At 33.3% G+C, this 72,089-nt stretch overlaps 2 protein-coding genes across 2 annotated transcripts; both read right to left on the bottom strand.

The window, feature by feature from the left end:
* Positions 1-24,496: 24,496 nt before the first annotated feature.
* On the bottom strand, positions 24,497-26,564 carry LOC137829508 (probable indole-3-pyruvate monooxygenase YUCCA8). The gene is made up of 3 exons (XM_068636317.1): positions 25,776-26,564; positions 25,129-25,500; positions 24,497-25,010 (listed from the first exon to the last, which is right to left on the bottom strand). The coding sequence occupies exons 1-3, from the start codon at positions 26,445-26,447 to the stop codon at positions 24,798-24,800; spliced, it is 1,257 nt and encodes a 418-aa protein (XP_068492418.1). The 5' UTR covers positions 26,448-26,564; the 3' UTR covers positions 24,497-24,797.
* An 11,451-nt stretch (positions 26,565-38,015) lies between these two features.
* On the bottom strand, positions 38,016-40,134 carry LOC137829556 (probable indole-3-pyruvate monooxygenase YUCCA8). Its single transcript, XM_068636381.1, has 3 exons — positions 39,250-40,134; positions 38,629-39,000; positions 38,016-38,509 (listed from the first exon to the last, which is right to left on the bottom strand). The coding sequence occupies exons 1-3, from the start codon at positions 39,919-39,921 to the stop codon at positions 38,297-38,299; spliced, it is 1,257 nt and encodes a 418-aa protein (XP_068492482.1). The 5' UTR covers positions 39,922-40,134; the 3' UTR covers positions 38,016-38,296.
* Positions 40,135-72,089: the final 31,955 nt, after the last annotated feature.

Genomic DNA, 72,089 nt, shown 5'->3' with positions numbered 1-72,089 from the left:
AACCCAAGATTCCTACTTTACAACTATGGAACAATAGACTTAGTCATTGTAATTGCTCTATTGTTCAACGTATTTTGAATGCTTGCAACATTTCTTATACATCTCAAAAACGTTTTTGTGATCATTGTATACGTGGAAAGCTTCATCATCTTCCTTTTCACAACTCTGTTACCCAATACATTGAACCTTTGCAATTGGTTTTCATTGATATTTGGGGTCCCACTACATTATGTGCTTCCAATGGCGTTTGTTATTATATTTCGTTTTTATATGCTCACACTAAATACACGTGGTTATTTCTTCTACATAATAAATCACAAGCATTAAACTCGCTTCTTTGCTTAAAAACGTTTGCTGAAAATCAAACAAGTTTTAAACTTCGTGCTATTCAAACTAACTATGCAAAAGAATTCATATGTTTTAAACATTTTACTCAAACACATGGTATTCTTCCTCGTTTTACTTGTCCTCACACACATGAGAAAAATGGCTCTATCGAACATAAGCATAGGCACATTTCTGATATGGGATTTATTCTTCTTGCTTCTGCGTCTTTACCCATCAAATTTTGGGGTGAAGCTTTCACCACTACCATGCATATCATTAACATCTTGTCATCCACTGCTCTTCAAAATAAATCTTCGTATGAATTACTGTTTCAAAAAGCATCGATCTATATAACTTTAAAAACATTTGGTTGTGGTTGTTATCCTTTACTTCGCCCTTACAATAAACACAAACTTGATTTCAAATCTGCATGTTGTCTTTTTCTTGGCTATAGCTTACACAACAAAGGTTACATTTGTCTTTGACCCACTGGTAAGGTTTATACATCCAGGCATATTGGTTTTCATGAAGAACTATTTCCATACACTCTACTTGAATATAAGTTTAATTCTTCTGTAACTGATAACATTGTCTCCAACTGTTTGAATCAATATATAACTGTTATTGACTCCCCTGTTGCTACTCATGCTCCTCTTACTCCTATTAATATTGATACTTATGTGTCTATTCCTAATACTACCTATTCCTTTTCGATGCTAAACTCATCCACTGACAATGACACTATTAATAACCATCCAATGACAACAAGATCCGAGGTAGTTTCTTCAAACCCAAAACTTTTCTTAATCTGATTTACAATCACATGTTCCTACTTCTATCACCAAAGTTGTATCTTCTCCTCCCTGGTTTCAAGTAATGAATGATAAATATACTATTCTTCTCAAAAATCACATATGGCTTTTAACATCTCTTCTCATTGGAGCCAAAGTTGTTGGATGCAAGTGGTTATTTAAAAACAAGTACAATGCGAATGGTTGAAAAGCGGATGGTTCCTTTCAACGACACAAAGCACGACTTGTTGCCTAGGGATTCAACCAAACATAAGGGTGTGACTACAATGATACATACAGTTCGGTTGTCAAACCTTCCACCATTCGTCTAGTTTTATCCCATGCGGTCTCTGTTAGTTGGCCCATCCATCAAATTGACATAAACAACACTTTCCTGAATGGAGATCTCAAGGAGGATGTTTATATGTCTCAGCCACCAGGTTTCGTGTCCAACTCTCCACATCTAGTTTACAAACTTAATAAAGTTTTATATGGTTTAAAACAAGCTCTGAGATCTTGGTTTCAAAAGCTAAGTACAACCCTTCAATCCTTTGGTTTTCACTCTACCAAAAATGGCACATCTTTGTTTGTTCAATTCAACTCCTCATATACAACCTTTGCTCAATTCTCTACACTCTACTACTTTTACTAAACTTTCATGCTTTTTTTCTTAGACAACCATTCGATTCCCTAAGCTCTCTAATTTTCAAACGGGTGGTATAAACAGAGGTCTCTTTAACAAGTTCCTTTTTTGCCCAGGGATAAGCAAAACTATAATCCATCTTTGAAGACAACTAAAGCGTAAACAGAGATAGAATACGAACACAGTTCAAGGCAAGGCACACGCAGAATGAATCAAATCGATGTAAAACTAAGATGTATTCCTCAAGATAGAGTCAATAAAATAAATGATAATCACCCAGTGAAATTAAGCGGATAAAGCATACTTGGTTTTCCGGTGAGAAACAACGATGTGTGGTGACGAAAAGAAGGAAACCGAAGTTTTTTGAAAGGAAGAAAGCTCGAGCACAATGATGAGTGTGGAGAGAAATAAAGGGATATATTCGAAAGAGGGAAGGTGAAACAATAGGATTTTACCACCGTCGATGCAACTGCCATGTGTACGCTCCATATTTAGTAAGGTGAAATGTCTTGTCACGAGATGTTTCGATAACCGTGCCCAAGCTACCCCTGTGAGAAATGTCATGTCAGTCGCCGGTGCAAGAGAGCCTATGCGCCTTGTCAAGCTCCGCTTGAGCCTAGGGGACTATGTACTGGACGGACGAGCTCGGGTCTTCGACCCAAGCACTTGAGTGTAATAAGTCGGTTAGGAAGGCCTATTTGGAGGATACCTAGCTCGGCCTGAGATGAATAATGGACCCAATGATGTGTCATGAGGTCGACTCAGATACTTGACAGTCCATATTAAAAGGGTAATTAAAAGTGAAACAACATGGTGAGTAACTGAATTAGTTAAGCCTATATATTAAAATAAAAGTTGTTAGGAATAATGTTGCATTGTACCCAAAAAAATAAAGGTATACCTTAACGAAATATTTTTGTTGATAAAATTATATTATTGTTGATGAAATTATATTCTCTTTGATGAAATTGTTGAAGGAATGTCTATAAAAGGGTTTAAGACCCCGAGTAATTGTAAGTTTCTCGGAGAACCTTACACCACACATATTTTTTATCGTTGGAGTGTGATCAACAAGTGGAGTTCTCTTCGTCACAAAGCGCTAGAATCTCGGTTCAACAATACCAAACAAAGTCGCTTCAACTCTGAGCCAGGTAAGAACAATTATTATTTTCATTTTATATATTTTCATTTGAATATAATCTTATATTATGATTTACATATTTTAAAATATTATTATTATCAATTTTAGTTATATAAAAAAATATAGTTTTGTTCGAAGGTTCTTATTTAAGAATCCTCTTATAGCCATATTTAAGAAGAAGAAAACATTAACTTTTTACTTTTTTTTATTATGATTTTTATGCGTCTACACAAAAGTATTTAAATATTTCAAATAATAGAAATATATTATCTTTTTATTTATTTATGTTTTTCATATTCCCTTGGCTTTCTCAACCATTAATTGTAGTCACATATGCTATCAATGAATATGGTCGTGGATTTAGTACTAGTTCATTCATGTCTACCATTTTATTAGCAAAAGAAATATTATTTTTTCACTTTCTTTCCAATTAAGCTTTTATCATTACCAAAAAAAAAGTATTTAAAACAATCAAATAATATAAAATATTTTTCTTAATTTGTTTTATTCGCGTTCTTTATCATTTTCCTTTTTATTTTCTCAAACTTATTTTCTTTAACAAAGTGTAAATGTTGACATATGGTATCCGTGAACAATCAATATGGCCACGGATGAGTCCATCTCACGATAACCACTTTATATATCTTACATATATTTGTTTACTTGAAAATAATAATAATAATATATCGTAGTTTTTTAAATGGAATTTTCTAAAATTTATTTTCTTTTGTAACAACAAGGGTAAATCTAAACCAATAACAATTTCCTCTGTAACAACCCATGTAAAAATTAATATTTTCAATAGATTAAATATAAATGAAATATAATTATGTTAAAAGTAAAGAATAATGTTTTTAACTTCACAAATTGGTTATTAAGTTGTAGTTGGGTCAATTGGTGATGGATTTAACCAGGACAGTTTCTTCCAGCACCTTCATAGGTTCTTCTGCCACTCCCATATACAACGTAAACATATTTTTTATCCTTCTTGTGTCACCCTCATAGAATAGAATATTAAAGAGGGGTATTTTTGGAAATAAAAAAATTTATGGAGGTGAGAGAATAATATATGGAGGTGCAGGAAGAAACAATCTTTAACAAGACAAAATTAAATTGGGCCAAGCCCAAATGCTTAGTAATTTTTAGTCTGCTTCTTCTTGTACCTCCATAACTTCTTTAGCCACCTCCATAAATTTTGAAATTCCCAAATTTACCCTTCATTAAAAAGATAAAAATAAAAATAATATTTTACACTACGGATTACATAATTTGTAAGTAAAAAATTATCACTTCTAGATTACGCAATTCATAACCTATTTAACAACTAATAATACTGGATTATGTAATTAGGAACTTGTTTAAGAAAATAAACCTATCGAATTATGTAATCTGGAAGTCAAAAATTACCAATTCTGAATTACATAATCTAGAAGGTTTATTTTCTTAAATAAGCTATAAATAATGTAATTTGGAAGTAAAATATTAAGAATATTAAGAAGTGTATATTTACCATTAATGTACAGATTATGATTAGCTATGTAAACGTAAGTCAGATCCCGTGATATGGGCATCACTAATTCAGTGACTTGAGTTACGGAGATATTCTCTCCCTCCTTGTTAAACTTCATTGTATATATACCCATGTATGTATCAGGAATAAAACACACAGAATCATTTTTCTGCTCATCAATTTCTAGCTCTGCATTTTTTATATGGTATCAGAGCACCGATCCTGGTGCTCTAAAGAAATCTTCTTCCCCTTTCTATCATAAACAGCCCAGCCATCCCTCACGGATCCATCACATCCGTATTATGTCCATCATTCAGATCAACCCGGGCACATTCTCGTTCCTACAAAATTGAATGGGTCGAATTATCAATCTTGGAAGAAATCAATGACACATGCCCTCATTGCAAAGAAGAAGCTTGACTTCGTCGACGACACGATAGCAATGCCTTCATAAGCCAAGAAGCCCCTGAAATTCGATCTATGGAATCAGTGCAATTCCATGATTCTCTCATGGCTTACCCATTCAGTCGAACCAGACATTGCTGCGGGAATGGTTCATGCGAAGACAACCAGGCAAGTTTTGGAGGATCTTTGCGATCAGTTTTCGCAAAAGAATGCGGCCGCCATCTATCAAATTCAAAAATCAATCGCAATCATCACACAAGGAACAATGTCGATTGCGTCATACTAAATCAAAATCAAAGCTTTGTGGGATGAGCTTGAAATGCATCGCACACCCATGACTTGCAGCAATGACAAAGAACATCAAGAGGAACGAGAAATTGACAAATTGATGCAATTTTTAATGGGACTCAATGATAGATGGCGAAGAAACAAAATTAGCAAAAACAGTGAGTTTGGCAACCAAATTGCCGAAGTGAATTTGGCCAGAAAAAGAGGTCACTCTCAAAGAAATAATGTCCCTGCACCAATCTGATCTTGAGGTCTTGGAATCCTCAAATGAAAGATGTCAAAGCAAGGCACACCAATCTCAAAGCCAACCACAACAAAACCAATGAAGCAATAAAGACAAACAAGAAAAAGTATAAGCAAAGAAAGGCTAGAACAAAAGGAATACTAGATGTTTGACAAACTTCAAAGATTAATGAACAAAAGTCAAGCAAGAAAATTAAAGAACTCAATGAGAAAGTAGGCACACAAAAGAATACTTAAAGAAAAGCACTAGAGTAGATGAAGAAAACAAAAATTAGCTACTGGAAAATATTTTTTATGCAAACTGTGCTTGATGTTCACTGATTTAACTGGAATGATATAGAGCGAACTGGATTATGAAATTTTAACCACACAAACTTCAAGATCTTAGCTAAAAAATGGCACTGGAATCGCTTAAAAACAGTAAGCCAATTAATTGAGATACATTTTTCAAAATCGCTGCCAGATTACCGTATTTTTTTCGGCAGAATTGTACACTTTTTGTATTTTATTTATCATTTTTTTGTGTACTTAGAATTTTTTAGTACTTCTTTTTTGTACTCTTTTCTAACACTTTAAAGAACACAAATCCAGAATTTCAGAATTTTCCAGTGAGTAAATCAATTGCAATAAGGAAAAATAGTAAGCACGTTTTCAGAAAATAGAGGAATCCTAATAGGAATGAAAAACAGAATTATGAACTAGCAAAGACATAATGAAAAATGATGTATATGAACTTGTATAGGTCTAAAATACAAGCATGAACTCAATTCTAAAACAGAAAATGCACAAAGGATCAAATATCAAACTCAGAAAATTATATGACACCAAAGCAAGAAACAACAAAATCAATAAAAGTACTACAAGAAGTAATGACAATTATGGAAAAACAAGACTACGACAAAACTTGTATGGATTCAAAAAGGAAAATACTCAAACACATGATGGGCAAAAGAAATAAAACAGCAAGAAAACTCAAATAAGCCTAAAACATAACCATAAATTGCAAGAAATTAAAGAGCTCTTGAAATTAAAGTGCAACACAACTCAAAAATTAAACAAGAACACACCTAAACTCATGATACCACATGATATGATTCCACTAGGTAGATATGAATGATTCTTGACATTCTTAGGAATCAACTTGAGTTGGATATGAGATAGGCACTTTAAGATAGAATTGGATCAATGTTCTATAATCAAGAACTCACCAAAACTAGTACCAAAACCCAAACTCATATGGAAGTTCCACATATTGTCAAATTGAACCGATTGAATTGGAAGAAAAGGAAAAGGCACCGATTAAACAACACAAAAACAGAAATGCACCGAACAAAAGACTAGAAATGAAGAAGAAAAGATGAAGAACAACAAAGAAACAAAATGAACCGAAGCAAAACTTATAAGAACTGAAACTGCCGAACAGAAATTCAAAGAAGCAAACTAAGACATGAACAATTCAAAGAGAAGGAAGGGAGGAGAAGAGAAAGCTCATGAAGATGGAGGAATGGTTGGATGATCACGCCACTTAGAGGATGGTGTCTCCAAGATGAGTGTGCAAGCCGCCACTTGAGATAACCATTGAACTCTCAAGATAAGACTAGTGAGGAAGGCACAAAGCTCTCCAATGCTCTCTCAAAAATTGAGTATAGTTTCTCTAATCAAATTTCAAATCTGAAAAATACAAAGGCAACACCTTAATTTATAGCCTAGAGGTTCTGAAATGCAAAGCTAAATGAATTCAAAATTCCCCCCAAATACAAATAAAAGTGGCGCCAACTATAGTCATGAAGAAGGTGTGACCTTCTCTCTCACTTTGGCACCTCCCTATTTACTCCTACACCTATCTACTAACGCACCCCCCCTAAGACTTTTATTCTAAAGACCTAAAGATGCTTTAACAAAAGAGGTTTCTAATGTTTCCCTCTAAGCACCTTCAAACAAAGAAATTACAAAAAGTGAAAATAAACGTCCATTAGCTCCTAAAGCTTTGAACATGCTCCTAGTAAGCCTTTGAGGTGGGCTTTGACCTCCATGGGCGTCTTCTATTTGAGCCTCATCCTCTTCTTGCTCCTGATGATTGGCCTCCATGTCCACTTGAGCTTGATCTCCATCACGTGCTCTTTTATTTCAATCACATATGCCACTTGAATTTTGGGGGGAATGTGTGTTAGCGACAGTCCACATCATCAACCGCCTTCCATCACCACTTCTAAAAAATAAATCTCCTTTTGAATTGCTCTATCATCGACCTCCCTTACTTTTACACCTTAGAGTCTTTGGCTGCCTCAGTTACGCTACCATTGTCCATCCCAAACATAAGTTTGACTCCCAAGCTAGTCGATGTGTATTCGTCGGCTATCCCAGTAATCACAAGAGGTATAAAAATTTTGACTTAGAAACCCACAACTTCATCATAAGTCGTGATGTTATTTTTCATGAAACCGTCTTCCCATTCCAACAACAGACTCAGCCATCATTTCCACCTTCTGTCTTACCTAACTTAGCACTTGATCTACCTTCATCCTATCCACCAGTCCCAAACACTGAAACACATAATCCAGAACCAAACACTGAAACACATAGTCCTCCTGAACCTGACATTGATCCTTCACCCATACTTGCTCCAGCTCCTCTCACACGCCGCTCTGAACGCACCAAACACCTCTCAGGCCAATGCGTCCACCTCCAGCACCAGATATCCACTCCAAAATTTCCTTTCCTACTCACGCTTTTCCGCTGCACAGAACACCTTTTTTGCTAATGTTTCAGGAACCAAAGAACCCACAACGTACGCTCAGGCTCTCCTTGATCCCAACTGGCAGCAGGTTATGCAAACTGAGTTAAAAGCCTTACAACAGAATAATACATGGACAGTAGTGCCCCTTCCTGCAGGTAAAAAACCCATCGGTTGCAAATGGGTTTTCAAAATTAAATATCGATCTGATGGGAGTATTGAGAGGTATAAAGCACATCTCGTAGCCAAAGGCTACACTCAAGTTGAAGGGATAGACTATCGCGAGACATTCTCGCCTACTGCCAAGCTTACAACACTTCGATGTTTAATCACTTTTGCTGCAGCTCGGAATTGGTTTCTCCATCAATTGGATGTACAAAATGCCTTCTTGCATGGTAGTTTACATGAAGAAGTTTATATGGCTTTACCACCCGGACTTTGTCGACAGGGGGAGACTGGTGTATGTCGACTCAATAAATCTCTTTACGGGCTAAAGCAAGCTTCCAGAAATTGGTTTTCAACATTTTCAGATGTCATTAAAAGGCTGGATACCAACAGTCCAAAGCTGATTACTCCTTATTCACTAAACAACAAGGTTCTTCGTTCACTATATTACTTATTTACGTAGATGATATTCTATTAACTGGAAATGATCTACGGGAAATGAATCATCTTAAAGCATGTTTGCTCAAGTGTTTTCGTATCAAAGACCTCGGAGATTTGAGGTACTTTCTCGGCATTGAATTTTCAAGATCCAAAGAAGGCATATACAAGACTCAAAGGAAGTATGCCTTGGACATACTTCAAGATGTGGGACTTACAGGTGCACGACCAAATAGTTTTCCAAAGGAACAAAATTTAAAGTTGTTAACTGATGATGGTGACTTACTCAAGGAGCCTACAAAGTACAGACGCCTCGGTGGCAAATTAATATATCTCACTGTGACAAGACCTGACATTGTTTATTCTGTTCGAACCTTGAGCCCATATATTCAGGAACCCCACAAACCCCATTGGGATGCAGCATTACGCATCCTATGTTATGTTAAAGGGACACCAGGGCAAGGATTGTTTTTTTTTCATCAAAGAATGACCTCTCTTTAAAGGCATTTTGCGACTCCGACTGGGGTGGATGTCGTACTACACGAAGGTTTGTTACTGGATATTGTGTATTCCTTGGCACGTCACTCATCTCATGGAAGTCAAAGAAACAAACTAACGTTTCAAGATCTTCAGCAGAGGCAGAATACAGGTCGATGGCAAACACCACTTTAGAACTTGTTTGGTTACAATACATATTGCATGATTTGAAGGTCTCTTGTGACGTTTCTATACCATTATTCTGTGATAATCAAGTTGTTCTTCACATTGCCGTTAATCCTGTGTTTCACGAGCGCACGAAACACATTGAGATAAATTGTCACATTGTGCGAGAGAAGCTGCAATCTGGTATGATTAGCCCTTCATACGTGCCAACTTGACATCAATTAGCTGACATATTTACAAAAGCACTAGGGAAGGATCAATTTTTCACACTGCGACACAAGTTGAGAGTTTGCAACATACACTCACCAACTTGAGGGGGAGTATTAAGAATATTAAGAAGTGTATATTTACCATTAATGTACAAATTATGATTAGCTATGTAAACGTAAGTCAGATCCCGTGATATGGACATCACTAATTCAGTGACTTGAGTTACAGAGATATTCTCTCCCTCCTTGTTAAACTTCATTGTATATATACCCATGTATGTATCAGGAATAAAACACACACATAATCATTTTTCTGCTCATCAATTTCTAGCTCTGCATTTTTTATATAAAAAATTATCACTTCTAGATTACGTAATCCGAAAGTGGTAATTTTGACTTCCAGATTACATAATCTGGTAGGTTTATTTTCTTTAATAAATTCTTAATTTGGTAATCCAGTATTGTGAGTTGTTAAATAGGTTATGGATTATGTAATTTAGAAGTAGTAATTTTTTACTTCCAGATTACGTAATTCGTAGTGTAAAATATTACTTCCATTTTTATCTTTTAGTGAAAGGTAATTTTGAGAATTTCAAAATTTATGAAGATGATTGAAGTGATGGAGGTGCATGAAGAAGCAGAAACAACCATTTTTTGTCAATAAAAGTGAAAAAAAGGAGAAGATTTATTTACAAACATTATATGACAATGTTAATACAATGTCTTTGTTTGTATCCTTTCCCTTCCCCCTCTAACTCTTGATCACTAAGAATTTTGGAGAATTAAAAGTAATTTGTGTGTTATTTTCCTTTTTTTATTTGCCACACCATGCTTATAAGGTAGATTTTTCATTTTTAGGGTACTATTTTGAAAAGCTTATTGAGTATGTCTAAGTTTCTTTTATTATTTTTATCATTTTATTTTTTATTTTATAAATAAAAAATCCCACACTTTATTTTTATGAGGAAATTATCTTAGTTTCTTCAGGCTAAACATATTAAGCTTATGAAAGTTTCCTTTTAATATATTAACTTAAAATTTTTAATTCATTTAAATTAAAAATGCAAAGATTCGCATATCATCATGTTTTGTTCGAAATTTTTAGGCTTTGTTTGGATTAGGGAGTGGAAATGAGGGAGTGAATTTGAGATGATTTGAAGAGAAAGTGTAAAGAAAGTTAGGGTGTTTGGATTAAGGTAAATAGAGTGAAAAGTGTAGGGAAAATTTATAAAAGTTTGTGAGTGATGTGATGGGTGTGATTGAAATTGTATTTTTTTTAATTGATAAAAATGTAACTTTACACATTTGCCCTTACATTTAAAAATTGATAAAAAAAATTAATTTGATTGATTATTTGTGAATTATAATTGTTTTTAAATTAAAATTATTTTTTCGGCAATTGAAACATTATTTTCGATACCGTGTTCGAGCTAACTTCGGAAAAATATAAATTATATAAAAAAATTATATCATATTTATGATTCATAAACTTTATTGAGAACAAAGTTGTAATTGTGAATTATTTATTTTTCAATTATAGTTGTATGCAATTAAAAGATTATTTTCGGTATGGAACAAATTATTTTTGATAATGTGTTGGAGTTATAATTTGATAATTCTATTAATGCAGTATTTTAGTTTATTAAAACAAAATTCATTGATAAATTTTGTGCATAATAATAATAATATTTCAGAAAATCATATGAATGATCCATTGAAAAATGTATCATTCAAAATAGTCATGGAAGTCCTTAATTTGTTTAGGGATTTGTGTCATAAATAAGATTACAGATTCGAAAAGAAAAACACATATGCATAATAAAAACAAATTTTTTACGTAGTTTAGGGATTTGTAGTCATTATCTTAATCAGCTTTCTCATTCTTCGCTCGAGAGGCAAGCCAAAGAGTTGTTTTACCGCATTAGGATGACCACACAAGAAGTCATAACAGTTATCCAATAAATCTTCATCATGTATGTTCATCTCCACTAACATTTCTCAGATATCAGATTCAGAGTACTGGAAAGTCGATGTACGACAGAGTGTGCGCGTGTGTTCACGAAATATGGAGTTTCGTTCTTCTTCTGCAACAACATGGCGTCTGTTATATTGCAGATTTTCTTCCGTAGCATTAGCCACTCGCTGTGATGACAAAGCGGTAACCTCAGATGAAATGGCTTGTCGCTCAGCAATATGACATAACTTATCTGACTGATCACTACCCCTCCCAAGGATATCAGTTAATCCTTCAAACCTTTGCGTTAAGTCTTTCCAGTTGCAGATCAATGACGTCCACCATGGGGGCTTTTCTTTTTTAGCCTCTAGAAGAAGAAGTACCTCCTGATGGCTGGGATGGTTGAGGTAGCACCAATGGGGGTGTCAGATTAGGGCCAGGGTTGTATGAATCAACATTAGGATCAACTGAGCGAGGAATTTCACATTGAGTAGCATCCAATCCTGGCTCCTCTGGGATGTCCTCCATATTGTGATCATTAAGATCTACATTAAAATGATGAGACTGAGTTCGACTTGATGACTGCAATGTTGTTCTCCCACCGTGGCCGATAGCACGATCAAGCCCTCATAAGTTTTCCATCAACTTATAGTGCCTGATGGGATTAACACGTCACTTTGTGGTCGAGTGATTTGCTTGTTCATTAATGAAAAGAAATACACTCATAATCATAATTAGTGGTTAATGTATGCGATAAGTGAACATCAAGTTGAATACGTTACCTTTATCAACATATCCTACACTTCATCCTCGGCCTCGAAAATTTTCGTGTTTGGATTCCAAGCGAAACCACTTAGTCCACTAAATAGATCATGGATCTCACGTCATTTGTCCTTAAGGCTTTTCTACTTGTTCTTCACATTATTTTTTGTAATCCCTACCAATCCACTCTGATGTAAGGATTTAACGATGTTTGTGTAACCCTGCATCGTCCAACTACCATCAATGCGGTTACCCATAGATGCCTCATCGATCATGGCATTCAGCAGTCGGAAATCCATGTCGGTAGTCCATTTTTTGTGTTCACGGACAGCTGCAGATGACTGTGAAGCAATACCCTTCCCGTGATCCATGATAAAACCTAATAAAAAAAGGTTAAACTTTTGCAATAACATAAATAGTTTCATACGTAAATATTAATAAAGGTGGAATGTCAACATTAAACCATGAAATTGTTCTTCCAAAAATATAAATATAAGTTCGCGGATGTTACATAAAATTAATTATTACAATAACCTGTCCACATTTCATTCGCTATAGTATCCCTAATTTGTAACCCGAACCTGTAGTCATCCTCACGAGTTTGCGAGTGTGACGAATCTATATCTCCTTGCATTAACTCATGGTCAACTTCTTCCAACAAAGAGTCATCATTATCCACCCTGCGAAGAAAGTTATGAAGAATACAACATGCTAAAATAATATCGGTCATAGTATCCACAGAATAATGAGTCTTTGTTCCACTAGCGATAATTGGAAATCGCTTTTTGAGGACACCAAATGTTTTTTCGATAACATTTCTTAGTGAGGAATGACGATGATTAAACAACTCACGTGCATTTTGTGGACCTCTTTGGGAATACTCTTTTAGATGGTATCGAACTCCCCGATATGGAGTTATAACTTGGGCTTTGAGCATAAAACCCACATCTCCAAGGTAGTATTTGCCTACAACCATCCATTAATAATTGTTACTTATAAGTCATGTGACCAAATGAATATTTATTGCACTTGAAAACACACTCAACTAACCTTCCGGAATGACCAATGGATCCTCTCGTACAAATGCATCCTTCAATATCCTAGAATCAGATATTGTTCCTTCCCACCCGGCAAGAACATATGTGAATTTCATGTCAAAATCACAAGCAACAAATACATAGTCTTTTCTTCCATGAAAACAAGGAACATCAGCTCGGGGGACTTTAACACGGACGTGAGTGCTGTCTATGGCACCCAAACAATCCTAATACACAACAACTTCACATTTATAAATAACTTGCATTGCATACAATATGAATTAAATATTTAACTATTGTTTCTCATATTCATACCTTAAAGTATGGAAAAAATCGATTGTTGTTTAAGATATGAGGTTCAACCTCAATCCCAGCTAGTTGAATTAAGAACTCTCCATGCAACATCAATATTGCCTTCAAAACATTATGAAAGTGACGAGACATTGTTTCCTCGGACCGATGAAAGAAGAACGAAACACTTCGATTCTTGACGTTATGACCAACGATGTGTAAAAATTTAGCCACTTGTTCTTCAAGTGTAGATCGGAATGCATCTTTAACCATCCCCGTTCCTCTTATTTGTTGACATAAATTAATAAATGTTTTCAGACTCATGCGAATAATGTCACGACATCTTTCAGTATGGACCAAGTACGACATCAATTCTTGCCGACGACGCTCTTTTTGTGGAATAAACTCCGGTATAGCATTATTTGTCTCGGTTAACACACACAACACATTCAATCCATATCCAATCATGCAAAGAATTGTCATTGTTGCTACTTGTGTATGCAAATTGATTTGCTCTTATATTTGTGAAATTAGTGTGAAATCAACATCAACTACATCGTGATTCATGTCATTCGTGCTAGACATCTCAACATTTTCAAAATACATAGACCAATGGTTATCGTTATCCATGGTCACAAATCCTTGACAATCATATAAGTTTAACTATTAGGTCTAAAGAAACACATTTTAGAGAGATAATAGTACTCAAATTTTATAATTTTTTCTTAACAAATAAAATATTATATATAAACTCTATAAACTGGTATAGTTATAGTTGTATTAAAAAATCAAAAATAATATTTATAAAGTTTTTTTACTTGATTTAAGAAAAAAATAAATATTAAAAAATAAATATTATATATAGACTATCGTAGTATTTTAAAATATTTAAATATTTTTGTATAGTTATAATTATTTTATAAATTCAAAATAATGTTTATAAAATTCTTTTACTTGATTTTAGAAAAAATAAAATATTATATGTAGACTACGTATTTTAAAATATTTAAATATTCTTTATACTTACAATTATTTTATAAATTCAGAATAATATTTATAAAATTATTTTACTTGATTTTAGAAAAAATAAAATCTTATATGTAGACTATCTATAAATTAATATTTTAAAATATTTAAATACTTTATATACTTGTAATTATTTTATAAATTCAAAATAAAATTTATAAAGTCTTTTTAGTTGATTTTAGAAAAAAATAAATATTATATGTAAGTTATCTATAAAGTAGTATTTTAAATATTTTGTATACTTATAATTATTTTAAACCCCGTTCAAAATAATATTTATAAAGTTTTTTACTTGATTTTAGAAAAAATAAATATTTAAATATTTTGTATACTTATAACTATTTTATAAATTTAAACTAATATTTATAAAGTTTTTTACTTTATTTTTAGAAAAAAATAAATTTGTATACATAAACTCTATGTATTTTCAAATACCAGGAAAAAAACTTAAATATTAATAATTTTTTTTAACTAGCAGAAAATTCATTCAAAATTTCATTAATATTTAGATTTTATTCTCTAAAATCCAAATCTATCTATGAAATTTACCTCCAGAAACGTAGACAACAACGATGCCAGAACTACTAACGACCATCGCGAACCACAGCCGTCCACCCAGCACCACCAACGGGAACCACCACCCACCACCACCAGCGAAATCGTCCACTGTCCAACGACCACCAACAACGCCACCTACGGAACCTCACCCACACCTTGCACCTCTGACAATCGCACACCTCCGACAATCGCACACCTCCAACACTTGCGAACCTCCGACAATCGCACACCTCCAACGCTTGTAAACCTCCGACAACCACGCACATCCATCGCGCACCTCTGAAGAGCACCTCTGACCGCTTCTAAAGTACTCCCTCAATTCAAAACAAATAACTTACCTCCACTCCTCTTCCATATTTATCATCCCTCTCATTTATTCATCATCCACATACTTGAAGTAACCCACCAAACAATGTACGAATCTCTATTTGTGTTGTGTTTATGCAGATGGAATCTCATGCATGAGAATCTCGTGGATGGAATATTGCAGCTGCATGACACGGGCTGTTGGCACAAGCTGCTATGGCACATAGGTAGTAGGTGAGCTGATGGGTAATATGGTAAAATCAAAGAGTTTCTCACCAAATCTTCTCAACCCGGTAGAGAAGCCTCTTTCACTTTCTTCGTTTTTCTTCTCCCTCTAATACCCACAAACTCCTAGATACAAACATGATATTTCTTTCCTTTTCAATCCGGGTGAACAGTGATTTGAGAGAGTGGATTTGGAGTGATTTGAGAGAAAAGTGAGGTTGTTTGGATTGGGGTATACTAGAGTAGATTTGTGATAAAAGTTTATTGAATTTTGTGAATGATGTGATGGTTGTGTGAAAATTTTTAATTTTTTTAAAATATGTAAATACAAGTTTACAAATTTACCCTTATTTTTAAAAATATATGAATAATAAAAAATAAATAATTATATAAATAACTATATTTTATTATTATTAATTATTATTATTATTTATTTTTATTAATAATATTATTAAATATTTGATACAAATAAATTAAGAGTAATTTTGACATTTTAATAATATTATGTAAATTTTTAATAATTATAAAATATATTATAAATTAATTTTAATTTTACTATTATTTATTTTTTATCATTATTAATTATTATTTATAATTTTTTATAATAGTTATTATTTTCATAAATTTATTATTAATATTTTTATTTTAATTATCATTTTATATATTTATTAATATTTTATTAATTATTATTATTATTATTTACATTATTTTAATCATATTTTTCATAAATCTTCAGAAATTTGCGAAAAAAAATAGTGCAATGCTTTTGCCTCAATGTTTTATTAATTTTTTATTTCTTGAGCTTCTCACATTCCGTCGTTGAATACAAATAGAGTGTTAAAGTGAAAAGTGAACATTTTTAATTGCTAGATGTCCCACAACCTTGTCTAATTAGGATAAAAATACCTTTTATATCATTCTTGCAAATTAAATGTAAATTTAACAAAAACACATATTAAATATGTTTTTAACTTTTAGATCAAATCAATTTAATGTTTCGTCTCTTTAACTAATTCTTTATTCAATAGAATTTTTTACTTTCTTACTTTTTCAATTAATGCTCAAATTTATTTAACAAAATTAAACGGAATGAGATACCTGAAAAATTAATAATAAGAGACTTATATTTTGGAGATTTTATAAAGCTAAAATTTTAAATACCTGCTTTTTATATCTATTTTTTTTATTAATAAATAGTTTTCTTCTAATTAAATGGCTTCGGTTGTTTGGAGGAAGCATTGTGGTGGTGTTGGGTCATACAGTTCACTGGACTAGAAAGCTTAAACTAAAAAACGAAGGCTCGAACTAAATATTATGGGTATTACTATTCACACCACCAAATGACTATTTAAACTAACATTTTTTAAATGTGTTATTTGAAATTACTATAATTTGGTTTTAAAGAAGTCTAATAAAAATAAATAATGACTAAACACTTAGTAACAACTTCATAATATAATTGAAATAAAAATATATAAATTAAACTAAAGTTATGAACATACACAATGGAAGATTAATAATACAATAATAAATATAGAATATACAAAAATGAAAAGTATAAGAATTATTTAGGAGTCTTCTCTTTCTCTAATTTGTGTATTCGACTAAAGTTTATCTTTTGAATTTATCTCAATATCTACTATGAATTTTCATAAGTGTAGGTTTGAGATGCCCTTTTACACACCTTTAACAAATTATAGTTAGTGCAAGATAATTATAATTAAACGGTGCATAAGATAAAGATTAAGATATATTTATAAGACAATTATGTTGATGGTTTGCTTAATGTTTAGCTACCATAAATATGATACGAGTAAACATTGAGTTATTGATATATCTATCCTTTTGTGTTAATCTTTAGGCATATTAATAATCTTACATGACAAATATACTAATAACCTAACTCATGGGGGCTAAACTTGTGATGGGTTATGCTAATCTACCAAACCTACCATGTAAATTGAAGAATATTTTAAGTGTTTGATTCACTATGCATTTTTATGGAGTCACTATTCATTAGAGATTATTGTACAATCTAAAAGTCTTTACTAAAACCAGAAAAACTTTTATTAAAATCCAATGTGATATATTGAACTCTTCTAAGTGGAGAAATGGTGAAAGGTAGAAAATGTAGCATTAAGAGATGACACGATCGGAGGAATGGCAATTGAAAGAGGCGAGAAAAGTTTAACTGTGGAGTGGCGATGTAAAGAGAGATGGCAGAGATTATGGGAATTTTTGTCTCTTACACATTCCCATGGAGGTGAAAAAGAATTCATTGAGGGTGTAAAACAAAATCCTCAAGTGTACTCGGTATTTTGAATAAGGGTATTTTAAAGGTGTGGGAAAGGTAAGGGTATATGAGCCTTTTTAATGTCATGGAAGGAGGGGCTTAAATAACACATGTAGGCTGATTTCTACCTGTACCATATAATTTAAATTTGCACAAAACATACTAACGTGAAATGTCTATTCGTGCACCAAACATACTAACGTGAAATGTCTATTCGTAAGTCAAATCACAAAGTTCTGGATATGCAAGTCCATAATTAATATGTCACTTTCAAATTTGGTCATTCGGAAGCTTACCTGGACAACATAAATGACCTTCCGAATGCCAAGATCCATAAGCAAACATAAATGAATTATGGATCCCAATCCTCAACACCATTTACAGCACACAATTCCAAACATGAAAATTCAGAACTCATAACTCACTTTTGGATATGGCCATCCAGAAACTTAAGTAAAGTATGAAAATAATCTTCCTGTATATCTAAATCCATAATATATAAAAACCATTTCCAGATTTCTGCATCCATAAGCAAACATGAACTCAATAACAATGTTGAATTTTAATTTTTATGTTGGATGCATATCTTAAATAATATGGTGCAAGAAGAAATTGCCACACATATAGTATAAATGCTCACACATGTTAAATCTAAAAGGACCACTTTTACATATCTTCCACAACTCCTTCTTCTTGCACCCATTGTACATTCATAGTGAGAAGAGAAGATGTGTAATTCATTTTTAAACTATGTAATCTAAAATATATTTATTGATGGTGTAATAAGAATACATAATTATATTTTAGATTAATATTATTAAAACAGTCCAGGATTCCAAATTTAGAAGTTAAAATTATAATTATGGTTTATACAATAATTTATTTTTTCTTATGAGATGTTTCTACCGAGTTATTAGGCAATTCAAAAGTCAATTCATTCAAATTATGAATTGTATCATTTATAATATTATAATTTGCTTCTAGATGGTATGATCATAACTTTAATGAATATGAAATTAGTGTTCTAAATTGTTAGAAGAATTTACCATGTCACAATTTGAAAGTAATTCAAAAATCAAGTGCACAAATCCTTTGAGAAAAAGAATTGAAATACTACCATAACTTCAACACTTACAAAACCTTCACCTACAAATACTCTTTTGTCAAATTCAATTTCCAAGAACTCACAAGTACGGACATCAATGGAGGACAACAATGGATGTTTTGGAGGTTGAATGAATTATAGAACAGAAAGGTTAAAATGAAAATTTTCAAAAGCTTTCGGGTGAAGGAGAAAAATATGGGGTGTAAGAAGAAGGAGCATCTTCCCCAAGCTATTTTGATCCATTCCATAGGCCAATTTTCTCTCTCTATTTCTCCTCTTTGTCTCATATCTCCTTGTCTTGTTACTTCCCAAGGATCGCTCCTACAAGATCCACTCTTAACACTAGCTTTTGTCCAGTAAGTAAAAAAAAAAGGAAAGAAAAGTAAAGTCGAAATGAACTTAGACACCATATACTTGGGCAAGAACCAACATGACCCCAAAAGATTCAACTTGTGGATGAGAGGTCATTATTCATATGTATGGATCTACACTTCTTTCCTCCAAATTGTTATGCATTCACTCACTCAAATATGAACAATCCTAACGGGCCACAACTATGGTCTAGACCTGTATAGTCATGTCAAACAAGCTGGTGTTTCACATGCCACTGTTTTGGTGCTTTCAATTCTTTGTTTCTTCTATTGAGAAATTCCTTGTGGTAGCATTAATGCTGGCCCGAGAAAAAGGTTAGTTGATGAGGCTGATTGTCCATGGAACAAAGTGATCAAGGTGATGGTCTGGTCCTCATAATGCACAACATAGAAACTGAGATTAGTTTTGGTCATTCAGTTATTGCTACATCCATTCAAATGTTTTTTTGGTTTCCTATAGATGTCTTTCATTGGAGGCAATTTTGTTTAAGGTATGGTTGATCCATTGGATTGTCCATCATTTTTCTTCCACTTGTATCTTTTCCACTAACTAATATTCATACTCACATTACAAGTCGATTGCATTGTACTATTTCTCCAAGGCTTGAGTGTTTCTATTTTGGAAAGTTGAAATGGGTTTGATGTCAGTCTTGTGTCCTTATCAACCAAGGCACATCTCATAGCTGGTTGGTTTTGGAATCAGTTGAAATTTTTCATTCAATCATGAACTCTCAGCTTGTGTATGGTCCACTCTTGCACAACTTCATTGGAGATAACATTTCACAGTGATGGTAATGTGGTATCATTGTCCACTAGTGAACATGAAGATGGACTGACAACTAGGCCTGCTTGATTAGAGGTGGCAGCCTTGGGATGAGGAGTACTGCCATTGTCTACCAAACATGCCATGAGATCGTGTCTTTGTTTCTTACACTGTCTCTTCTGATATTTAAGGATGTTTGGTTTGATCTGCCACATGAGGATGTTCTACAGGTGCAGTAGAACAAGTCATACTCATACTCTAGCTACTGATCACCCCCATTTGACAAAAAACATGTTGCCGTATCAAATTATTTTTCGCTTGCAATTGGGAAAGAGATAGTTTGAGTGGTTAAGATCAACTCATAGAAACATTCTTGGATTAGTACAAAAAAGAGCATTCTCAGTGTACCTATTCTCTGTATATCATATTTTTGAAACCTTTATGATTAACAATATCCATATTGCGGATGTTATAAGGTTGTTGCCATTTATTTGTGGAAAGGGTTGCAAAGCACAATACAACCAATAACAAGGGCATATACTAGTGTAATGGAGTAATAGGTAGCTGAGCATAATGACCCAAGTTTTTGGCAATAGCTTCAGAGAAAAAACTTCAATATATTATTACAGAATGAATTTTGACGTGGTGATTGTGAATCAAATAGTTTCTTTATGTAAGACAGCAAAATCAAATAACTATAAGCAGTACTAAATAGTACATGACATGAATGTAGACTTACAATTACTTAAAAATCGTAGATGATAATGTGCTGCAGTGTTCTTTCCCGAAGTATACTACATAGATATTCTAATTTGTAGAAGAAATTGATTTTTTTTTCTAATGCCTATAGTTCTCCCTTTAGCAGCCCCTTACCCATAGGAGTATGTTTTTTGTGGATTTTCCTAGGTCCACCTGCTGAAGTCCATAATGGACATTTGCATGTGAATAGAACAAGTTCTGTTTCGCACATTAGCAGCTAGTATAATCTAAGTAAGCAGGTGAATGATGGGCCCTTGAGGTGAAGAAGTATTGTAACCATCCCATGTGTTTTTTTTTAATGCTATTCTCAGTGACTGTCTCCAATTAGAAGAGGTTAGAAACATGCAATAAAGCCAAGAGAAACAAGACAAATTGGAGCTGTTAAATGCAATCGGGTCTGGAGAGAACTGAATGTCCAACTGATTTGGGGTTGGTGAGGTGAAGAAATTATATGGGCCATTCAGTTCAAAATCTTATGAAATTATTTTGAATAAGATAGCATGGGCACTCATATGGGCTGTTTCTACTTGTTGAGTCCTGTTTGAGAAGGTGAACTAGGTCATATATCAGTTTTGTCAAGCTTCTACACTGAATTAGATTCTATTTGTGGGGACAAATATTTGTAGTATTTTGTGTGTTTACCATTCCTGAAAACTGGGTAACCACATGTATCCATCCATACTCCATACCAATGTTAGTCATTCACTATTTTGTTTTGTGGTGTCAATGTTGGTTACTAATCCATTTTCTGGTTTAATGAGTTCATGACAAAATTGTCTAAGAAAACTTAGTTTCAATTACTTTACCAACACTTAATATTTTACTAAATAGCAATTTGTAACTTGGATTTTCTAGGTAGCTTGTCAACATTCTCTAGATGATTCTGAACCAAGTGAGAGAAAGGTTTTGGTTGATGTTTATAAGAAATAAATTCTTGGTGTGTTTTGTCACTTCCTGTAATAGCAGTGTCAAGTGAATTCTCAACAAGCATGGACAGCACAAGGAGTCCTTAAGCTTGAGGGACCCTTGGCTTCAATTAATGATATTATTTCGTTTTGGCCTCCAGACAAAATTGTTAAACTGTTCTTGTTAATGTGTGAGTTAATCCCCTTAAAAGCTTAGTGATTAATTTGATTAGTAATTTAGTATAGTGGTCCATATCTGTTTCACTTTTAAAATCTTAAAAGTCAGATATAAATTCCCTTTCTTTGATTGATGCAACACCAACAGTAGAAAGAAATGTTATTAGATTCCACACTGTGAAGTAAGGTTATTAAATTTGCTCACTCAACTTCTCATCCATCTTATTTTTCTTGTGATCCCTCTTTATTTTGCATCATATCATTTATCACATCTATTAATTTCTAAATTTCATTTCGTTTCTCTCTCAATCTATTTCTTCCTTTCATCCATATACTCCAAACTTGTGATTTATGTTTAACTTTTGTCGAAAAAGTAATGCCTCGTATAAGTACAATTGTTTGCAGAATAATGATGCTTGAGTTAGAACAAGGCCATGATGTAGCGAAGATAGGAAAAGACAAAGCTCAAATGAGACTGATTCATTATTAGATCATGTGTCTCTCTTTTCTAACAACAGGTGCAGTAGTTAGAGAGACCAAGAGTTTCAATATACTCTTTATTTGTCTGGAGGAGGTTCGTAGTAAGATAAAAAAAAACAACATTTTAAGGATACAATACTTGTAAAGTTTCTCTAAAATATACTTCAAATTTTACAAGTTATTTTTACTTCACATCTTGAATATAAGAGTTTTTACTTTGGATGTCATCAAAGTCTTGAAAGAATTATTATACCCTTTTGTGAAATTCATATTCGACGAAGGTTTTGATGGAAATAGAGCAAGGACTATGACCCAGTCCAAGGAATTTTCAAGACCATGCCTTTATAGGACCAAACAGGGTCTTGGATGTCAAATTCAAGCAGTCCATGATATCTCATTAAGCTCAAATTCGGATGATTTTCATGTCCAATTCAAAATCCTTCAAGTTGGATCTTGGAAATTTTGGTCTTTGGTTTTACAAAATTTTTGCTCCAGAATCAGGAATCTGGAAAACTTGTTTGATTGGTGTTAAACCCAAGTTTTGATTGTTGGTAATATGTTACTACGATTGGTAATATTTTAACAATAATGCTTTACTAACTCTTCTTAAACAATTTGTTTTCATTGTGTAGTAATCAACTGTATGTTTCTTGCAGTTTGATAGTTACAATGGTTGTGTAATATGAAAACTATAAGCATTATTCAAATTTTATTTCCAAAACAAGCTCAATAATTGAATAGGGTTGTTTAATTAATTACCAGTTCTATCATATTCACTGTAATAATCAACTAAACTGTTTTGTGATCAGTACTCTCTCCCTGAGTCCATGTTGTTGCTTTATGAAATTAAAGAATTATTATTTATTATTTATTGAAACCTTGATTTATTAGTTTCTTACTTAAATATTTAAATAATACAGAATCATGTTATATCCCTTTTAATAGGGACATTTTTAGTAAAAAAAATCATAACAATTTATGTATTTAATAATTGTCAGAAGCATACGTGACCTTTAAAGGTATTATAGGATGAAAAGGGTAGCTTTCTCCATAAAAAAATCATTGATCTGAGCATTAACCTTAAAATTTTGCTGTCATTGCCCCTCAAAAATATTAATTATTCATCTCTGGATTCTAGTTATGAACTATGCTTAAAGTACATTATTTGAATGTAGCTTACATCAAGGGGACAATTGTATATATCTGTCAAACTCAATATAGCAATGTAATGTATTGTTTTATAAGAGGAATATAGTTATGTAAGCATCTAGGAATTGGCTTTAATTCTTAAGGCTCAGGAGAAAGAGATGTGATGGGGGAATGGTGTTCAACCCTACCAGTTGTCACAGACATGGAAGCTGAGGGCCACTAATTATAGGATATGACCTTTTTACTGTTCACAGAAAAGGACAAACTATGTTAGAACATATTATTCTCAATGTGTTTATATCAACACAATAATGAACCTTACATCACATGAAGATCCAACATAAGATACTCAAACTGTGAAGAGGAGAATTGCTTCAAATTTGTTGCCTAGCTGCTTTAAATCTACACCAAAAAGTTGAGAAAGTCTATCACGGAAATTCTTCAATTAGATTAGCACTAGTCTCAATCTTATCAAAGAAAGTCTAATCGATGGAAGCAGAGAGGAAAGGACTCAAAAATCTAAGATGAAGCCTAAAAATGGAAAGATTTCAGTGACCTTTTTCTCCTTTTCTTTTCATCAAGTTTTTGGGATTTTTATGTTTGACCAATAACTGTTGGATGCAACCAACCCTTATATTTGTCCTTGTTTACAAAGCTTGTGATTGAGAGAAAAAGAAAACATTCACTTCTAATCACCAACACAATCTTCTTTTGCCAAAAGAAAGGGAAAAAACAGATATGAAAATAAACGGAACAAAGACAAGGATGAGATTGCAAATGAACTTGAAATAATATCGTTAGACTTAATGAATGAAATATATGGTACACGTATAAGCCGAATATAAGAGAAGAAACTGCAAAAAGCTCATCATCTTTGGTTTCCTAAAGAAAATCCCAAAAAACTGTTGAAAACTTGGGCAGAGGGAGAGGGCTCTATGTACCTACTTTTCTGTGTTATCTGTGTATATTTTTTGTCATGTAATATTCTTACAAAAGATATTGTTTTGTTTATACACCAACAAATTCTAACTAAAAGAAACACCATTGCTTGCATGGTTGTATGTGATCTGAGAGTTAATTCAAAACTGAGAAATGCAACGTCTATGACAAGCAATGGTACGATGTTTCTTTTGCTTAGTCTCTTGTTTCCAAAGTTGGCCAATGTCTCCAGCAATTTTGATAGCATCGAAGGAGGCACCAGAGAGCCCTCTCCTTGTGAACCCAACAGCATATACTCCAACATTTCCTTTCCAACCATTTGGAAAACCATTCTCTGACAAAAATTCACCTTCCTGCACACAACATTACCAAAATCACATTATTTTCTATTGCCACTACACTGCACAAACATTTCACACTTTTCTTTCCAAATGAGTTAGAAAATAATAAAAAGTAGAAACAAATTCTCACCTGAAGCCAAGAAGGAACATTGCTACGGTACCCAGTTGCAAGCACCACTGCATCAACATCTTGTTTTTCACCATTAACAAGCTCCACGCACCCTTCATTGAACCTCTTTATTGCTGGCACAACTTTTATGTCACCGGATCTAATTTTCTCCAAGGTGCCAATGTCCAAAACAGGGGTCTTACCCTTTGTGTTCTTCCACAATAAAGGACCTTCCGAAGGCCTTTTCAGCCCAAACTTGTCTATGTTCCCCAACACCAACCACGCCAGCACCAATAGAATCTTGTCCACCACCCAAAGTGGCAACCATTGCAGCATCAAAGTCGCCAATTCAAACGTTGACTTCCCAAACACTTCTCTCGGCAACACATGAACCTGCCAAACCAAAACCAAAGCAACCCATTTAATCACCAACCTTAAAATAATTCGAAACACAATTTTTCTTTCATGTTCTATGTTTCTTATTAGAATTGGAGTTTGACCTTAGTCATTTGTTTTCCATAAAAATAACATCAGCTGGCGAAGTGTTTTCCAAAAGTTTACTCCTTTGAAGTGAAAAAGTGTAAAGTAAGGAATTGAGTGGGTGATATTTGAAGACGTGATGATCTGTTACGTACTTGATATCATAACTGTACAAGAGAGGAACTTACCGAGCTACGAACAACGATGGAAGGAGAAGCATTGTGGTTAGACAAGTCAAGTGAAAGCTCCATGCCAGAGTTGCCACAACCAACAACAAGCACTTTCTTCCCCTTGAATCTTTCCCCACACTTGTACTCACATGCATGAATAACATCGCCTTTGAATTCCCCCAATCCTTCTATGTCAGGCATCACGCACTCCGCATTCTCACCAGTGGCCACCACGAGCCACCTGCAAATGTACTCAAACTCATTCTTCACAGAGCCACAGGTGGCAACGGTTTTCACCCTCCACAACCCGCTGATTTCATCGTACTTGGCGCTCTGGACACAGTGGTTGAATCGTGGGTTTATGTCAAAGTGTCGTGCATAGGATTGGAGATAGTCTATGAACTGATTCTTGGAGGGGTATTGGGGGAAGTGTTGTGGGAATGGAAAGTTAGGGAGCTGACAGAAGTGTTTGGGAAGGTGAAGTTTTAGTCTGTCGTAGGTACGTTTTTGCCACAGTGAGGCTATGCATTCAGCTCTTTCAAGAACCATGAAGGGTACCCCTTGTTCTTTAAGACATGCTGCTGTGGCTAGTCCTGAAGGACCTGCCCCTACGATCACAGGACCGTTCACCCAAATGCAACGTTTTGAGAACATCTCTTCGCAATCAACTAGGCGAAACATGTCTTCCATTTTTGTTTTTGAGCTGTGTTCTCTTGGGTGAGATAGAAAAAGGAAGAGGTTTTGAGAGTTGAGTTGAGAGAAATGATTGTTTTTGAGGTTTTGAAATGTGAGTTTGATTGTTGGAAGAGAGGAGTTGGAGAGCCTTAAATACAGGACTTGAACCTGTCATCAAACTTTGGGAGTTAATCATCCTTTTCACTTTCTTCTTATCATATCACTTTAGATTATCTTGAGATAAGTGTGCTTTTAAAAAAATAGTTTAAGAATTGATTTATAATCGTATGGTTTTGTTGATTTATTTTTAAGATTTTAGTTTTTATTTAATTATTGTTTCTAAAAGTTAAATAAAATTAATATTTGTAGTTTAAATTTTACTTTCTATTTAACTTTCAATCAGTTTATATTAACGTATTTATTGGAAGTAGTGCTGGAAATAACATGTCCACTAATTTACAATATATAATATATAATTGAGAGCAATAATTATCTTTTAAGTATTTTGTAAGGATGAGTTAACTTTCTTTTATAATATTAGCGTAATTTTGAGAGTAAAATTATATAAGAAAAAAAATTCCCCTATTTTTTTTATGTATATTAGTTTTGAAAAAAAAAATTGTTTTTTTTTTCGTTTCTTTAAAACTTGAATAACATATTTATTATTATTTTTATTATACCCATTAGTTCTTGTAATAATTTATACACATATTCGACAGAGAGAAAATGAGGAAAATAAAAAATTGTATTACTATTTTATTAAAATAAAATTATTATATTTATTGGTGTTTTTTTTACAAGTGATTACCTAATGACGTTATAGGAAGAGAGATTTATTATACATCATATTAAATTATGGAAAAAGATTGTTTAACACCATCAACAAAGCAAAATAATATATGAAATTAAAAAATAAAATAAATATAATTGATTGAATTATTAAATAAATGTATTTGATGTTGAGAGTTTGAAATTATGAGCACAGTGTTAAGTTAAGTTGTTATACATTAAAAAAGAATGGTTACTGTTGGCATATAATTTGGTAAGGATTTAATATTTATTCTTTTCCTTGGAAAGTTTTCTTTCATCATAACCGTTACATCACGAAGTGTTTTTATATATTTAATAAAGAAAAAAATTGTAAAGTAATCACATCTTATCATTCAACAACAAATAAGTATATAAATCTACCAAGAGGGGTGATGATGTGACGCAAGTGTGGTGGGCCCCAAAATAATTGGACACGCGAGTTGTAGGGTTGTTTCGGCCCACAAAGCCCATTCCGCCAGCCCAATTTTCTCACCACGCGGGGTGCCATGTGTCAGTCCCACGTTGCCCAACTACATTTCTCCATTAACTTCCATCCTTGCTTTCTACCTTCCAACCAAATACAAAAACAAAACTCTCCCTAACCTAACCCTCTTTATAAATCTTTACCTAAATAATTTACAATATCTAATACAAAATCTTATAATCTCTTTATATTTTTTATATTATCAGACTTTAAACTTAACTAAACCTTATAAAATTGACTTATTTATATATGAAATATCATTATCTTTTAATTGATTTAAAATCTTTAACTTATAAATTTGTATGTTGCTTCAAATGATTAAATAAGTAGGGATTTTTTTTTTTGCAAAACATAGTGCTACAATAAAGAGGTTACATATAGTGAAGTATTAGCCTTTTGAAGATGGTCAAATTATATATATATTATAGAAAAGTAGGACGATGGTTTCACCTTCTTATAGTTTGAATGAGAGGACGTGAGAATGTCGAAGTTAATGTGATTTGATTTACTCTAGAGGTAGAGAAATGAAGCATGTATATCACTTTCGGTGTGTAGTGCATAATTAAGATTACGTACTTTAATATGTATATTATTATATGATGATGATAAAGTATACCAAATTAATTAGGTAGGTTTTAATAGTTTTGTTTGATGAATTGATAATGACTTTTTTGTTTAGGTAGGCGTTCTTAGTTCTTAAGTTTATCATATTACATATACATGCACTAGTACTTTGTGGATGATCTTTGAAAATTCATGATATACCCTATTTTAGAAGTGATTAAAATTTGATGAAAAGAGTGAACTTAAAAGTTAAAAATTTTATATCGATTAAATATAAAAATATTTAACAATATATAAATAAGTGAAAACTTCATTTTATAAATTAATTTTATAAAATAAAATTAGACTTAAAATTCACTGAATCTCTCCTTTTTCATGAAAATATATTGTAATCTAGTAGCTTGGCGTTTCTCTAAAAGTTGTGTGTATATTTTTAAATTTGATTTGGAATGAATGAATGATATTATTATGCTAGCCAATGCAATTTCAAATGCTCCAAAAAACAATCTTCCAAATGCCTTCACCCCCAAAGATATATATGTGAGGGAAATGCGTAGACTTAGATATATGTTCCTTTTTTAGGTACTCATATCCAATGTTCATGATGTGATTGCATATATATATATATATATATATATAATGTATATGTGTGTGAAAAATAATGTGATTGATTTCTTATCTTTAAGCTTCACCACCAGCCTTGCACTGCTCCACAGCCAGCTTGGGAATCATATTTCACCTCAACTTTTTCTGCTTTTTGAACATCAATTTAATTCAAATTTTCAAATACCACTTCTTTCTTCAATTCTTTGCAAATTAATTAATTTAATGTCGGTGTCATGATTTGCTTCATATTTATATAATTACCTAAATAAACACGTTTATATAAATAGAGAGAGAGAGAGAGGGGGAAGGAGAAGTCACTGAAAACTTAGATTTTTTTTATGAATACCTAACTCTCATACTTGGTTCATGTTTTTCTATTCTTTGTTGAGGTGGACACTTTTCTATTCTTAACGTGTTATTAGTCTTTATCACTTCAATTTTTGTTTCTCTCTTTATTATATTATATATCCCCATTACCTAAATTTTCAAAAACGAAAAGAAAAAAAAAATCATAATTTTCACCTTCCTTCTCTCACTAAGTGCTGTTTGGATTTTAGAGTGGACATGTGTTTGTGCTTTGTTTTTGTTTGACAAAAGAAAAATGTAAGACAATGTTTTTTAACAAATGTTGGATTGATAATTAGTCACTAGAAGAAGTATAGTTTTTAGTGGCAGTAGCTTCTCTCTCACCTTTTATTAAGGTTGTACTATGTTGAGTTTCAGTCACGCGCAACTAAAGAAACTCTTTTGTTTAATATATAGCTTTTGAAGCTTAACTCTACTCTCTCACCCAACTTCACCTTAATCATGGAGATGATATTTTGACACTTTAAAAAAGAATTACTTTTATCATATTTTATTTAATAATTGTTATATGGGAGTAGAAATTTTAATGAGTCAAATATCATATTTCCTTAATTAACATATAACATTTGTGTTTCATTTTGTTGTTTTTATTCTGAGTTTATTGATTATTCGATTTTTGGATTGGAGTATATATTGAAGTTAGTCTGAGTACAATTTGTAAATATTAAATTAGATTGATCCTTATCTTTGTTTGTTCCTCCTTGTTTATACTTTTGGTTTGGACTTTTGCTCACATGAACTTAATGATATTTTAAGGTCTTTTATGAATTTTCTATGAGACTTGCTAAAATGATTAGATTTTTAGAATGTATGGCCAAAACAAGAGGGGAAAATGAATTGTTTTCACAAGATTTTCGCAAAGTTTGGAAGTAGAGTGAAAAGTTTTGGAAAAATCAACCAATTGGTTTTCTATTCAACTGGATAAAATATCAAATTTATAGTTCTTTATGAAAAATCAACTAGTTCTTTTATCGAAACAATTAAAACAAATGATTATTTATACCAGAAAAAAAAAACAATTTACAAAACAATGTATAATAGTAGGGAAAGAGAGATTCACACAAAGAGATTTATACTAGTTCACTCTTAACCAAGAGTTACATTCAGTCCTCAGCTGACACTGAGAATTTACAAAACTAGATTACAAAACAACAGATTATTTTAAAAAACAACTTATTGAATTTATTTTTCTGTTAAAGATTTTATATAACCGATTGTTTCTGACAGAAAAGACAAAAGAAAACAAAACCTTTAAAAAACACTAAGTGTCAAACAACCAATTGTTTCCACAAATCAACTAGATAAAAAACTTATTGTAGTCACAAAACCTTGAACATTAACTTTTTTGAAAAGATTGATTTAAAAAATAACTCACTAAAATTTCACAGTTTTCTAAAAATTTTTTTTTTTGACAAAATAAAATCTACTAAAGTACAATTTGCTATTTAACTTCCAATAACTATATAGTTGTTTGACTGCAGAAAGTTTTCTAAATTGTTTGATTTTGTATGGGTTATTATCTACTTTCTCTATTACCAACATGATAGATTTAGTATTAAGTATAACACTATCATTAAAAAAACACAACTGTTTTTAATATAACCAAAAGTGTTTGTTTTTTTATTGAAGAGATGCTCGTCATAATGTTATACTGCACTAGTTTCATAAGATAGGACTACTATAGCTAGAATGTAATAAAGTCAAATATTTATAATATCTTCGCAAAAGGTCTTTAGTTTTTCTTTACACTATATTGATTCTTTCAGTTCTAATAATATGATGAGCTAGGTGGAGATGGTTCCTGTAAAAAATAATGTTTAAGTCAATAAATCGGGTATAGAAATAATAAATACGTCAATAAACATTGTAAACCTTAATAATTTATACAAGTTTAAATGAGCTAAGTGGTGTTTGGATGAAAGATTTGTAAAGTGATAATTGTTTTTTTAAGAATTTATATAAGGTTTTATGATAAAATTGAATAATTTTTTTTAAAAGAAATTTAAATTTCGGACTTTATGAGAATAATTTGATTATTTAAAATTATATAATTTCAAATTTTGTCAACATTAATAATGTTTTATCAAATTATGTGAAATACATTTTTTTTTTCTTGTTAACGTCTAGATTTTAATTTTAGTTGATGTTATTAAGGTTGTTTTCGACCAACATCAATTAAATAGTTAGTCAAAGTATTTTATTGATCAACATTAATTAGAGTTTTTTTATTAATTAATATTTTTTTTTCAAAATGATGTTAGTTAGATTTTTCTATCGAAACATCATAAACAACTCTGTATATGTTCTCTAAAAGTAATAAAAAACAGAACCACTCTGAAATTAAGTAAAAAATTACTAACCTTATAAAGGAGCAATCACAAAACGACACCACGGTCTGGATCGCAATCGCTACCCCTTCACCACCTCTGAACCACACCACATAATCGCTCCTCCAAATCGACCATGGGAATGCAACTCACCATCGTAACTCACGATCGCACCACATAATCGAATGAGGGGAGCACACCTTCGAATGGAATCCTCGTATCAGAAATCCTAAATTAGAAATTCGAAATCCCCAATTTGAATAACCTAAACTCTAATTCAGTATTCACCAAAGTAATGTAAGCACAATCCATGTAACTTACACGTGTCTGCCGCATAAGCACCACTTAACGTCGTTTGGTCATAAAAGACCATTTTGAATACATTTTAAAAAACTTAGGGACCAAATTGAATTTTTTAAAAACCACTGTACCAAATTGACTATTGGGTATAAATATAGGGACGAAAAAGGTAATTAAACCTAAAAATAACTTAGTATGATAAGACTGAATTAGAATAAAACATGACCTCCTAAAACTATGATTGGTAAGGTCATTGCCTATATAAAAGACTCATCAATAACACCATAGCAGACCCTTTCACTGTTTTCTTTTCAAAAATGCTAAACATATTATTAACCCTTATTATATTAAGATTAATAGTATTTAAGTCCCTGAAAAAAAATCTTAAATATTTAAAATATATATATATATATACATATATTTTAAAATATTATTAAAAAATATAAAAATATAAAAAAATAGACTAAAATTAATATATTAACAAAAATAACACATAATAAACTATTTCTATTTATAAAGAATGTTAAGAACAAACTAGATAGAAACCTATTATATCAATAAATAAATCTGAAATTAATCAATTAATCAATTATATCAATAAATAAATCTGAAATTAATCAATTTATCAACAAACGTATTTTCTTCACGAAAAATATGAGTAATCTTAAATCTTTACTTAAAATATATGTTTAAAGTTTTAAAATATTTATCATTCAATCCTTACATTAAAAAAATAATAGTTCTAAAAATGAAGTTAGATATTTTGATAAAAAAGAGTCAATCACTATTAATTTGAAAATACAGAAATGAAAATGAAATATTTGTGTGGACATAAAAAGACGATTTAATCTTTACTAAAACTGTGGTAACATTTGAAAAGAGACATGCAATACAATTATACATGCAGCTGGAATTGACATCAAATCAAATCAAACTCGTACAGCTATACTATGTCCTTATGAACAGTAGAAAAATAAAACAAAATCAAAACTTAGATTTATGATATCATTCGAATCAGGTTTCATTTCAGTGTCTGCCTCTTACTTTCTTGCTCCTAATTGCTTTCATAACATAAGATTGGTAGGTACAAATTTCTTCTTGGTCAACTAAGGAATATAAATCTCCATTTCTAGCTCTTCTGCTATCTTAGCAAATTAACTAAACACAATAGTGATTTTTTTATTGACAGAAAATAAATAAATTAATGTAGCGTATTTAAAAAATATTTCAATTCTTATAAATGTTGAGTGTGAGCATATTAGTAAGTAAATTTAATTATTATGTCTCTTATATAATTTTTATTAAAAAATATTTATATTTGTAATAAAATTGTAACAAACTAATGAAAATCTAATTAGTCGTCCGTGAACTTAAGTTGCAGATTGGCTATTGAACCACGTTAAATTTTATGTTATTTATTTTTTACAGTTGATTCGTGATTAGGTGTGGTTTCCGCGTACTTTTTTTTATAATACATGTTATTAGTATTTTTTATAATTTATTTTTAAAGTAACACTATAAATAATCATTAAATAAAAATAATAAATGATAACATGAATTCAATAATAACAAAATAAGTGTTATAACCTTAAAAAATCTATGTCAGGTTCAACTAATTGAAATAGTACATTTTAAAGAAACAAATGACTGAAATTTGATTATGATAATAGTGATACATGATAATAAAAGTTTAGAGCTAGGTTCAGGTAATCATTAAGAAAGGGTCCCAAGAGATTGTATGAAAAGAAAGAAACTAAGGTGACTTCCACTTTCCATTGCATAGCCTTAACATCAAATGTTTATAGAGCCTCATTCATCGCTATTTAGGGTTAGAAAAATTGCACTCAGCTACACCCAATCATTCAAACAACACCTTCAATCCTTTTTCTCTCTTCATCATCATCATCTCACTTTAATTACCAATTTCTGCTTTTAATTAAAATATCACAAATATCATGCACTCTTTTAAATATACTATCCCTTCTTATTTAAAAAGATAAAATTTCGTGGAACCATATAATATTTAATGTGATTTCAGTTAAAAGTTGATTGTATCAAATTATTGATAGCAATGGCTGATTTTTTTTGTTTTTTTATATGCTTATTCAGAATATCATATATGATACGTATTTTTTATATGTTGGTTGAAATATTACTTAAATATTTTCATTAATTTATAATTTAAATATATTTTTTGATTATATACTTTTACACGAAATTTTATTTTATTTTTAATTTAATTTTTATACCTCCTAAATACTTGAAGTAATAAAATTATTGAAATTAGTTATTTTCAAATTTTTTTACATCAAAAATAAATTTTCAGTATATATTAAAATATTAAAATATTTCATGTTAACTCATCTCAATGTTTTAATATTATAATATAGTTCATTTTAAAATTCATTTATACTTAAAAAAATATTGATAATGAATTACTTAAAAATATCCTAAAGTTTAGACTAAAGTTAAAAACTAATTTTATGTTATATTAAAAAATTTAAAAACATATTTAATTCTTAATTTATTTAATTTTTCTGATAAAAAAATGAAACTATTAACGACATAATTGATTGAGGTTCTAAACCATACACAATAATAAAATATCTCAATTTATGTAACATTCTCATATAATTATCTGAAAAAATTAGAAAAGTTTGGTGAGTAATCTGGTTTGCAGTTGTTTGGCGAGTCTGATCACACAAAACTAAAGTCACTTTTAGAAAGAAAATAGTAGATAAGATTTTAGTTGTTAATTTTGTTATTCTTAGACCAAGATTATATATGCAAGTATCAGGTATCCCTTATACTTCTTTTATCAATATATTTTTCCCATAAAAAGTAAAAATAAAAATAAAAGAGAAATATGTAAAATTTAATAATTTTTAATATATATTTATTAATGAATTAAATTAGTTTAGAATGATTGATAATAGAATGAAATAATTATATTTTGGTTTTGGAAGAATTGAACAGAGACAAAAGTACACCGACTTTTGTTTGGAATAGTTTTGTGGCATGTGTTTGGATTTTTTCTTGTATACAAGAGAACATAATCTTAGAAAATATGATTGGTATAAAACTATAGCTCATAAATTCTGGGGCTGGATTTTTTTCTTGCCAGCCATTCATCTTAGTCAAAATTAATGTACTCCTATTGCTGCCCATTAATTATATGTCACGACAAACATATTCATACCCTAGTCTTTATTATTTTAATATTTTCATTTTTTTTCCTTCTACATATCATCCATAGATATTTTATTTCGTGTTTTAACTATGTAGCACAAATATAGATATTGACGTGGACAATGATACTATGAATACGGAGATACATATCATCTCTAAAATGTAGGATACAGGGACACATATTTATATATTATATAATTATAAATTATATAAATTGACAATAAAGATTTATGTGCACTAAGTATGTTTCAATTTTTTTAAGTAGAAAAATGTTTTTCATTGTTGATTCAAAATGATTTGTTCCTTAGTTTTATAATCATAATAAAAATTTATACAATAAGTTTGATCTTTTAGAAAATTACTGTATTTTTTCTTTTTAAAATTGTATTAGGTCCTTGTTAGAATTGTCAGAAATTTAACGAATATTTTTTGAAGTGGAAACTTCATCGATATGTGTTCTACGAGTATCGGTGTGTATCCGACACGAACACGTCATTTAAGAAAAGTGTCTGAGTTTCATAGGTTCTAAAATAAAGAGTTACATTATCAATGTTCATATTTGCGAAACTTTTTTTTGAATATTTTGTAAAATTTTATTCAATTTAAAAAAAAAATAGTTTTTACAATTTTTTGTAAGAAAATTACAAAGTATGAAACTTTTCCTTTTTTATCCATTACTTCATAAATTTAAAAATAATTCCTACATAACATTGATTGGTTGTTATCCAGATAATAGTTAGATGTTTCAAACCGTGTAGATGATATACAAAAGGAAAATAACATGTATATCATGATCTTGTTTGTATAATAAGTTTGTTAATTTTTATATTAAATTATAAAAGTCATATAAAAAATTATTGCTAATTATAATAATGCATATATATCAACACCAAGATTTTGACTGAGGCTATGCTTGCCAATAACCAAAAGTTATTAAAGAGGATGAAAGTGTTTAGTTCACTAATAATAATATTAAAAGGGTATTAATTAATAAACTATTAAGATATATTTTTCGAAGCAATGAAATACTCCTCTATCTCTAAAAATATGTTATTTTAAAATTTGAAAAATAGATAAATAAATAAATAAATTTCCCTTTTAAAAAGTGATTATTAATAATATTCAAATTGAATGAACAGAGATCCCAAGGGTGATGTTGGATTGATGATATATGGGTAAAATAAAGATTTTGAACTAACTTTGAAGTGATGTTCCTAATTAATTATCACTTACCTAAATTAGATGTTAGGATCATTGCACCTGGCACAACCATGCCTTTGCATGTGGCAGGCCATGTCCTTATTTTATGCATGTAACCAAATTTTTTAAAATACCCATAAATTACTTTTTAAAACAAAATTGTTCTCCTTCTTCCCCTCACCACTCAAACATTTCTTCCTATAGCAAAATCATCAATTTCTTTGCATATATTTAAGATGAGGTTTTATTATAATAAAATTTAGATCTTTTTAGTTGAGCATGGCCCTCAAAGTAATATATTTTTTTTAAGAAAATTGACCAAATTTTATATATAATTAATTTTTTTACAAAAATTAAAATTAATTTCCCTATGAATTGTAACTAGCTCATACATAAGATATTTAGATAAGTACGTTTATATAAATTTAAATTTTTTATTTTTAACTTGTAAATTAATTAATTTTAGCTTATAAAAAAATAATTTTTATTTTTCTCTTTCATAAACATTTATGAAAAAAGTTTGTTAAAAATGTACTTCACAAAAAGTATAAGTCTTATCTCCATCACATATACAAGTAAGCATTGAGTGAGAAATTTCTGTTAATTACTAGATATGTGAAGAAATTATTATTTTTATTTATTATATATGAAAGGTAAATTTAAAATTTTATGTTTATATTCATGATTTTCTAGGTAAGGTGATTAATATTTTTTAAGAAATGATTTTTAAATGTAATTAATATACTAAAATTATTCAATTTCATAATAATAATTAATATATTAAAATAATTTTACCTTTGATTTTTCTTGAAATCTAATTAATATATTAAAATTATTCAATTTCAAAATAATAATGAATAGAAATAAGTTGAATTACTCCATGATAAAAATCTTTATATATATATACTTCTTATGTTCATTTAGAAAAAAAATATTTAACTTTTCTGTTTTTAATGGCACTTTAAGTTAGTTAACTATTATATCTTTTTCAATTATATTATTTTAATGTGCATTTATGTTTTATTATATTTTGATCTTTTATTATAACTATTTTTTCACTATTTATATTAATTAAATTTAGAAAAAAAACATGTTATCTTATCTTAAAATTTAGAAAATGATAAATAAAAAATAAATCAATTTTTTATTATAAAAAGGACAATTAAAAAATTGGAGGGAGAATATATACATGTGTGTGTATTATTTGGAAGAACGATGGAAACCACCTGCACTGGTTGACGCACTAACTTTCGTGGGTTACATGGTAAGAAATTTCGTAGTGTGAAAATCGAGACACAGAAAAAGAAGGCTCTGAAATGATGTTACTAACTAACACATTGATTTTGCAAGTGCAAGAGATTCATGCATGTCTCACTTTTCAAAATGGCTTCTAAATGTGATCATACTATTCATTCTCATCATTTTCGTCAAGATCAGGTAGATATGGACACAAGCAGTGACGCCAAAAACAATTGATCATCTTGCTTATAATTTTCTGAAAATCATGGTCTTAGTTTCATCTTCTTTGGATTTATATCGCAATCAAACCTTATTTCCTATAATGAATTTCTCAAGCTTCCTTCCAAAAATCTTACAAGAGCATGTTGCTGTCACACTAAAATTTTCATCATCGAGTTTGATGGTAATTATCACTGCAAAGATTTGAGAACTGAATTACACCATAAAAATCATCTTAGACTGTTTACTCTGTACGAGTTATTATGTTGATAACAGAAATAGAGTAAAATGATGATGAAAAATATTATTGAATTATTATTACATCTCAACTAAGCTACAAAGCCTCTTCATCCTTGGTTTCCTAGAGAAAATCCCAAAAAACTGTTGAAAACTTGGGCAGAGGGAGAGGGCTATGTACCTATTTTCCTGTGTTATCTGCGTATATTTTTTGTCATGTAATATTCTTACAAAAGATACTGTTGTTTTGTTTATACACTAACAAATTCCTAACTAAAAGAAACACCATTGTTTGCATGGTTGTATGTGATCTGAGAGTTAATTCAAAACTGAGAAATGCAACGTCTATGACAAGCAATGGTACGATGTTTCTTTTGCTTAGTCTCTTGTTTCCAAAGTTGGCCAATGTCTCCAGCAATTTTGATAGCATCGAACGAGGCACCAGAGAGCCCTCTCCTTGTGAACCCAACAGCATAAACTCCAACATTTCCTTTCCAACCATTTGGAAAACCATTCTCTGACAAAAATTCACCTTCCTGCACACAACATTACCAAAAATCACATTATTTTCTATTGCCACTACACTGCACAAACATTTCACACTTTTCTTTCCAAATGAGTTAGAAAATAATAAAAAGTAGAAACAAATTCTCACCTGAAGCCAAGAAGGGACATTGCTACGGTACCCTGTTGCAAGCACCACTGCATCAACATCTTGTTTTTCACCATTAACAAGCTCCACGCACCCTTCATTGAGCCTCTTTATTGCTGGCACAACTTTTATGTCACCGGATCTAATTTTTTCCAAGGTGCCAATATCCAAAACAGGGGTCTTTCCCTTTGTGTTCTTCCACAATAAAGGACCTTCCGAAGGCCTTTTCAGCCCAAACCTGTCTATGTTCCCCAACACCAACCACGCCAGCACCAATAGAATCTTGTCGACCACCCAAAGTGGCAACCATTGCAACATCAAAGTCGCCAATTCAAACGTTGACTTCCCAAACACTTCTCTTGGCAACACATGAACCTGCCAAACCAAAATCAAAGCAACCCCATTTAATCACCAACCTCAAAATAACTCGAAACACAATTTTTCTTTCATGTTCTATGTTTCTTATTAGAATAGGAGTTTGACCTTAGTCATTGGCGAAGTGTTTTCCAAAGTTTACTCCTTTGAAGTGAAAAAGTGTAAAGTAAGGAATTGAGTGGGTGATATTTGAAGACGTGATGATCTGTTACGTACTTGATATCATAACTGTACAAGAGAAGGACTTACCGAGCTACGAACAACGATGGAAGGAGAAGCATTGTGGTTAGACAAGTCAAGTGAGAGCTCCATGCCAGAGTTGCCACAACCAACAACAAGCACTTTCTTCCCCTTGAATCTTTCCCCACACTTGTACTCACATGCATGAATAACATCGCCTTTGAATTCCCCCAATCCTTCTATCTCAGGCATCACGCACTCCGCATTCTCACCAGTGGCCACCACGAGCCACCTGCAAATGTACTCAAACTCATTCTTCACAGAGCCACAGGTGGCAACGGTTTTCACCCTCCACAACCCGCTGATTTCATCGTACCTGGCGCTCTGAACACACTGGTTGAATCGTGGGTTTATGTCAAAGTGTCGTGCATAGGATTGGAGATAGTCTATGAACTGATTCTTGGAGGGGTATTGGGGGAAGTGTTGTGGGAATGGAAAGTTAGGGAGCTGACAGAAGTGTTTGGGAAGGTGGAGTTTTAGTCTGTCGTAGGTACGTTTTTGCCACAGTGAGGCTATGCATTCAGCTCTTTCAAGAACCATGAAGGGTACCCCTTGTTCTTTAAGACATGCTGCTGTGGCTAGTCCTGAAGGACCTGCCCCTACGATCACAGGACCATTCACCCAAATGCAACGTTTTGAGAACATCTCTTCGCAATCAACTAGGCGAAACATGTCTTCCATTTTTGTTTCTGAGTTGTGGCCTCTTGAGTCTTAGATAGAAAAAGGAAGAGGTTTTAAGCGTTGAGAGAAATGATTGTTTTTGAGGTTTGGAAATGTGAGTTTGGATTGTTTGTTGGAAGAGAGGAGTTAGAGAGGCTTAAATAGAGGATTTGAATCTGTGATGAAAGCTGGAGAGTTAATGAGCCTTTTCACTTTCTTGTTACATGTCATTTTATGGTTCTTGTTAGATTTTTAGGCTTTTTGATAGCAACAAAGATAGAGCCAGAAATGGGAAAGTATGAGTATTGGAAGTTGTAGCATAATTGAGCACGTTGTTGCTAATAATTGGAGCTTAGAAGCTACTCATATATACCATTATTTAATCTGCATTAAAAGGGTTCATCTGTTGAGTCAAGCTATTATGCTTAAATTATATAGCCTTCATAACTAACAAAATAACTATCATAACGGCAACTTATTAAAAAACCAATATCTTTTTGTATATTTTAAATAATTTTACACAGTTGAATGCAGGAAGGAGAAAGAGGAGAAGAATAAAATAGGTTTAGAAGATGAGCAAAAACACAGGAAGAACATGATTGAAGGATTAGATGCTTCTGAATCATCATTAACTACATCATATGAAAACCAGGTTGACCATATAATAAAAGAGAGAGAGATAACCACCAAAAGGGACCCCAAAAAACACATGAGGTCACGTGCAAAATATAGAAGGATGTATTATTTTTTCGCATTTTTATTGTATTGTTATATTTTTTATATATTAAAACAAAATAATAATAACAAAATTATTGCACTGTTTGGAGAGGAAAAAATTATGAAAAATAAAGATAGTAAAGTAAAAAATAGTTTATTTAAATAAAATTTTAAAAAGATAGTTAGGTAAATGGAATACACTTATGCAAATGAAAGATATAAGTGAAACAGTATTTTGTAGAATGAGAAAATGAGTTTAGTTAATATTAAAAATAATAAAATTGTTAAGATTAAAACTGAATTAAAATTAAAACATGCGTTGCTATGTGGCAGTAAAGCAAAGTCACTGACTATATTTATTAACAATTATACTCTCCTCCTTTTTTTTATGTATTTTATTCATTTTCAATTTCAGTTTTAGATATGCTTTGCAATCTTATTGGATTTTCTGTCTTTGATCTCCTCTTCATTCCAATTTTTTTATGTAGTTCTCACTGCTTAAATTTTACATATAAATTTCTGATGCTTGAAATGTTTATTATTTAAAGTATCAATTGTAAACAAAGTGATGAAGTTGAACGTGATATAAGATAAGAGGGAAAGGACGTTCTCATTCAACATTCGTTTGAGGTGATATATGTTATCAATTTTATATTTTTTTTTCATAAAATCATGGATTTTTTATATGTTAAAATTTTACACTTTTATGTATAGAACTCTTGTATAAAACTCTTACAAAGTGAATTTTAAGAATTATTTAATTATATAAAATTGATTCATAAAATCACTCACTTATAATATATATATATATATGTGTGTTTTTTTAAATAGGGTCGTCTAGAGAATTATTGGAACAACTCTTCATCTTCCTCGGTCGGTCGGTTGGACAACACTTCACTTTCTCTTCCTCCAAGCTCCTTCCACTCCTCTTCTTGTTCCACCTCAGACTCGGATGGTACATACAGAAGACACTCTGACGCTCAAGTCAGTTTTAGTATACAGTACTCGGTTATCTGAGTACTGTTCAATGACGTACCTAGTTATTGGAATATGTGCTATTTATATTATTTTAGTGGGCCTTTCTTATTGGGCCAGATTAGAGAACTTGGGTCATGTTTAGAAGTGTATTACCTTGCTCCTGATTGCTTATTAGTTTTACTAACTCTGCTTAAGTGTAATTGAATTTGTGGTATCGGTCGACCTGTTGATGGGGGCTGAGACATGGCATCAGTCATACGACTCTCACCAGTACACTTGCCCTCCAGACTTGAAGATGGTTAATCTGAAGAGTCTTTGTCTGAGACCGATGTGGCGATTGGGTTTCCCGAGGTCTGACATGACATTAGGCGGCGCCTGTACGCGTGACATGACATGTATTAATGAGGGTTTTTTTGGCGCCATTTGATGAGGAACGTTGAATCAGGGGAGATCTAACGGTTGAGATGGATGTGATCTTTGTCTCCCGAGACCCCTAAGGGCTATAAATAGTGGTCCCAAACAGTGTCAAATCACTGCTCTCCTGCTTTGATTTCCTGGTCCAACATCTGAATACCCTTCGTCCTGGTGCACGACTTTCCTCGTCCTCCAAAAAGTTAGTCATGTCTTTCGTGTCCTGCATCCTTTTCCTCGGCTCCCACTTCTCCTCTTCCTTTACCCCCTTCGTCTTCTTCGCCTTCTTCATCTTCTTCTCCCGCCTCCTCCACGACCGAGCCCTTGTCGGTCGGTGCAATCTAGGTATGGCACCCGATGGAGAGTGTAGCCAGGGGGAACAACTCGGAAGGTGTTATCGACCGGTCGGGATCCCCTGAGCCCTTATCCCCCCTTCTGGGGTTGGATTGGGAGGACCCTAAGGTGATTAGGATCACCTCCAACTTCTTGAGCGGGACCTCCGTTTCAGATTTTTTGGGTAGGTCCCGATTTTGAAGTCAGATGCTAGCCTTGGTATTCTGACTGTTGAACCCTGTAAACCGACTAATACAGTATGTTTGGGTTGGTCTCCTTCTGAACGTCCCTTTTTCTTCTTATACTATTGTTTGTTTTCTGACTTGCACGTTTCTTTTCCCTTTGATAATTTTACGATAGGCGTCTTTCAGACGCTCAACATGGCTCTCACTCAACTCCACCCAAACACTTGGGCATCTCTTCAAACCTTTCGTCTGATATGTGATGCCTTTCGTTTGTCTTCCACTCTTGTCTTCTTTCTTAGCTATTACATCTCCCACCCGGTCGAGTCTGTTCTGTGGCATTAGTCAATCGGGTAATGTTCTTTTCAATTAACAAGAAAGGGCTAAGGGAAGGGAGCAACATAGCCACAATCACTCGCTCTCTGGGCACCACGCCGACTCTACCTCCTCCTCGGTCCTCTCCCATTGTCGTTGACCCTCCTCCACCGACTCATGAATTCAACCGTCCAATCACTGTTACCGAGCCTACTCCTGAGGCTTCGAGGTCACCCCTATCTATATTGGGGGATGACTTGCAATTTTCTAAGGAGGTGAGGGTCGGCTTGAACTCCACTGCAAAGAGTCTGATTTGGGCTGTTTTTGAGGAAGAGTTGCTTCAGGGCAGCATCAAGTTGTTCTGTCGGGGTCTCGTCCTGACCTACCTGCCCGGGGCCGACGAGTCCAGGAGATCTCTCTGCTTGAGCATGAGTTGGCCGAGAGCTCGGGCAATTTGAAGTATAGTTCCTGGAAGAAAAATCAGCTTATGAGGGGAAGCTTGCTCATTAGGCGACTGAACGAGAGATCGTCGAGGCTAGGGAGGTCGAGTTGGAGCAGTGAGGAAGGGAAATGGTGGCCGAGGTGGCCAAGTTGAGGAGGCCTTGGAGAGGACTGATAACAGGATCTTAGTGTTGGAGGCCAAGAGCTCGGAGTTGCGGGCCGAGAAGGAGGTGGTCGAGGCCGACTTGGACAAGACAATCAAAGATACTTTAGTGATGTTGGGCCAAAGCTTCGATCAGGCTGTCCTCCAGGCCCACCTTCTCTACAATAGAGCCCCACCGTCCGATAACTTCGAACCCAACATGGACGTGTTCGAAGGTTGGATGGTGTCTTGTGAGGAGATGCAGGCCTTATAGAGCGTAACCCGAGCTACTCCGACCGAGGGTGCTGAAGATGAAGACCAATAGATTTAGACTTTAGCTTTTTTTTATCCTCGGCCGGGATGTGGCCTTCTCCTTCTTATCCTCCGAGGTCGGGGTGTGACCTTCACCTTCTTTGCTTGCTTAATGAACCGTTTGTACTTTTGCTCCACTACTTCTCCTTGAAATGTATAAGTTAAAATAAATTGTTAATTACTAAATGGTCAGTATAAATTAATTGAGCAAAAGTTTTTCACAAGTGCTTGATGTCGGCCGGTACAATTATGTTTACTTGAATGAAGTCTTTAAGGTTTCAGTAGGGTATGCCGGTTAGGGATACATCCTTGTCCGCACCAAGTTTTTAAGGTTTTGGTAGGGTATGCCGGTTAAGACTACGTCCTTGAGCACACCAATTCTTTACAATTTTTGTAGGGTATGTCGGTTAAGGCTCGTCCTTGACCGCACCAATTCTTTACAGTTTTGGTAGGGTATGTCGGTTAAGGCTACGTCCTTGACTGAACTGAGTCTTCTAGGTGTCGGTAAGGTATACTAGTTAAGGCTACATCCTAGTCTTTAAGGTTTTGGTAGATTATACCAGTTAAGGCTACGTCCTTGACCTAACCGAGTCTTTTAGGTGTCGGTAGGGTATGCCGGTTAAGGCTACATCCTTGACCGAACCGAGTATTGGGAAGTGTGTAAGTGTAATTTGTAAAAATACACAATTAAAGAGAAACACCTCGTTAAAACCTACCCGACCGATAACCCTCTTTAGGAAAACTAGTCGGGTGAGGAAATAGTGAGTAAGTTTTATTTCATGCTTAACTGTAGTAGAATTTGAGGTGTGTGGCATTCCACGTCCTCGGTAAAATTTTCTTGAAAGCCATTCTAGGTGGTACCCCCCCCCCCCAAGCTGCTACCTCTTGGATTTGGAAGGGGCCTTCCCAGTTAGATGAAAACTTGTCGTTGTTCTTTCTCGCCTTGCTCCTCATCGTCCAAATAAGGTCTCCCTTCTGGAAGCTTCTTGGTCGAACCTTCGTTGTTGTATCGCCTGGCAGCTTGGAGCTTGCATGCCATTTCGTGGATCTTGCTTTTGTCCTGGAGCTCACTAAGGAGGTCTAGGCCGACCAACAGGTTCTCTTGGTTTAGAGTTAAGTCGAAGAGTTGCCTTCTAAGCGATGATTTGATGCCGAGTTCTTCGTAAAATCCTTGAAGTCCTCGGTCAATGAATTGTCGGTCGTTATTAGTGATGATGGTGTGCGGGAGCCCGAACCGACACAAAATGCTCTTCCACACGTAGTTTTGCACATTCTTGGCTGAGATGGAGGCAAGGGGCCTGGCCTCGATTCACTTGGTGAAGTAGTTGACCCCGACTAGGAGGAACTTGGCTTGACCTTTGCCTAGACTAAAGGGGTCGATGATTTCAATTCCTTATATGGCGAACGACCATGGGGACATTATGGTTGCAAACTATGTCTCAAATATGGACACCAACGTTGCGAAGCTATCAACAGAGTTAGGAGGGAGTTTGGTAAACCAACTCAGGGCTCCTCCCTTCAACGACGTGGGGAACAGTGAATTATCGAGTACAATAATCGCTAAATATAAAAACAGAACAATTAAAAGAGTTTTGAATTAATTGTGTTGGCACTGATCAATAAGAAAATAGACAAAGAATTAGTTGTTTCAATTGGAAAATTAAGGATTAGTTTCGTCTCTCTCACTCTCAAGTATTTTGATTAGCATGTCAACATTAAGTTCTTTGATTGAAATTGATGCCCGTATAAAAATCATTTATATCGATTCCTCGCACATAAAATCCTTAAGAATGTCCCCTAACTATCGATCCCTCGCATAATTATAAGAACAACTTAGAACGAAGCTCAGACGTTTAATAGCAATTAACATTTCAAGTCTATTCCTAGCACTCAAATATGTTAAATATTGTTGTTTAGGTCCGAACCCTAAAAATACCTCCCAGTCATATTTAAGATTCTGAATTTGTCACGGAAAATTAAAAGTAAAACAACAATACCAATAATCAATCAAGAACTGAATATTAATATATAAGATATCACCTCAATACATAAGAGTTTGAACACATTACTCCCAATCCCAAAGGGTAGAATTAGCCACACATACTTCTAACACCTTCCATTCTCCCAATTGGGTTACAATTCACTCTATGGTGTTTTCCTCTCAATCTGGCACACTAGGGTTGAGCCTTTAGCCCTCTATTTATCCTAGTTTTCTAGGGTTAGGTTGCTTCTTGTGTCGCGCTAATGGGCTAAATGATAAAACATAAAAAAAGGCTCAATCTTTCTTTGCATCTTTTTCCATTTTGGGACCTTCCGGCTTTATCTTTTTAGTTCAAATTATTCTCCTTTATTTCAAATCTTCAATCTTCCATAGAAATCTGCAATTAACACCAAATTTGGGAATAAAATGCTTTTATTCAAATAAAGCTCATAAAAATGTAAAAAGGTATATATTCATAAATTAGGGATTATTTTATATGTAAATTAGCAATAAATCCTCATAAGTGCCTATATTTTAATATGAAATATTACTGAAATTAGGCACTTATCAACAGGACTGCGTCTTATGAGGTGTAAAGGCTCATGTGCGTGGTGTATGCATCCATGTGCTCATCTGGTTCGGTCGTGCCATTGTAGTGCTCCTTGTTGAAGCCTTTTCACTTGTTTGACAGTGGTACCCCGATTATGAAATCGGTAAAATGATTCCGGCAGACCGAATCGAGGGTTTTAGTCGTTGGGGCAACTTGTTTGGGTAGGACTCACCATCCACCTCTTGGGTGTGGATCTTGTCATTCGGCTCCTCAACAGTCTTAGGGTCGGTGAGGGTGGTGAAGGACCTACCGACAAGGTTGGTCGGTCGAACAAACGGTCCCCTTACCTGAGTTTCCTCTTCATCTCTTCATTCTCCTTTCAGAGAGCTAGGATTTCATCCTCATTCTTCCGAGCGACTTCATCATTTCTTCTTCTCATCTCAGCCATCTTCCTCTGCAGAGACATTAGCAGTGTCATCTGCTCAACTTCAGATATATATATATATGGATGATCTGATAGCGGGTGACTTAATAAGTCAAACAAACTCTCTCGTTAGGATAAACTTTAAATAACTCTAATATCATTTTAAAAAGTGAAAAAAATATAACTCAATTTTATAAAAGATATTTACATTCACTTATATATTATAAAATATTATTATATTTAGTTAATCTGAAATCTCCAAAACGAAACTTCTCATGTATATTTCAATTATGGAAAGTGATTATAAATTTAAAAATATAATTTCTAGTCAAACGATAGCTTATTAGTGAAAATTAACTTTGTGATTTTGTTATTATTAAATTGATGTTATATATTCCATTTTTGAAGTAATAATTTCATGTGGTTTTTACATTAACAATATTTTTTTTTTCTAGGATGCGATAGTGCTTGTGGTTTTATTAATGATGGTGAAATTTTTTACTTTGTTTTTGTTTCCCATCCTTTGGACATTGCTCTGACCAATATCATCAGAAGTTCAGGTACCTCTTAGGTTAACAATTTTGACAGCAGCAAAAGGACCTTATTTATAGTTATCTTCCATTTTATATTTTGACTATTAGAGAAGTGTATTAAATAAATTGAAAAAGGAGAAAGAACATGATTAGATACGAAATTAGTATTAAAAAAGAAGGTAGTAGTTGTTCAATCATAACACGGTTGAGTTAAAACGACTTCTAATTCACTGTATTTTGTCCTTGTTGGTGGGGAAGCCACTATTTAAATACATGTTTGACTTTTGGGAACTATTATAAAAGGGGTGGCTACACCCTTCAATCCCTCTTTTTCAGCTTTTAAAAAAATGGCAAATTCATAATTGTTCTTTTCAAGGACTACCAAATTTCATACCAACAACAATTATCAATTATCAATTATAAATTATAAATTGCAAACTTTATCTTACTATAATTGACACTAAAATTAATTATTAAATAAAAAGTAATTTAAAAAATAATAATTAATTATTATATTAACTAAATTATATATTATTTTAGAGATTAAAAAAATTACTAATACCTAATTAGATACTAATTTAATTTTAGTTATCAATATTTTTAGTCTCTAAAAATATTATTTAATTTAATTAATATAATCATTAATTAAGTTTTTAATAGTCAGATTTATAAAATCGGTACATAAGATGACTTTTATTTCTAACACATCTCTTCACGTCAAGATCTGTGCACGAGACTATATATTAGCATGTGGTCTAATAAGGTTAACAAACTATCATTACAATAGACCCTAAATGATTCTGCTATTATATTAAGAGTAAACTTTATGCCTAATCTAACCTTACAAAATCAACTCATAAGGTGAGGGTTATATTTATATACTATGAAATATTCTTATCTCTGGTGAGGTATCCAACACTTATCGTATCAGTATTGTCGGACAATTCATAAATATCTAGTTTTACATTCAAATTATCTAATGCTCAACGTGAAGAAACAAGTGGAGATCACACATCAATTAGATATAAAGTTAAATTACATTATTTAAATAAAGTGCAAACCTCATCTTATACATTAATTTTTTTGTGAAATTGAGTTATTCTTAATTTTTTTTTAAATACATCAAATATTTATATATGAAAGAATCATTGACAAACCTATAAAAAAAATACTATAATAGAGTGATCAGAGCAATAATGTAGAATGTGAGAATTTGGGAATTTTGGAGTGAATAATGGGTGCAATGGTACAAGGTAAAGAAGTAAGGAAATGAATGGCAGAGCAGAAGAGAAGGAAATGGGAATATGAACAGATGCAGTGCATGATGTGCAAGTTCATCAACACCTAATTTGATGCTTGAGGAATTTCTTGATCCATCTAATAGTAATAATATAAGGGTTGGTTGGTTTGTTGTGAGAACACATGTACATGTGGTGGGATGAGAAGGGATTAATTTGTTAGTGATGAGCATGAGTGAAGGGTCTACACATCTCTCATGCAACATTTCAAAACCCTATCCATCGTGCCCAAATGCAACTAAATAATGCAATTTCCCATAAAACAATTAATTCTTTGATTTGATTGTAGATCTGCCTCAATTATTTAGTTTCACCAACAACATGTCTCTATATGTACATATATAACTTCCAATCATTTAAATAAAAAACAATACTCAAATATGCTCTTATATTATATACTAGATGCATAGATATAACCTCTGTGTATGTTTATTAAATGGTTATATATAGTTCAAATTTTATTTATACATTCATGTCAAACTTATACAAAATATATTGTATATTATGAACTTACTTCTCATTTAATATCACTTCATCACAAATAACTAATTTTATAATAATTACTTTGAAAAATAATAACAATTACCATTTCTTATTGATTTATTGCACAAAAGCATTTGCACTAATATGATATAACCTATTGAAATTTTTAGAAATATTGGTCTCAACTTTTTATCTAATGAATCTCCCTTAATTTTTAATAAAGGTTAAGAGAGTGTATACGTCAAAAAAGTTGTACGACTCTTCTAAAAAGAGATATTTCAAAGTTGTTTATAGGAAGTGATATGATATTTTTTTTCCTAATATAACAAAATCAATTTCTCTAAAATATAAATATATGCTTAAAAAACATTCTTCATAAACACTTTTTAAAAATAAAATAAAATGAAATGAACATTTTTTCATAAATTAAAATTCATTTATGAATAAACTAATTTTAACCCACAGAAAAAAAGTTTGTTTTATTTATTTTTTCTTTCTTAAAAGTAGTTTTAGAGAAAAAGTGAGTTGTACTAAAACTATTGTAGGGAGGTCACTTTATATAAAGGAAAATAATAGAATATGAAGAAAGTTACATAAAAAAGATGAGAAACTGAAAAGAAAGTTTTCCATTCCATATTTTCACTTAATAGTTTTCTTAGGGTATGAGGCTGAAATAAACTCCTTTATGATCACACACGCTGGCAGATATTTATTGGCAGATCCTCAGAGAAATTGCAATAATGTAAATTGCTTTTTGTTTAAAATGCAATGGACCCTTCAAAATCATTGCTCCAAGTTAAGATCCATGACTTTGTTCATAAAGGAAAAACCAAATTAAAATCAACCAAATAAATTTGATAACAATGTTTACCAGCTCAACAAAGGTTTAACAAAGGTTTTGAGTTTGAGTTTCTGTTTTGTTTGTTGTTATTATGTTAAGACTACCTTTGTAATAGCACATGCAAATGTTATATTTCTATCCTTATATCATTGTATTAACCTTATATCATTGTATCAAAACTTAAAAAAAACTTAAAGAAGTTTTTTTAGGTTATATCTTGGTTCTTAAATTCTAAACTCTAAACCCTAAAGATCACAATACTTGAAAATATATTTTGATATTCAAGTTAGTTTTTGTTAAACGAAGAATTTTAAAATAAATTCAGCTACTAATAATTACATAAAATCTATTTCTCCTTATTCTGGAACATCCCATATTTATATTACTCTAGATAGACTTATACATGTACAAATAATCAAGGCACACCCAAATATTTTCTAATCATACTTTTTTGACACTCATTTAAGTGTAATACTTTATTAATTAGGCTTTGGCTAATCATTATGAGATAATGCATTTTATATTCCAAAAGTTTGATGGATGTGTTTAATGTTTTACACCGTTCACATGAATAGACTGTCTTAGTGATCCGAAATATTTTGAATATCTTTTTATATGAAATAATAGTGTCAAGTAACCTTAATTTTTCGTGAAAGTTGCATTTCCACTAAAACTTAAAATGGAAACATTGTGCATGTAGACTTTCCCAATTGATTTCTGAACTCTTGAAAATTTGATTAAATAGAATTAGATAGAGGAAGTTATATGTATGGATTAGATAGGGATGGATGATACATATCCATGGTGGGAACTCTTGTGGATTGAGGACATTTATTTGGAAGCATGTGCAATTGAAAGCAACAACTTTTGATTTTCCTTTTGGATCCTCCTCCAATTCATATCACAAACAAGACAAAGCCAAGGGTATAGATTGAATTAATATCACATAATTGTGACAAGGAATTTCATCAAACTCATTACTTCCATTGCCTAGTAACCAAGCTCCCCATACCTATGCCTGCCAATGCCATCATTCAAATATCAAATAACTTTTTCATTATATTTTCATTAACTCAGTGTTTATCACACTGGGCATGCACACCAAGCTTAAAGATTGATTAATTACTTGAGCATAAGTTAGATTAATTACTTTCTCAATATTTACATTTAAATTATAAATTATTATACGAATTTTAAATTTAACTCAACTTTATTAAATTAGTTTATAAAATATAATTTGTATCACTTATATATTATAAAAATTTTATTTTTAATAAATAATCTTCTATATAAAAAAATTAAAACTATGTATGATCAAATTTATTTTCTCACACGTCAATAGTTGGTGTTTAATGCGTGTGGACAGTGGAGACTTGAAAGTTTCCCATTTTGATGGTCCATATATAGTGAGGAAGTTGTTTGAAATGAAAGTGAAAAGGTTGTGGTGTGCACCTACACTCTCAATTCAATTGCCATTGCCGACTACCTTCAAAGGCTAATAATAATAAAAATGTTGTTATTTATCACTCAAGATAATGGGGAAACTAGAAATAATGAGGTGTCGATATCATTTTCTTGTAAAACCTGAAAAAATATGTTTAATTTGAAAACTTAAATATATATTAGCTTGCAACTTGTAATTTAAGGCAAAAAATTCTCACAACATTTTGGGTGGATGATAAATTATGTATTTTATGTCTAAAATATATTAAAAATATATGAGTAAGTACAAATCTCATCTAATAAAGTCGGTTTTATCACTACAAGAAAATCATCAAATAGAAACTAATTTGTAGAGACCAAAATAATTTAGAGACCATTTTAGAAACTAAAAAAAAATTGATTTCTAAATTAGTTTATATTATTGTTAAATAGTTTCTAAATTGGTATCTAATTAGCAACCAAGGTTTTAGAGACCAGATTTAGAAACTAAATAATTGGTCTAATTAGATACCAATTTAAAAACTATTTAACAATAATATAAACTAATTTAGAAACCATTTTTTTTTAGTTTTTAAAATGGTTTCTAATTTAGTTACTATTGCAACTAATTATTTTGGTCTCTAAAAATTGGTTTCTATTTCATGATTTTCTTGTAATGTATAAAATTGAGTTAGATTTAAACTGAAACTTGTATCAGACTCATTTAGAATTTATTCTAATAGGGCATGATGTGAGAGGTTACGTTGGAGATCCCGTCAACTAGAAGTATAATATATGAATTGTGATATAAAAATTTTAATATTTATTTTTCAATTTTCTAAAAATTTTGGGTATTTACATCGAAATTAATATTTGTTATCTACTTTTTGCTAAAGGAAAAAGAATTTAGAAATTGTATCTTTTGTAAATCTTCCAAGCTGATGCATGATATATGTTGGTTCAAGTTAATATTTGATATATATCTTTGTAAATTTAACCTAAGGTTAATACTAACCTTCTATCTATGTTTATTAAACTCTAGATTGAGTGAGGGATTATTATTTTCACATATATTAATAATTTGTTAGACGCTTTGATTGTTTAATATGTTTATAATTATATAAATTTCTATTAAGAATATGTGTGTATTTTATTTAATTATATTATTGTTTTTTTAATTTGATGTACTTTTTTTTTATCTTTTTCACTATAATACACATAATTAATGTTGATGCCTTATTAAATTTTTTGCTGATATATTAAGTCCATTGACATATTATTGTTTTATTTTTTAAAATATATTTTAATTTGCAAATCTCATTTTTTTATGTTACAATTTTTTTTTGCACTTTTACCTCTTTAATTTCGTGTGTGAAAAAAAAATTTAATAGCATTTGCAATTAGTTATATATTGTACCGCCCTGGTAGTCGGAAGTGATGACGTGGCAGCAAGCTATTATCTGGGCGTGTTAAGTAGGGCTCATGGCTGGCAGAAGGGAAGGAAGTCGGAGGGCTCGTGTAGTCGCCAGTTATTAAGTTGGCGTGCTCCGATCTCTAGCATACCTAAACCGGCGGTCACCGGGTTTGAGATGAAGTCGCCGGATGCGAACCCAAACGACCTAGTGGTTAGAGATCGCCGAAAGAAGGACATCGCCGAAGGATCAGGGAAGCTTGTTCCAGGCTTTCGAAGCAGAGGATAAAGTCGTCAGGTAGTCATTTCCTAGCTAGCCAGAGGTTGAGGTCGGGGAACAGCTTACCTGAACATGCACGGGGAAGCAAGTGAAGTAGATCATGAAGGCGGCCGGCGAGACCACAGGGAAGGTGTGTATGAAGGCACCCGTACTCGCCACGCAGAAGAGATCACGCTCCAAGGCAGCTATGCGCTGAGTTGTTTCATGCGTAAGTAACTTAGCCAAAAGCCTGAAGAATAAGAAGTGGCGCCCAAGTCAAGGATGCTCCAGATGGTGACACGTGTACAGCTGGATGCGAGCCACGTGTCCAGATGTGTAACTGTCAGGAGAGAGAAAGTGCACAGGTATATAAGAGATTCTAACGAACTCCAGAGGTACGCACGTTTAGATTACTTCTTTACGCTTGCGAGAGCTTGAGTACGCTGAGAGAGAATTTTGCACGGTTCCTGAGAGTTCTTAAGTTTTCTCTTAGTATTTGGTGGTTCAGTCGCTGACTTGGGCGTCGGAGCGTGATCGGCCGCAGCGGCACCGTTCTGTCTTTTGCAGGTTCTTGAGGTGAATCAAGGCGAATGACCGAAGCTAACACGGCGCAGAAGTCGATCCAGATTTGACGAGGCAAGGCTCCTGCGTCTTGGTCAACAGGCAGGATCATATATATATATATATATATATATATATATAAAATTTAAAAAATAAAATAATTTCTCAATATTATTTTCATTTCATAAATTAAGTACTTCAAAATTAATCATTTCTCAGTTTTAAATTATGCACATTTTTATTAAAATTCAACCCAAATATATTTTTGTAAAGCTATATATTACATAATTAATATTTTTCCTGTAACATTAACTAAATTTATATTAAAAAAAAAAAGGCATGTTAACAAATAGGAAATCATTTCTAGCCCTTTAAATCCAATACTTGGAATCCTTTCCCCAAACATTTACAGTTATTTACGTCCTTAATGTTAAGAGTATTTAAAATTTAAAATTGAAAACTGAAAACCAAACCAAAATTTGAAAATTTGGTTTATTTTATTATTTTGAAGGTCGAATTATTTTTAAATACAAGTGAATTTCAGTTATTGCAATTAAACTGTCGATTAAATTTATTATGCTTTAATTTATATAGGATGTAGATCTTTGTATTTATTAATTCGAAGTATTTTTTGTGTTACTTCTGTGGAAATCTGTAGACATTTTAGTTACTGTAGTATAGAATTAACTATTTTATTGTGAATTTGTGAGTGTAATAATATAATGTTTCACAACAAATTATATATATATATATATATATATATATATATATTTGCCTTATAAATTCATTTATCACTAATGTTCTTAATCTGAATGATTGTTTAACAACTAACACGTAGCAAAATTGTTTTAAAACCATAAAAAGTAAAAGTTTGGTTTGGTTCATATATTAATTAACCAAATCAGATCCCCCATGTTTTCTTTTAATTTGTTAGGATAAATTTTTATCCTAAAATCGAATCAAACCGCATCACACCATTACTGAATGCTAGCAAATAATATAACAATAATACTTCCCTCGAAAAAAATTAATTATATTAATTATATTAACTATCCAATTTAATTATTAAATGTTAATTTTTTTACATTAGAAATTAAGATACTCATTTGTGTGTAATTTCATAGGTTCAATACTAAACTAATAGTATGTTAATTATAAAATAGACATGTGGTAACCGTTATTAATATCTTGATAATATAATAATATATACCATCAAATAAGACTTATTTTTTCTTATGTGATGATCACAAACTTAGAACCATGACAAATTAACAATTTAATAGAATAAATAGAATAATAAATAAAGAATTAAATATAATTTTCTTTTTTAAAGTATAATTTTGAAATTAATTTTTAACTCAGTATAAATTTTAATTCTTTTAGATATTTATAATAAAAACCTATTAGAATGAATGATTATTTTTTGAATGTAACAAACAAATTTCGAATGTCGATTATAGTGTTAAAATATTTTGTATTGATTTATTAAATTTATAATTATAATATCATTTATATTAAAAATGTATTTATTATGTAAAAAAAAACTAGATTCATACTATGCTTATTATAAGTGTCCCATAAATCTAAAGTTATACTATAAATCAATTTTGTATAAAAATATAGAAAAAATATATATTTAACTAAAAAATAAATAACAATTATTATAATATGCATGAACCCCTATATAAGTATGATTGGGATGTACGGGTACATTGAAACGGAAGCATATATAAAATTGGAAAAATAATTATATATATGAGTTCCTTTTGTAGAATTGTTAAAGGGAAAACCGCTCCAAAGTGCATTTATATAATTGAAACTAATGATGCATGACGCATTTCCTCTATATTTAAAACTCTACATACCCATCTCTTTAAAATGTTCGTTTGATTAGGCTTTTATTTTATTAAAAGGTCATCTAAATTAAATATAAAAGTTAAATGTGATTTTAGTTTGATTTTAATTTTAAAAAAATAAACCAAATTATATTAACATTTTACCATTCAGTTTGAATTAATGTTTACAATTTTTGGTTATTTTAAATTTTTTTAATTTATAATTTTAGCTCGCTCTCATACCCATAAATAATCTACACGATCTTCCTGTTTGTATTTGTATAGGCAAATAGGGTTTAGATAATCTTATTGTTTGTATTTGTATAGGCAAATAGGGTTTAGATAGTACCTGAGACTAGGCGTGTGATTATTAATGTGTCGGTGATTTTGTGCTTTCTTCCTTCAAGTTTCCTTCCACAAATGTTGATGCTCGGTCGCATGGGGTGACCTGAAAAAGGCACTCTGACGCTCAAGTAAGTACTTTGCGTAAATAATGTATATTCATAATTGGTAAAAGCGTACCTTACACATTCGTGGTGAAGTTTATTTATAGTGTTGATCATGGGTCCTTTTGGTAATGGGTTTGACCAATCAAGCTTATAGGAAAGTATAAACATATTAGAGAATATTTGTTAATCAATACTTGGCTGATTTATTGGAGATATTTGCATATTTCAGGATAAGTTATGGCTCATTAAGGGTTATTGTAACTGTCATTATTGTCATTTATTGCACGTCCTGAGATGTTCTTTGACTCGAACAATCGGTCACCTAAACCGAGATGGGCTCGTCCGGTACACTTGCCCCCAGGCTCGAAGAAGATAATTTCTGAAGAGTCGTGAAATAACTGTTGGAGTTCCCGAGACAGGATGTGATTGATGTGTGCATTAAATGCTTGCCAGAGATGTGACGCTTGCTTTGTTGAAAAAAGTCGTCGTTTGATGAGTATTGTTCAATCGGAGCGATCTAACAGGTGCGATTTTGTGTTGTTTCGTATGTCGAGTGATACGAGCCACTGGATGACTAGTGATCTAACGGTGCAAAATGATTTACACGATAATCTCTTTCCTCTACAGGTTCGTATAAATAGGACCTCATTTGAATGTAGTAAGGTTTACGTCTTCATCATTGTGCTATAGAGTTTGCTTAGCTTGATCTGAGTGGCGAGTTTATTAACTCTTTCACTTTCCTTGCACTAAGGTTAGTAATGTCTTCCTCTACTGATCTTTCTAATAGTATTTTAAATGTTGAGTCTTCTAAACTTACCTGTACCGCATCCGGTGGTGTGAGAGACATGAGTGACTCGAACCACACGGTCGACCCTAGGTTAGACTGTCCAAACTACCCGGTGGATCGATCCATGCGTCTTGGATGTCTCTACTTGCTTCAGGGGTCTCAATGATTTGGATAAGTTTTTATCCAAAGTATCCATCTTAAAACCTGATTCGCCCTCGAACGTAGTGGTTGCCAACAGTTGTGGCCACACCGACCGAGTGTGCCACGGTTGGGAAAGCACACCTCGAGACTTCCTTTTTGTATACAACAAATTTTTCAACGATTTACACATTACCCTCCCCTTTGATGAATTTACCATGGGGGTCCTTCAGATCCTTAATGTGGCGTCGATCCAAATGCATCCCAACTCGTAGGCGACCCTTCAAGCTTTTAGAATTATTTGCGATATTTTCAAGTTACTACCCACGCCTCAATTTTTTTATTTTATTATGATTCTCGTCTGAGTAATCCAATGAGTTTGTTGTCTTTAACAAGTCGACTAGTGAGTATTCGATTTGCACCCTATACCTTGTCATATAAGAATTTCAAAGAAAAATACTTCAAAAATTTTGTAGAGCCGGACGACAAACCCTACTTCTATGATGCAGAAGGGAGAACAAAATTTCCTTTTCATTGGACCCAAAATCCACAAAGATATGTCTCATCGTCGAGGTCTTCAATGACTCCTTTGGATAAAGAAATTTTTTCTATTCTCTACTAGCTCCTGAATAAGTTATCCACTCGGGAATTGGTAGCTTTGTATGAGTCGTCCAAGAGGTGGATAGATTTCACTGGTATGTAGACTCTTTATGTGCATGATTGCATTCATTATTTTGACGAGGTGTTTAATTCGTTCGTGTTTTGCAATTACCATGTCGCGTGCAGATCCAGATTTGACGAATTATCTGAAGCAATTGCAAAGGCAGGCGGACACAAGAAAACTGAGTAGCTTTGAATTACTTGGCACAACGAACCTAACCCCACAGTCGACGTGGTGCCACCGAAGACAATTGTACCTCTAGTGAATCCCAAAAAACAGGGTTGGTCGACGAAAACCACACAATAAAAGGTAGAGGTGGGGTCGTCTTCTCGCCAGCCAACCTTGCTCGGCCCAAATTTACGATTGGCCCAAGGTGTCCAAGTTGCTCTAACTTCGAAAGTAGAGAACATCTTGGCAGCTGTCCTTAAAAATGACCTAGTGGTGGAGCTGGTCGACATTCATAGTCATGCCCTGATTATTGGTCGGATGTTGTGAGAAGAGCTGGAGAAGAACTCAGCCACCGTGGTGGCGAAGATGAAGGCAGACTTAAATGAATCGTCCAACTCCCTAAAGACTACCTTAGATGCCATGGGAGCACTAGATGAAAAGTTGCGCTAAGTCACCAAGGAGGCCAACGAGGCGAAGAAAGAGGCGGTCGTACGGAAGGTCGAAGCTGAGAAAACTGGAAATTGGTTTTTGTGAGAGGTTGTACTTGAATGCATGATTGAGAGTCTTCCTTATCTTAAAATTTGGTTTCTTAGTTAGTTCGAATTGTTCTAATTAATTTCTCGGACACATGATTCAATAGAGAGGAGATAAGCATTCCCATGAAGTATATGCATGGAACAAAGTGGGTATTGATTAAACCAGTAGACACATGCTTTACTGGTGAGTTTCAATTGAATTAGATTGACGCATGTTCAATCTAGTTTACCTCTGTTAGAGGATTGATAAATTATTAATCTTTGGAGAACCTATGAAGAATTCAATGGTGGAGGAACTTGGGGATCAACCGCTTTTTCTTTGTTGTTTTAATCTTTTATTTTTATTTTTTGCACATCTATCTAAACCCCTTTTTTATTATTATTGTTATTGCTATCTTTTATTGCTTTGCAGATATATTCTAAACACTGATTTATTGATTTTAACTATTGAAATCGTTAGGAGACGACTTGAGGTCATCTGACCACAATTATACTATCATCTCTCTAGTGTTAGACAAGTCTATGCTAGAACTATATTAATTTGACAGCAAAACGACAACTATCAAGGTGCGCTCAATGAATTTAGTTGAAATTTATTTACCTTATTCGAATCGCGTTCGGTAATAGTTATTTTAATCTTATTGCGCTCGGCGATCGTAGTTTGTATTTGTCGAGTTACTTGTAGTAACCAAAGATGAGGTAGGATAAGGTGGTCTGATCGAGTCATTATTCTCGATACATTCAAGCTAGTTGAGGGGTTATCCTCAATGAATTCAACTGGAGTAAAGACTCTAATTACTCAGATTGCTCAAGGCAATAGTTATTTAAGCCAGTTGAGGGGTTATCCTCAATGAGTTTAGTTGGAGTAACAACTCATATTATTCTGATCACTCGAGGCGATAGTTATTTAAGCCGGTTGAGGGGTTGTCCTCAATGAATTCAATTGGAGTAACAACTCCTTTTATTCTTATCGCTTTAGGCGATTATGTGATAATGATTTGGTCAGTTACAAGGGTCGATACCAAGTAATCCCGATTCAATAGCTTAAATAGGCAAGAATATAATTTTAAAGTGTCTCAGTTAACCAAGTGAGGAAAGAATACACTATTGTTATTGAATTGTTTGAACTATAATAGAATTTGAGATCGTGGCATTCCATGTTCTCAGTACAGTTTTGCATGATAAAAATTTTAATTAATAGGCTTCACTGACCGTCGTGTCAGAAATGCGAAAAGGTCCTTCCCAATTGCTCGAGAACTTGCCCTCATTCTTTTGAGCATCACTATGCATTCGCCAGACTAAATCTTCCTTTTGAAAGCTTCTTCGTTTTACCTTCGAATTATATTTTCTTGTCGCCTGAGCCTTGCATGTTTATTTCCTTATTTTGCTTTTGTCCATGAATTTGTTGATCAGGTTGGGGCTTATCAACAAAATTTCCTTATTAAAATTGAAATAAAAAATTTGTTGTCGTAGAGAGGGCTCTCCGACTTCAACTAGGACCATAGCTTTCGTCCCAAAAGTCAGGTTGTATGGGATTTCCTGTGTAGTAGACTGTGGTGTACATCGATAAGCCCACAAGACTTTGAGAAGCTCTTCGGTCCACTTACCTTTAACTGGGTCGAGTCTCTTTTTTATTTCATTAAGAATGAGTTTATTGTCAGTCTCGGCTTGGTCGTTGGTTTGCGGGGGTTCCACTGAACTCGTGATATGTTTAATATCAAGCTTCTCATAAAATTCAATCAATCTTCGGTCGGTAAATTGTCTATCGTTGTCGATGATAATTGTTGAAGATGGTTGTTGCCCCTTCAAGATTGTGTTTGATGAAGACTTATATGTAGTGTTTGATGAAGACTTGTATGTACTTTTCATGTAATTTTGCTTTGCTTTAAGTGTGTCTTAGTTAGTGCTTAGAGGTTGTCTAAGAGTAGCTTTTTGCTGGGTAACTCACCTCATAACCACTGGCCTTGTGATAAGAACAAGCATAAGTTTTCTTAAACTGTTTTTCACATGTTTTACACAAAAACACGTTTACTGCATAAAAATAAATCTGTTCTTTTCTAAATAAACAGATTCATTTTTTCTCTGATGCCTTGGCTAAAGTCTTGTAAAAATTAGATTTTGTGCATCAGGTATTTTGACTAAGTTTTTTTCTTTTCAAAACGACTAAGTTTTAAATTGTTAAACTTTCTCTGTTTTCGTTTTGAAAAATAAATTTGTTCATCTGTAAATGAATAGATTCTTTTTGCCTCTGGTGCCATGTCAAGCTTAAACGTTTTTTCAGTTTTATCTCAGCACCAGAATAGTTGACTAAGTCTCCTCACTTAACAGATTCTCTAACTGCTTTTGAAAATAAATCAGTTTATTTTATTTTCAATCTGTTCATTTTATAACAGCTTTAACTGTTTTTCAAAATTCTGTTATAAGCTGGCTTTCTATAAAATGCAAACTTGTTTTCTGAGTTTAACAACGATTCAAACAGTTCATACATGTGCAAAAACAAGTTTTGACAGCAGAGAGTTAAGTGTTTTCAAAGGATTAGCATTTGTTCTTCAAAGATTTCAAAATCACAAAGTGCTTGTTCTTAGTTTGGTTCCAAAAGCTTGGTGTGAGGTGCAGCTACTGTTCTAGCAATCTTGCCTACTGGTTTAAGGCAGATCTGGGTATCCTCAATCAGGTGTAGTCGTTTCACATCTCTATCTTGTAATAGTTTGGTTGAACACTCTTCTTGATAGGTGTTCTTGAAGAGTGGGTGTGTGTATGCTGAAATAGGTTTTTTTAGCAAGAGTACCTAAGTTCTTGTAGGTTTCAAGAACAGTGGGAATTGTACTTGGTTGTACTGTGTGTTAGTGAATTCCACCTGTTGTTGGTGAAGACTGGATGTAGCTCAGGTTGAGTGAACCAGTATAATTGCTTGTGTTCATTCTCTCTCTCTCTCTGCAATTTCGTTTCTGCATAATTGATAAAACAGCAAAGAAATAAATCGGTTCAATTAAAAATAAATCTGTTCTTTTTGGGCACTGTGCATACTGTTCTTGATTTCTGAAAAAGTTGTTTTAATCTGATAAGAACATATAAAATCTGCTAAAAGCCATTGGAACAGATTGACTGTGATAGGATGCTCAAGAAACTGTAAATGCTATTAATTGAACCTTAAACAAACTGCTTAAAGTTGAAGCTTGTTGTTCTGTGATTCATTGTTCTTAATTTCTGGAAAATTTCTTGACATCAAGAAGAACACTCGTAGTCTGTTAAAAGCCACTGGAACAGCTTGTTTGCAAAGGTCACTCAATTAACTAGCATGCTATCAATTGAACCTTAATCACTTGCTTGAAATTGAAGCTTGCTGTTTTTGTGTTTCACTGTTTTTCAAATCTGATATCTGTGTGTGTGCTGCTGGAAATTCTCACTGCATAGTCTTGTGATTAACCTTGCTGTATTAAAAGCGTTACAAACAGAAAAACAGTGCTGAAATAAATCTGTTCATTTTCACATAAATCGATTTATTTTCTGTAAAACTGGGTTAAACACTGTTTCTGCGAGAAAGTTTTAAAAGGTCAATTCACCCCCCCTCTTGAACTTTGGCACTATTAAACCCAACAATTGGTATCAAGAGCTAGGACTTGTATTTTAATCAAGTTTGTTTGTAATAATGTCTGAGTTCAATGTGCTTTTTGCTGAAGGTTCTGCTGTTAATAGACCACCTATGTTTAATGGAATGAATTATGCATTTTGGAAAGTTAGAATGAGAATTTTTATGGAATCCATTGATGCATTAATTTGGGAAGCTGTGGTCAATGGACCTTATGTGCCAATGCAGGTTGTCAAGGATGAACAAGTGGAAAAGCCAAGATCATAATGGAATGAGACCGAAAGGAGGAAGGCTCAACATGATCTTGTGGCCAAGAACATCATAACCTCTGCATTGACAATGGATGAGTTCTTCAGGATATCTCAATGTAAGTCAGCTAAGGAGATGTGGGAAGTCTTAGAAGTGACTCATGAAGGTACTGAAGATGTGAAAAGGTCAAGGAAACATGCACTCATCCAAGAATATGAGCTGTTCAGAATGCAACCCGAGGAGAGCATTGCTGATGTGCAGAAGAGATTCACCCACATTGTGAATCACCTCACTGGCTTGGGAAAAGAATTTGACAGAGAGGAGCTCAACACAAAGATATTGAAGTGCCTCGACAGAAGCTGGCAACCAAAGGTGACAGCTATCTCTGAAAGCCGTGATCTGTCAAAATTGGAAACTGCTGCACTGTTTGGAAAGCTGATGGAGCATGAGCTAGAGCTTAAAAGACTTAAAGAGCAGGAAACAACAGAGAGAAAACCCAAAGGGCTTGCACTGAAAGCAACTGAATTGGATGAGATCAAGGAAGAAAAAGAAGATGCTGAAGATGATGATACAATCAGCCTTCTTACAAAGAGATTCAGCAAATTCCTGAGGAAGAAAAGCAAAAACAGGAACCAGCAGAAAAGAAGGTATCCTAAACCCAATGATTCAAATTCCTCTAAATATACTTGCTTTGGATGTGGCAAAACAGGGCATATCAAAACAGATTGTCCAGACAATCAAACAAGGGACAAATCTGCCAGCAAGAAATCTGAAAGGAACAAAGGAAGAAGAGCCTACATCTCATGGGAGGAAAATGAAGTATCCTCAACTAGCAGCTCTTCAACAGAAGATGAGGAGAATAATTTGTGCTTCATGATGAAGGATGAGGAGTCAAGCTCTGAATCAGTAAGTAATTTTTCTGCTGATTCTGATAACTATGATGATTTGCTTGCTGCCTTCAAGGAAACACATGATGAAGCCAATAGGCTAGCTGTAATATGCAATAAGCTGCAAAAGGTAAATAATGTGTTTGCACCTAAAGTAAAAACACTTGAGGAAGAATTGCATAAGGCCAAAACAGATTTGGTAAGCCTTGAACTGACTTGCTTGCATGCCTCTATTAAAAACTGTGAAAACTGCAAAAGATTGGAAAAACAAGTGGAATATTTGCTGAAAACCCTTTCCAATTTCACAAAGGGAAGAGAAAACCTTGAGTCTCTCCTTGGATCACAGAATGCTGTTTTCAATAAGAATGGACTTGGTTATACCCCTGGAAATACAACCAATGTCAAAAAACTTTCAAGTTTTTTTGTTCCAGCAAAATCAGTTTTTTCAGCTTTTAACAGTGGCAAAAAGGCATCTCATGTAACCTGTTTTTACTGCATGAAATTTGGTCATACATCTAGGTCTTGCATTGCTAGAAAACATCTTGTGCCTAAGAACTTAGCTAAATGGCTACCAAAGAGAAGGTGTTAATCTGTGCTGGACCCTATACTGAAAAGGGTACCATTTGTATAGTTTTTTCTGTTTTGCAGATTGGAAGCAAGAAAAACCAGTGGTACTTGGACAGTGGCTGTTCCAAGCATATGACTGGAGATCTTACAAAGTTCACCAGCTTAAAGCTCAAAGCAGAAGGACATGTGACCTATGGTGATAATAACCGAGGGAGGATTTTGGGCAGAGGAACTGTTGGAACAGGGAATTCAACAACCATTGAGAATGTGCTGTATGTAGAAGGACTCAAGCATAGTCTTCTCAGTATAAGTCAGCTTTGTGACAAAGGATACAAAGTGAATTTTGAGTCAAATGGCTGCACAATCTCAAGTAATTCATCTAGTAAGGTACTGTTTACTGGTAAGAGAGTGAATAACATTTATCTGTTGAATATCATGGAAACTAACTCTTCAAATGAGTGTTTGCTGTCCAGAAGTGATGAGTCTTGGTTGTGGCACAGGAGGTTGGCTCACATACACACAAATCACTTGAATAAATTGAAATCTAAAGATTTAGTTTCTGGTTTACCTAACATTAAATTTCAGCATAACAGGCTTTGTGATGCTTGTGTGAAAGGTAAACAAATCAAATCCTCTTTCAAGTTAAAGGATATTGTCTCTACAAAAAATCCATTGGATGTGTTGCATATGGACTTATTTGGTCCATCTAGAGTTGCTAGCTTGGCTGGAAATTTGTATGCTTTAGTTGTTGTGGATGATTTCTCTAGATTTACATGGACTCTATTTCTTGCACATAAACATGATGCTTATTCTACTTTTAAGAGATTAGCAAAAATTCTGGAAAATGAAAATGGTTGCTGCATTAAATCAATTCGAAGTGATCATGGGGGAGAGTTTCAAAATGCTAAGTTTGAGAGGTTCTGTGAGAAGCATGGGATAGCTCATACCTTTTCAGCCCCTAGAACACCCCAACAAAATGGTGTAGTTGAAAGAAAAAATAGATCACTAGAGGAACTTGCTAGAACTATGTTAAATGAATCTAAGCTTCCTAAGTATTTTTGGGCTGATGCTGTTTATACTGCAGGTTATGTCTTAAATAGGACCTTAATAAGACCAATTCTTAAGAAAACCCCATATGAATTGTATAAGAGCAGAAAACCTAGTGTGAGTCACCTTAGAGTATTTGGGTGTAAATGTTTTGTATTGAATAATGGCAAAGAAAATCTTGGTAAGTTTGATGCTAAGTCTGATGAAGGTGTGCACATTGGTTATGCTTTGAATGGTCATGCATATAGAGTCTTCAATAAAAGGCTGCTTATAGTAGAAGAATCAATGCATGTTGTTTTTGATGAAACTGATCATAGCCTATCTAAAACTGTTGATGAACCTGACAGTAATGAATTTAAATCTGTTTTAAATCAAAATGAATCGATTCATTTTGATACTGCTGATACACATGCTATACAAGAATCTACTGCAGCTGTAGGTTTGCCAAAAGAGTGGAAAACCCCAAGAGACTTAACCCTTGATAATGTCATTGGGAACATTGAGAAAGGAGTGTCAACTAGAAAATCCTTGAACAATTTCTGTGAAGCAATGGCTTTTGTATCTCAAGTTGAACCCAAGAATTTGAAGGAAGCTCTCAAGGACAGTAACTGGATTTTAGCTATGCAAGAGGAACTGAATCAGTTTGCTCTTAATGAGGTCTGGACTCTTGTTCCTAGAATACCTGAGATGAATGTTATTGGAACAAAATGGGTATTTAGAAACAAAATGGATGAGCATGGAGTGATCACCAGAAATAAGGCTAGACTTGTGGCTAAAGGGTATAATCAAGAAGAAGGAATAGACTATGATGAGACATATGCACCAGTGGCTCGGTTAGAAGCTGTTAGACTGCTGCTTGCTTTTTCATGCATCAAAGGGTTCAAGCTATTCCAAATGGACGTGAAGAGTGCCTTTCTGAATGGCTATATAAATGAAGAGGTATTTGTCTCACAACCACCAGGTTTTGAAGACCATCAACATCCAGAATATGTGTTCAAACTTCAAAAGGCTCTCTATGGACTCAAGCAAGCTCCTAGGCAATGGTATGAGAGGCTAAGTGATTTTCTCTCCTCTCAAGGCTATGACAGAGGCACATCAGATAAGACCTTGTTCATTAAGAAGAAAGGAGATGACTCAATTCTAGTCCAAGTATATGTGGATGACATCATTTTTGGATCAAACAATGGAGAATTGTGTGAAGCTTTCGTGAAGGTCATGAAGAGTGAGTTTGAAATGTCAATGATGGGTGAGTTGAACTATTTTCTAGGTTTGCAGGTCAAACAACTCAAGGATGGCATTTTCCTAAGTCAAGCTAAGTATTGCAAGGATTTGCTGAAGAAATTTGAAATGGACAAGTGTAAACCAATCAGCACACCCTTCTCAACAAGCTGTCATTTGGATCATGATGAAGCTGGAATTTCTGTTGATGAAACCAAATACAGAGGACTCATAGGATCACTGCTGTATCTTACTGCCAGCAGGCCAGATATAATGTTTGCAGTGTGCATGTGTGCAAGATTTCAATCTGCTCCTAAAGAATCACACTACAATGCTGTCAAAAGGATTTTGAAGTATTTGCAAGGAACTAAAGAAGTTGGCTTGTGGTATCCAGGTAACATTTCATTAAGCTTAACTGGTTATTCTGATTCAGATTTTGCAGGTTGCAAAATTGATAGGAAGAGCACAAGTGGAACCTGTCATTTGCTTGGATCAAGCTTGATCTCATGGCAATGTAAAAAGCAGGCTTGTGTAGCTCTTTCCACTGCTGAAGCAGAATACATTGCAGCAGGGAGTTGCTGTGCTCAAACTATATGGCTAAGACAACAATTGAATGATTTTGGTATCTTACTTAACCATATACCTCTGCTGTGTGATAATACAAGTGCAATCAACTTAACCAAAAATCCTGTCATGCATTCAAGAACCAAACACATTGAAATAAGGCATCATTTTCTAAGGGAACACATATCTAATGGAACATGTGATATTAAGTTCATTGGTACTGATTTACAACTTGCTGATTTGTTCACAAAACCATTAGCCAAAGATAGGTTTAATTTTCTGCTTAATGAATTGGGTATTATAAATGTCAATTGTACCTAGCAGTGAAAAATTAAATCTGTTTATTCGCAATTGAATGTGTTTATTTTCTGCACTGATATGAATTGATGACTAGGAAAGAGAAATTCTGATCTTTGACTACTTGACTGACTTAGTGGGCATTAACCTCTGTACCTTTGACGGTTTTGGTCATGGTTATGTAACCGATTTGATGGTTTGGGTGCTCAATAAGAATTTGAGTGTATGCATCGTGACCCTAAATATTTGGTGCATATTTTCAAAGATTCTCTGCACAAATTCAGAGCATAATATCTTCATGCATATCCACTCATAACTGTCATATCAATCCATTTATTCTGCTATAAATCTGTGTGAATACCTGCTACCCACATTGGCCATTCTCTTTCTATTCTCACCATTTGAAATCAAGAAAAGAATTCAGGTTAACATGGCTTCGTCTTCAAGACAAAAACAGAAAGGCAAGGGAAAGCAAACCACTTCACAAGGTGTGTTAGAAGGATGGTTCGCTGGAAATGAAGAAGGCATCAATGCCTACATTCATGAAACAAGCAGGAAGCAGATCAACATACCCAAGGTGCTGGATTTCAACTCGCTGAAATCTGAAAAACTGGCAGAAACAAGGACTGTGTTGAAGCACCAGAAACTGAAAAAGATGCTGGAATTAACGGGTAATGTTTATCCTGACTTGGTTAAGGTGTTTTATACTAACCTCACATTGGATGGGAAGAATGTTGTCTCTTATGTGAAAGGGACCAAGATGAAGATCACAAGTGAGGTGTGGAATTCTGTGGCTGGAATAAAATATGCTGGACTGAAAGTAGGGAAAGGAAATACCAGTGGAATTTCAGAATTCAACAAGCTGCAATATTATAAGAGTTGCATGACGAATCCTACAGAGAGTATAAACAGGTTCCATGCAGGACATTTGAACCTCACTCCACGTCTAGTTGCATACATCATAGCTTGGCAACTGATTCCTAGAGGGACAAACCATGTTGTCCTACATGAAGAGGATCTCATTCTCCTATATTGCATCATGAACCAGATTAAGGTAAACTGGGTGCTCATTGTCAATGAACACATGCTCAAGTCAAAAAGGTTGGCTGATTACAGATTTCCCTATGCTATTCTTGTTTCCAAATTAATTGATTACTTTGGTATTGATGTTACAAATGAGAGAAATGACCCTATCAAAGCTGTAAGTGAGATTGATACTTCAACTCTCATCAAAATGGGTTTTCACAAAATTGAAAACAAGTGGGTGGTTCTCAAGGAGAAGGACACTCAAGCAGAACATGAGGATGAGGATGAAGCTGTTCCTATGGATGATGACTCACCTGCTGCCCAATCTGAACATGAGGAAGTTGCTGCAAATGCCATAGTTGCCTATCAAAGTCCAGAATACCGTGGAGAACCAATGTCTATGTTTGAGAGGCAAGTGATGTACCGTCTTGATGTCATGTCTGCAGAACAAAGGGCACACTTTGAGACTACTCATGCAAGGTTCCAACACCTTGATCATCAGATTGAAGGAGTTCAGGCACAGCTTGCAGAGCTTTACTACAAGGATCAGTAGTTTTCTGTTTTTAATGCTTTCCTTATCAGTTTTCAAGTTTATGTAATGTTGAACAATTTGGTTTTCTGTTTCTGAACTATTATGGTTATAATTTCTGCTTTATACCCCTGTATTCCCTATGCTTATATGCTGTTTGATGAATCCAAAGGGGGAGAAAAATAGCTCACCATGCTAGGTGATGCTAGCTGAAACAGGGAGTTAATTCTGCACCTTTAAACAAATTCTGCATGTTATGCAATATTGCTGTTTTCTGGTTTAAAGTCTGGTGCAGTGCAGGTACTTAAAGCAACAATGCTATGAGGTTAGCTATGGGGATTTGTCTCCATCAAACAGGGGGAGATTGTTGAAGATGGTTGCTGCCCCTTCAAGATTGTGTTTGATGAAGACTTATATGTAGTGTTTGATGAAGACTTGTATGTACTTTTCATGTAATTTTGCTTTGCTTTAAGTGTGTCTTAGTTAGTGCTTAGAGGTTGTCTAAGAGTAGCTTTTTGCTGGGTAACTCACCTCATAACCACTGGCCTTGTGATAAGAACAAGCATAAGTTTTCTTAAACTGTTTTTCACATGTTTTACACAAAAACATGTTTACTGCATAAAAATAAATCTGTTCTTTTCTAAATAAACAGATTCATTTTTTCTCTGATGCCTTGGCTAAAGTCTTGTAAAAATTAGATTTTGTGCATCAGGTATTTTGACTAAGTTTTTTTCTTTTCAAAACGACTGAGTTTTAAATTGTTAAACTTTCTCTGTTTTCGTTTTGAAAAATAAATCTGTTCATCTGTAAATGAATAGATTCTTTTTGCCTCTGGTGCCATGTCAAGCTTAAACGTTTTTTCAGTTTTATCTCAGCACCAGAATAGTTGACTAAGTCTCCTCACTTAACAGATTCTCTAACTGCTTTTGAAAATAAATCAGTTTATTTTATTTTCAATCTGTTCATTTTATAACAGCTTTAACTGTTTTTCAAAATTCTGTTATAAGCTGGCTTTCTATAAAATGCAAACTTGTTTTCTGAGTTTAACAACGATTCAAACAGTTCATACATGTGCAAAAACAAGTTTTGACAGCAGAGAGTTAAGTGTTTTCAAAGGATTAGCATTTGTTCTTCAAAGATTTCAAAATCACAAAGTGCTTGTTCTTGGTTTGGTTCCAAAAGCTTGGTGTGGGGTGCAGCTACTGTTCTAGCAATCTTGCCTACTGGTTTAAGGCAGATCTGGGTATCCTCAATCAGGTGTAGTCGTTTCACATCTCTATCTTGTAATAGTTTGGTTGAATACTCTTCTTGATAGGTGTTCTTGAAGAGTGGGTGTGTGTGTATGCTGAAATAGGTTTTTTTAGCAAGAGTACCTAAGTTCTTGTAGGTTTCAAGAACAGTGGGAATTGTACTTGGTTGTACTGTGTGTTAGTGAATTCCACCTGTTGTTGGTGAAGACTGGATGTAGCTCAGGTTGAGTGAACCAGTATAATTGCTTGTGTTCATTCTCTCTCTCTCTCTGCAATTTCGTTTCTGCATAATTGATAAAACAGCAAAGAAATAAATCGGTTCAATTAAAAATAAATCTGTTCTTTCTGGGCACTGTGCATATTGTTCTTGATTTTTGAAAAAGTTGTTTTAATCTGATAAGAACATATAAAATCTGCTAAAAGCCATTGGAACAGATTGACTGTGATAGGATGCTCAAGAAACTGTAAATGCTATTAATTGAACCTTAAACAAACTGCTTAAAGTTGAAGCTTGCTGTTCTGTGATTCATTGTTCTTAATTTCTAGAAAATTTCTTGACATCAAGAAGAACACTCATAGTCTGTTAAAAGCCACTGGAACAGCTTGTTTGCAAAGGTCACTCAATTAACTAGCATGCTATCAATTGAACCTTAATCACTTGCTTGAAATTGAAGCTTGCTGTTTTTGTGTTTCACTGTTTTTCAAATCTGATATCTGTGTGTGTGCTGCTGGAAATTCTCACTGCACAGTCTTGTGATTAACCTTGCTGTATTAAAAGCGTTACAAACAGAAAAACAGTGCTGAAATAAATCTGTTCATTTTCACATAAATCGATTTATTTTCTGTAAAACTGGGTTAAACACTGTTTCTGCGAGAACGTTTTAAAAGGTCAATTCACCCCCCGTCTTGAACTTTGGCACTATTAAACCCAACAATAATGACATGTAGTATTCCAAAATGATACACAATATTTTTCCAAACAAAATTTTGGACACTCCGTGTTGTGATAGCCTCCAAGGGTTCAACCTCTATCCACTTAGTAAAATAGTTTATTCCCAATAAGAGAAATTTGCACTACCCCTTCCCTGGAGTGAAGGGTCTAATGAAGGTTCACAGGCCTTTGGTGAGATAAGCTACCTTACTCCTGACATTTAAAGCATTTCCGCACAAATTTTGTACAATCGTTGTGTAGGGTCGGCCAATAATAACTTGTCTGTAATACCTTAGTTGCCATTGTTCTTGCTCCCGAGTGCATACCGCATACCACGTCGTGTATTTCCCGCATGACATAGTCAGGTTGATCAGGGGTGATACATTTTAAGAGAGGTCAAGTATATCCCCGATGGTAGAGATCTTCGTCGATAAGAAGAAACCGGGCGGCCTGCTGACGCATTATTCTTTCAGAATGTGCCCTGTAGTTCCCATCTGTTAAAAACTGTTTGATCGGTGTCATCCAATTTGGCTCCAAGTCTGTCGTCATGCACTCGTCTGAGCTGATACTGGGATAGCTAAGGGTAATGTAGATGACCGACTAATGGAGCTCTTTCTTTTTTATTGTGGTGAGGCGTGAGATCATATCAACTAGGGCACTCGGCGAATGTGCTGGATTGTTACCTCAGTAAATATGGCCATCAGATTCTGAACGAAGTGGTAGTACCATCGTAGCAATGATTCTTTGACCTTGAATTCTCCTTTTAGCTGTCTGACGAAAAGTTGAGAGTCACTTTTGCAAACAAGTTTTTCTACCTCCAAATTGAGGGCTAGGTTGAGACCGGCTATGATGGCCTCATATTCGGCCTAGTTGTTTGAAGTTTTAAACTCAAATTTTAATGCTTGCTCAAAAAGAACATCACTGGGTCCTTCAAGCACTACCCCTACATAGGACGATCTACTGTTAAAGGAACCATCTACAAGTAGAGTCCATTGACAACCATCCTACTCGGTTAGAGGAGGACTGAGCTCAGCTGCAAAATCATCTAAAGCTTGCAATTTAATTGCCCCCCTAGGTTGGTACTAAATCTGAAATTTCGATAACTCCACAACCCATCCTATCATCCATCTGACCAAGTTTGGTTTTGCTAGTATATTCATTATAGGATAATCAGTTTTGACGATGATGCAATGATTCTGGAAGTACATGCGCATTTGTCGTGTAGTTATCACCAAGGCCAAGACGACCTTCTCAATCATCTGATATCGAACGTCGGCGTCGTGTAGCACTCGACTGATGCAGTAAACTGGTTATTCTTCCTTTTCAATCTCTTGAACCAATGTTGCATTGATGGCATCCTTGACATGTTGTTGGCACGAATCGGACTTGACGATAATGTCATCCACATCAATTTCAACACTCTCGATGAGCATTCCCTTGAAAATGTAGTCCATCAGTTATTAATAGGTGGCACCTGCATTTTTGAGACCAAGCGACATGACTTCGTAATAGTTGTTGTAGTCGGTCATGAATGTTGTCTTTTCTTTGTCTCTCATATGCATCCGAATTTGGTTGTATCCAGAATATGCATCTAAAAAACTTAAGATGGTGTGGCCTGCTGCTTCATCGACAAGTCGGTCAATGCTCGATAAAGGAAAAGAATCCTTCGGACATGCTTTATTGAGGTCAGTAAATTAGTACACATCTTCCACTTACGATTTGATTTTTTTACTATGACCACGTTGGCCAACCACGTAGTGTAGTGCGTTTTTTTATGAAGCCAATTTTTACCAACTTCTCGGCCTCTTGTCGTGCGGCCACACACTTTACTTAGCCCATTTTTCATTTTTTATGGGCTAATAGCTTG

The sequence above is a fragment of the Phaseolus vulgaris genome, chromosome 7 (assembly GCF_000499845.2).
Source record: "Phaseolus vulgaris cultivar G19833 chromosome 7, P. vulgaris v2.0, whole genome shotgun sequence".
Taxonomy (NCBI): Eukaryota; Viridiplantae; Streptophyta; class Magnoliopsida; order Fabales; family Fabaceae; genus Phaseolus; species Phaseolus vulgaris.
The sequence above is the reverse complement of the archived record's forward strand: the minus strand, read 5'-3'. Positions and strand labels throughout refer to the sequence as shown.

Coding starts and splice junctions, on each gene's coding strand:
- LOC137829508 (XM_068636317.1), bottom strand. CDS start 26,447: ATGGAAGACATGTTTCGCCTAGTTGATTGCGAAGAGATGTTCTCAAAA. Junction 25,501..25,775: donor CCATCGTTGTTCGTAGCTCG/GTAAGTTCCTCT, acceptor TTGGTTTGGCAG/GTTCATGTGTTGCCGAGAGA. Junction 25,011..25,128: donor ATGTTCCTTCTTGGCTTCAG/GTGAGAATTTGT, acceptor TGTTGTGTGCAG/GAAGGTGAATTTTTGTCAGA.
- LOC137829556 (XM_068636381.1), bottom strand. CDS start 39,921: ATGGAAGACATGTTTCGCCTAGTTGATTGCGAAGAGATGTTCTCAAAA. Junction 39,001..39,249: donor CCATCGTTGTTCGTAGCTCG/GTAAGTCCTTCT, acceptor TTGGTTTGGCAG/GTTCATGTGTTGCCAAGAGA. Junction 38,510..38,628: donor ATGTCCCTTCTTGGCTTCAG/GTGAGAATTTGT, acceptor TGTTGTGTGCAG/GAAGGTGAATTTTTGTCAGA.